Raw genomic sequence first — 72,089 nt, 5'->3', positions numbered from 1 at the left:
AATTTTAAAGTTGTATTTCCAATTGATGAATTTAGGCTCACGATATTTCGGACCTTTCGATAACACATTTCGTAGAGAAGTGTTATTAAGAATGTTGAGGTCACCGGTAATAACGTGGCCAGTAGGATTATATGTGAATTGGGATCTAGCACAAGTGCAGTCAGGAGGTTTAGACTTGAAGTCGTCAATATCGAGATCCCGAAAAACGTGTTTGTAATTGAAAATTTTAGTTGCAATAGGTTTGGTATAGGTTTAAGAAATGATTGGTACAGACTGGTCTTTGAAAAAAGGAGGTATTTTAGATTGAACTAATTTATGATGAAGGATATTGCCTAAGTTGATGCCATCGATACCTTTGTTGGCAAAGGAAAGATTAAGGACAGATCTTTTCTCTTTTTCATCTTTGCCAATGCGGACTGGCTTGAAAAGTCTGTGACTTGCAATATCCAAAATTATAACTGTAATTTTGTATTGGTTTGAATGAGGGTTTGTAACAGTGGATTCCAAACATAAATTGAAGTTAGTCGTTTTTTCTCTTTATTTCATTGGTAACAGGAACGTACGTTTCTGATATATCACTATCAAAGTCTATCCTGTTACCTTTTTGTCTATCCTGTTACCGATATAAGTATTGCTCCTGCAAATGCTTAATTGGGAAGATTAAGACGTGATAACCTTAAGATGAGTTCAAACTATGAAACATTTCATTCGTTATGCACCTATATGTTAAGATAAAAATATTAACAACGTTTTTGTCTACAATTGTCTATCCTGTTACTGTAACCATAGCAACTATAGTAACAGGATAGACAAAACAGGATAGACAAATTTCTTCGTTTTTGATTGCTGTTGTGAAATAACTACTCCCTTTGGTGAAATGATTATGGTTTTCTATTGTGAATTTGGTTTCCAACACGTTATTGCATTTTTTACTAGCATACTGTTGGTGTAATTAATCAAAATCGTTGGTAACAGCATAGACATGAAACAAAGTACACTCTATTTTTTTCACTAAATGTCTTGAAATTTCATTTCTCTACACTGTCGTTCAAGAAACGAGGCGTTTTAAATGTAAATATTACTTTCTACTTTTGAAATCAACACTGACTGATTCAATATTCAAAGGGAGAAAAATGTAACGGCTGATTTAAGTAGCGGTAACAGGATGGACATGAACCTCCTGTTGAATTTAGTTTGTAGATAATATGTTACATACAATGATAAAGAAGCTCCGATTTTTCGTTAGAGTAATAATAAATGTTCTTAAAAAGTCTCTATTGCAGATATCAAGGCGATCAGAAAATCGGAAAAAAATCATTTGAATTGTGTTTTCCTGACACTGTACGCACACAAATACCCCCAAAATCGGCCTTACATGCAGTTAAATCTTATCAAAATAGAAGTTAGGTGTGTTTATTATTAATGTTCTGAATCACAAATCCGACAAGCTTTCATTTTAACCATTACAACTGAAATTTCCATCAGAAATAAAAATTTTAGCATGGGTGTACTTAATAACGACATTTTTTTTAAATGACCCAGGTAATGCCTGCCTCATATTACACCTATGTCTAGGGCTATTTCCACAGTTGGTTTTAGTATAGAGTACTTAATTGTTTTATTTTGGCTGCAGATATTCTGAAACGATACTATGATGTTCATAACCTAAATATTTTAAAATATATGTGTAATCTCCTTATTGCAGATAAGTTAAAACTCTATCAAAATCTACAAACAAATTTTACAAATATCCTATTTGAATTTGTTGAAAAATTATGAAAAATACTCTTTAAATTGGATTATTATCTATTAAAAACGATAACGTTGTTTGAAAACTAATAAAACATGTTTTTTTCCAGTAGGATGACCGTTCGCTCAAACATTGGGTCTTCTTGGGTTATACACGTGAAATTATATATAAAAGTATCGAGTTATGTTTTGTTTTACGAAGTGGAGGATATTTTAATTTTCTCCACAGTTCACAAACTACCATGATTTATATGATACATAGTTGCTTAAATGGACGTTAATTTTCTCTGGTGAATATAGTTGTTGCAATGCCAGTCATACAATATTCGATGCTCCGAATGGGAAATTTTGTGTAAGTCTCATAAAAGAAGGTAAGTGAAGGGATTGTCGTTACAACACTATTACAGATTTGAAATATATTACATAACTGTCACTCAACTCGTGATGACGTCGGTGGTATTATCAAAGACTTCCCTTTAAATTTCTCAGACAAAAATTTGCATTATGGCTGACATATTTAAGACTTACTTAACTGAGGTAAATACATATATTTAGATCTTTATGACAATGAGCTCGAAGTAATGTTTTACTTTCTAACTATTTTGATATGAACGTCACTGAAGAGTCTTAGGTGGGCGAAACGCGCGTATTGCATTTTAAATCATTTGTCTGGTAACTATTAAGCTTTATATCTCATATCGAAAGTAAAAGTCAGTTCACAATTGCATACACCCAATCGTCACATTTTATCACAAAGGGGGCCTCTACAGTTTAATCACTAGGCAGTCAACACTGAGGTTGTGAGTTCGAACCCCGCTGTACAATTGCTTTTGACTCCGATCTTAATTGACTAGGACTCTTAGTTATACTCCGGGCGCTCCGGCTTCTCCCCCCCCCCCTCCAATATAAACTGGCAGACACGAATTAGCCCAAAATTGTCGCTTGAAAGTGTCGTTAAAGCACTCACAATTAATCACTCAATATATCAAAGGTTAACATCTCAAGTTAGAATATAGATGGACGGAAAATCCTAATGCGAAGTCCATAGAATATCGCTGTTTGAAAAAAAAACATATAAAATGCAACTGTTTCACAAACCATTTTTTTTTTAACATATATTATATTTATAGAGAATCTTTACGAACTGGTTCCAAGGTTTGATCTTTTATGTCATATCATAACTCGGAAATGTTACAAGTATAAATAAATAGATAGCGGCGAAAATTGAATTATGAGGAAGACCTGAAATTAACAGAGGGGTAGCACAAAACTTTAATATGGATTTAAACGCGTAGAAGTTCAGTGCAAAAAAATGTTGAAAATATACCTCAAAACCCTATGCTTGTCTTTTGAATAATATAGTAGTTCATATCAACATCCATTCAAGGACATATTTTAACGAAACTTCATAGTACAAGTGGCACACTTTTAGTTGTAAAGGAAATTCCTATGCCAATTGCATCGTCTATATCAAAAGAAGTACAACTTAATGTTTTACGTGCCTCATTTCCTGATAATCTGTAATTGGACCGTATTGTTGTGAATGTAGTAGAATTGAAACATGACAATGACTGGCTGATTCTCATTGATTGACTTCGAAAGATCCAAACATATATATAATCCGTACATGCGGCTCATGTGGTGAAATGTACAGTTGAACAGCTCCAAAGTTCTTAATACACTGTTCATCGGTAAACTTATATATATCCTTCTCTAAAAGAGGTACGAAAAGATACCAGAGGGACAGACAAACTCATAGATTAAAAATAAACTGACAACACCATGGCTTAGAAGCAAAAAGACAAAAAGACAAACAATAATTCACAACATAGAAAATTAAAGACTAAGTAACACGAACCTAACCAAAAACTAGTGGCAGATCTTACGACGGGTGACTCTAACCCACGTTGTCAAAGCTTGTGAAATTTACGACTGGTTGTTTATTGAAGTTTTCCCACATGCATATACATGCATTCTCTGTACGTTTACATAAAATATGTACAGCATGATAAAATATATAATTCATTACATAAAACTTTTATCTTGATTTCTATTTCGGACTGAGAAAGTCCAAAAGCAGCGATATCTACCCAGTGCTGCACACATAGAAACGAATTATGCCTTGTAATAAATGCCCTATTGTTGTGCTGTCTGTTTGTCTGTTGGAACCTGTAACTAATGTTAAAAACTTACGATACAATCTGCAAATTAACAGTGCAACAAATCTATGTAAATCTCAGAAAAGATGATAGAAATATTTTGTGAAACTCATGTAAAAAGTATTAAAAGGGGAGAAAATACCACATGGATATGAAAAATCTTCAATCAACAATAAACTGACAATGCTATGGCTAAAAAAGAGAAGAAAGAAACAGACAAGCAAAATAACAATAGAAAACTAAAGACAACTAAAGACAACACAAAATTAATCCCATCAAACAGTAGGATGATCTCATGTGCTCTTGAGGGCAATCATATCATGCTCCACATGTGTCACCCGTCGTGTTGATCATGTTAGTACTAGCCTGGTAATATACATATCATTCATGTCACTGTATTATATTGATATACAACTATTGGAAGTCAGTTGGTGCATCCAAACAAAACTCGAGTTACATGTTCCATACATTACAATGAGTCTTAGTTGGGTAAGCCTTTAAATGCATTATGTTACTTTAGATAGATATAAGAAGATGTGGTATGCATGCAAATGTGACAACTCTCTATCCAAGTCACCATTTGTAAAAGTAAAACTAGTATAAGTCAAAGTGCGGTCTTCAACACGAAGTCTTTGCTCACACCGAACAATAAGCTATAAAGGGCCCAAACATATGACTAGTGTTAAACCATTCAAAGGAGAAAAAACAGTAGTCTCATGTATATCAAAAAACGAGAAAAGAGAAACGTTATGAACTACATCAACAATCGACAACTATTGAACATCAATTTCCTGACTTATAACAGGTGCAAAAAAATGCAGCGGGTTTAAACGTTTTAAATGGTATCATACTTCACCCTACCCATAACACAGTGACACATCACTACATAGAACAATTCACTGGTAGTATATGGTTACAAATTACCACGTCATACCATAAATTGGGTTTTCTCCGTATCAACGAAGTTAACAAGAAATACGAGCTGTTATACTTTATTATGTTATAGAATGACCCCTTTTACATAGGAATAACACATTTTGGTGGTTTACAATTTTTCCAGTACAGTTGTTGCTGTTTTACCCAGATGGAATCATAACATAATGCTGGAGGACAGCATGCTCCACTCATTGGCACATAACATGTTAAACCTGTCAACAAATTGATGCAATAAGTATTTTATAGAATTTTCTGTATTATTGCAATATGTAACTCACGACTGAGAGAAAAATAAAAATGAAATTACGACAGAAATACATATAAGACTATTGAAGAGATTATTTCAATATTGTTCTTTTTCATTGTAAACAATTATTTGTATTTTTTTAACATGAAAGTTTTACTTTAAATATTTCTGACAGTAGTTATTGTATTACGAAAGAAAACATCGTAGCACAATTACTAAAATATGAACCAAACCTATATGTTGTGTGATGCAACTTAGATACGGTACGATATATTCTAAATAAATTTTAATACTTAAATAGAAAAAAAACGAGTAACATTCCCTGTTTTGAATGAAATCTGTACCGGAAAACATCATAGATAACTTATGAAACGTATGCCTGAATTGAAGATATTATTTTGTTTGGGTTAATGTTCAAAACAAATTCTTTGCTAATTAAGCTACAAGCCAATTCAAATTTCAAAAATGTAGGTAGATATGGTGTGATCGCAATGACAACTCTGCGCAATAACAATCTATTTTCAAAGTTAGGCAAGTTTAAAACAACATTAACAAATAACAATTTGCGAGTTTGAATTATCATACTGTCACCGAAAGCTTTATTATTGTAGAGTCTAGGTGGTCGTGTGGTCTAGCTCGTCTACTATAGTGCAGGCGATTTTATGCCACGATCTCTCAGTAGCATGAGTTCGAATCCAGGCGCCGGAATAATAACATAAAAGTTTACTAAAGAAAACTTACAGATCTAACATTGTTAGGGTGATGTTTAGACGAATCATTATATGAAATATATATATTTATATATGTATATAGTATCGTTTTTTTTTATTAATTCAATTCATTTGTCTAACATTTGTCTTTCTCTTGTTGATCAACATATATGAACGTTCAATGTTTTACGAGCATTTCAGCGATTTCTAATAAAAGACTTACCTGATTTACAACCACAAGAAGAACTGCAAGAAGCCCCCTGCTCACCAACAGTACTTGAGCAAGTGCCACTTGTTGGGTTTCCTATAGATTGTAAAATTTGATAATATATTTGATGTGTTTCGCTCAGTTTTAGTTTGTAGCCCGGATTGTTTTTTTTTCAATTGATTTATGAATTTCGAACAGCGTTATACTACTGCTGTCATTTTTGTTAGATATATCATTATTATCAATATCATCAGAAGTATACACAATGTATATAGACATCACAATGTAGCTTCAAACTAGAAATGTAAAGTCGTTCAAGAAAGACATCGGCATTGCATAGACGCGGAGTGCGAAGACGACAATGTGGCGTAAACAGTATACTTTACCTAAACAGACGCAGAAAATAGAAAAGACTATATACGGATACTAACTTTTACAATTTCGGTTAAGATATATATACATCTGAATGTTTATAGTAGACTGGTGTTTGTATGATAACTTCGATATTGATGCAATTATATTGAGAGAAAATAGAATATTGTTAAAATTGAATTATCAATAAAAAGCTGTAAAAAAGGATTTCTTTATTCAGCTTATGTTCAAATTTAAAAGTGTAAAACAAGGATAATCGTACTTAATTGTTTTAGATTTTTGTTTGATCATCACCTTAAAATATTTTATAGACGGAACGATCAGTTGGCGTACATCATTATAATCTTGATATCTTTGGAATTATTTTTATCATAACTACTTTATCTGAATGTATTCCATGTCGACCGTTGAGGTATTCACTTAAGTATTCTGAATTATGATACACGAAGATATTCTTGTTTCATACATCGAAAATAGAATAAATGATTTTTTTCTAAACTTTTTTTGATCAATAAATACGTTATTGAGACTTTCCGCAAGAACAATTATAGAAGTGCATAATGCATAAATAACATACCAAAGTCACCAAGGCCACCTCCAAATTCAGGAAGAGCATTACCGTTAGCATCTCTACAGCAGGGAGTGGTTAAAGTACAATCATGAGAGTAGGTACACTGGGTACTCCTTCTTAACCGAAAACCAGTACTCAACATAAAACATACTGCACTCTACAAAGATCAGGGTTAATGACAATATACATTTTGGATATTTACCAACTTAATTGGCCATAATTGATTATTATACCAAACGACCAAGTTACGATGAAAAAAAGGTAAAATATTGTAACAGATTGTCAAAACACTTACCGTTTAACGACAAAAATGTACATTAGAAAACTATTTTGTGTCTAATGCCATTTCGCGTATGTACAACAAAGGTAGACCCTTTCTTTAAAATATAGATTGCCCTGAAAAGGTTCTTTTTACAAGAGATATCGTCGATACTAGATCCAAGTCTTGTTTGGTGTTGTTGCTTTGTCACTTAATGGATCTGGCCGTAGCCATATTTGTTTTTGTTGATCTGACATAACTTGACGTCATATCGTAAAGGGAATTAACTCGTGATCATTGAGGTATGACAAGGGTTATTCACCGGTGAATACTTAGGTTGTTGGATTGAGGCTTTAATTTGTCGGGTTTATTCGCCTAGGAATAATAGGGTTGTTCGATGGAGGCTTTTTTGGGATCATTAAAACGCTCCTGTCAAATTTTCGGAAAAACAACGAAATTAAACTATGACACGTGATTCCGTTTTAGCTAATCAAATAATTACTTTATAATGTCAGGTATAAATATAACAATAATTAATGCATTGTATAAAAACTGTTTTACACATGTAATTCGAAATCATGTGACACTTGCAACACGAAAATACATTGATGTATTTCAGGATCATGAGGATGTTATCACAAGTCTGCTTGAATAAAAGCTAGATCAGTTATAAAAACGCTGTTTTTCTTCTTCTTTTTTTCTCTCTTTTTTTGACGTCTAGCACTCATACATATGTTCCCTAATATATAAATATTTGACACAACGTTACAAGTGCGAACGGTTATAGAAAACAGATATTCTAACAGAAACTCTGTTGATGTGACAAATGAGTTATAGCTGACTTGCAATTGTCACTACCCTCAGTAATCGTTAAATTTACAAACTGTTGGCACTGATTTCTATCATCTACAATTAACTCAATGTGAAACTTATGTATAAGGTTGTATTGTATTGGATTTAAAAGTTAATGATAGTGATTGAAAATAACAACTACATGATTATATTCAGGTATGTACAGTTGATTTTTGGATTTGCACACATCATAAGTCATGTTCCTTGCATATAAAAGAGCTCAGAATTTAAAAACAAGAATTAGTTAAGCCCCATATTGGAAACCTTAATCTAGTTTAGATCGTTTTACAGGTTATGTTATTAAAATCCTGCACCTGTTTTTATTTTCTTCTTTTTGGTTTCTTTTGTTAACCGATTTTATCTATGGACTTAAGACAGATTGTGGGCAACTATTACAATTTTATGATTTATTTTTATGGATTTATAAGTTCCTACATTTGTCTTGTGATTTGCACTATATACATAAGTTACATTCAGTTTGCAGGATATGGCAATTTGTTAAACATGCAAAACGACATTCTGAGCTTTAATGTAGCCCATAGAAGGCTTTTACATTTAAGTGTAAGTGATATATATTTCAATGCAAAATAATCGGAGATAATTTATGCTCTATCAGCAGTTTAAACATTTATTTCGCGTCGAAGATGGTAAAAGAGATTTTGATTGGCATAGTTTTTCAGGTGTAACAAATATGCATTTAAAAAAACCAGCCTTCTTACCAGTATTATGAATTTCTGCATTGTTTTAGAGTATTAGCCTTTTTTTCAACTGTTCATTCAGATTTAACAACACGTTATTGTCCAAAAGCAAAACATCACAAAAGTCCCCAGATAACTTCCGGATTAAACGACTTATGTTTTGGGCGACAGATGATATTTACAAATGCAGAATTGATTTCATGTAATTGTTATGCAAGAAAGCATGTAGTTAAACATTACACTTTATTATATAAAAACTCAAAGCTACAAAGTTGCGATGTACTTTTAAATGTGCATTTGAGGGATTGTATCATTTTAAATATACATGAACAAATGTAACAATAAGACTGATGACAACTTAGCTAAATTGTAAGTTTACTGTGATGGCAAATATGTGCTTTACAACCAAAGCAGTAAATTCCTTTAAAAAGAAGTCTTTGGTAAAATTTCGGCTGTGATCCTACACCTTCTACAGTTCATGTGATCACAAAAGTACGAATTTAACTGGATTTACTGATTTGATGTAATTATCTATAATACTGTCCCACTTTTACATTAAAACGAGCCATACGAAAGTAACAAAAAAACTCCTTAGAGTATAAAAATTTGTCAGGTTAATGTAAGAATATTTTGAAATTTTCCCAAATAGGTTTCACATAAAATTCACTCAAATGTCATACAAACACAAAAAAAGTAAATAGCTATCAAAGGTACCAGGATTATAATTTAATACGCCAGACGCGCGTTTCGTCTACATAAGACTTATCAGTGACGCTTAGATCAAAATAGTTATAAAGCTAAACAATTTCAAAGTTAAAAAGCATTGAGGACCCAAAATTCCAAAATGTTATGACAAATACGGCGTAGGTAATCTATTCCTTGGATAAGAAAATCCATAATTTTTCAAAAAATTTATTAAATTACCATATCATTGATATTCATGTCAACACCGTATGATAGCAATGCGTGATTCCATTTAAATAAATTATCACAATGATATACAAAAAAAAAAGGCAAAATCCTATCTTGTTTTAATGACAATTTGAAAAATCAATATTCAGATCAGTTGACCAGAAACTATTTAATCGATAATAATTCTTACAAGTGTTCAGTAAAAGAAAAACGCAAGTGCTAGATCTGCTTTTTTCGCGATGAAAAATATATATGCGGCTGATACATGTACTTATTTTCAGTAATTCGGATGACTGAAAAAGGATCAATTTCAAATATATGTTTGTTATAAGAATTTTGTGGTATCGTTTGTGACCTCCGCAGAATATAAAAACAATAAAAACAAAAAAAAGATGGTATCTAGCATTTGAACTGATAATAAAATAAGTTTCATTGTAGTATAGTGATGAATCATTCATATTCCTCTTTAGTATATGCATTGTATTCCCTAAATAATAAAAAAAACAGTGGTCTGTGGTTATTAATTTTAATGGAAAAACAGATTATTAAAACATCGTGAATCAAGTCGGAAGCCTATTTTTATACGTGCCAATTCAAATTTTAGTAAGATTTCAGCCGGATATTTTTCTAAATATTGCAATTTTGTTTCTTAAAATGTACAAACAGTGTTTAGTAAAAAGAAAAACTAAAGTACTAAGTCTGCTTTTTACGCAATAAAAAGTATATATGCAGCTTATACTTATTTTGAGTAATTCCTATTACTAAACAGCATCTTACGAAAACACATGTTTACAGGAATTTTATGGTATCGTATGTGACCTCCATAGAACATAACTACGGAAGCCCTGGAGTGCCATGCACAAATTTTTTGTTAACTTGTGCGCACAGGTTACCAACTTGTGCGCACAAATTACACGTGATTTTATAGACATGCGCTGTTTTGCTAAAGAGACTACTTTATGGAACACTATAGCTGCCTAATACAAACATATGTTTATATACATGAATCCACATACTTTTCAATATCTGCACATGTTTTTTTCTATGTATACACACACTTTTCATATATATGATCATAGTTTACTTTATGTGCACTTACTTTTTATATATATATATGCACATACTTTTCCTACATATGCACATCGTTTACCTTATATGCACATACTTTTCTATATATGCACATATATGCGCATTTTTTTTTCTATTTGCACATAGTTGACCTTATATGCATATACTTTTTTCTACATATAGTTTTAAAAATCCATTGAGTAGTTTTGGAGAAATTAATCTCTAAAGACTGTTGATTGGAGTCAGAAAATTCTGACTGTAGTGCTCCCTTAAAGAGAACGACTTATGATAAGTCAATGGTATTTTGTATGTAGTTGTATATTAGCACATCTCATTTCCATGGATATTGTTCAGCCATGTACTTTCAGTCGTGGTTCATCAACTTTGAATATTTCCATTACTTACATGTTAAAGTATTGCTATTTTGGTTTCAACATTTGCATTGTCAAAATTACAAAAAAAGCGTTACATAACCATTTCTGTAAAAACAGTTTATTTGTTTTAATATTTTATCCTTGTTTCCAAATCCCAATAGGGAACATACTTTATATAATTGTATAAATAAACCAATTTCTCAAGACGTTTCGGCCATTGGCCTTCTTCAGTTCTTTATTTTTCCTCTCAACTACATGGCTGATATTGCATTTTTATTTCCTTTTCAATCAAATATCATATTGTATAGCCATGTAGTTGAGATGAAAAATAAAGAACTGAAGAAGGCCAATGGCCGAAACGTCTTGAAAAATTGGTTTATTTATACAATTATTTAATATTTTAACCAAGTTATATATATACATGATATATATATATATATATAAAAACACGTGTCTCATGTCTATCTCTAGATTCACCTTCCGTGACAAGGTAACACTACGACTATTGAAGTTATATTTTTATATAGCGGATGTGGTCGAGTGGTCTAGAGCGCTGGACATGAGGCTAAGCGATTGGTGCTGTAGTGTATCAAAGGTGTGAGTTCGAATCCCGCTGAGGGACGGACAAAAATTTGTCAGTATAAAATCTAACTCTAACACTGTTTGGTGTAATTTTCAGACTTATATATATATATATATATATATATATATATATATATATATATATATATATATATATATATATATATATATATATATATATATAATTACTTTCGTATACAAAGAGAAAAAATCAAGAGAGATACATTACTCCCACCCGACCATCAATTTTCAAAAGCTTACAACTTGAAAATGAATACAGGATTCTGTCATTATTTTTGTCTCCATATCCGATAGCATCTGTGAAATGGATATTACGTAACGGTCAATTAAAGCGATATGGCGTCCGTTTAAATAAGGGTTGATAAATGTATAATGTCAAATGATAGAAATATTCATCTGCATCGTTCTGCAAAACTGTTAAAACGACATTTTTTTTTATTTCAGTAATCAGTTCTGTTTGAGTGTGCTATTAACATATACTTTTCTCTAAAATATAGCTGGCAATGAAGAACCGCTAAATAAAGGCAACAGTAGTAATCCGCTGTTCAAAAGTAATAAATAGATTGAGAAACAAGTCCGGGGTTCAAATACTGAGTGTTTGCTACTCAGAATTTACCTCATTAGATAAGTATATTGAAAATAAAGATAGCAACGCGAAAGTGCAGAATTCAAAATATTCAGTGATGACATTATGTTATGCATCATCACTACTGCATAATACAAGTACTGGTATATATTCCGGTTTTTTGAAATACACAGTATATACATGCATATTTTATTCTGTTACGATATGACACATTTTAAACAGGAAAACAAAATCTTGGCGATTGGGTTCCGTTTGCTTGTGCCATACAGTTTTCAAAGTTCAGTTCTTGTTGCTGTACCCAGGCGAAATCATAGCATTTCTTCGGAAGACAGCATACACCAGTCAATGGCCGGTAACATGTTAAACCTGTCAATTAATTATTGCAATAAGTATTCAATAGCGTTTTCTGTATTATGTCAATATTTTACTCACGACTATCAGCAAAAGAAAAACATATTATTTCGAAAATAGATTTTCTATAACGATTAATGACGAGAGAGATTGTGTATGACCAGACATTTTTAAATGATATAATTAGCATTGTAATTTGATCATTATTATTTATTATTGGAAGTAAAAAGTAAAATCACAAAAATACTAAACTCAGAGGAAAGTCCATAATCAGATGGCAAAATCAATTGACAAAACACATAAAAAACGAATAGACAACAACTGTCATATTCCTGACTTTGTACAGGCATTTTCAAATGTAGAAAAGGGCGGTTAAACGTGGGTTTAAAGCCCTAAACCTCTCACTTTAATGACAGTCTCATCCAATTCCGTTATATTTACAATGATGCGTGAACTAAACAGACATAATAAATAAAATTGTCAAAATATGGGTACAGCAGTCATCATCGTGTAACAATTTTAAAAGGAATAATTTAACAGAACACAAAACACATCTATCTACAAATACATTCATTGATTCGCGTGTCTGACGTCAGAACATTTTATACGTCACCTAAATTTGTCGTTCAATGTATATACAAACAATTTAAAAATTTCACATGGGCAATGTTACCATACAGTGTTAAAAAAATCAAAGTATGTAAGAATTAATTTCTGAAATAGATAGAGATTTAATATAGTCAAAAAGTTATATAGAATTTATAAGAAACCACAAATAGTTCATTCAACTACGCGATTGAATAATTTTGACGTTTGTTGTTCAACGTATTTTCTAATTCATAATAGAAATATGTTATGTTGACATATAATAGAACAATATCATAATGACGGGATCCTTTAAAGTACAGAGTCACGTTATAACAACCAAAAGAAACACACAAAGTCGCATATACAAAACACATGCACCAGCGAAAATGAAAGATAATACAAACACATTGACGGGATGTTTAAGTACCGAGTCACGTTAAATGGATATCACATAAAACAATCCAACAGTAAAAGTAATATTAATAATAGAACAAAGACAAATGAAAGAACAATATAACATATTTAAGTCCATGTATATAGTTTGATTTTAACTTTCAAGTCTTACTTTTGATATTCTTATTATACTAATTGTTTCACCTTGTTATCGAAATTATATCGTTAACAGTTTTACCATACCTTTAAAGTAATGTTTTAACATTCGGATGGAACTAAGCTAGTAGCATTTATTGTTTTGAAATAAGACATGTGCGTTTAAAAAAGAATGATTGAAAACTTACGAAATATGTGAACTTATCAAAGATATTTTGTTTTCGTATACTTTTTTTCATTCTTCCTTTAACAATTCCGTTTATACTTTAAACAGCAAGGTAATCGCGAATCTATCTTAATCTCAATGCAAATCATGATAAAACAAACTCAAATCGGGGACTTTAATTTTCATAATATGAAATATACAGATATGATCAGAGAAAAGCCATGGCTTCAGCTCAATCTTTTTGATTAATCGAGCGGCTTTTTTTTTAACTCTTGATGGCCATAAACGATACGTTTGCGTTTATAATGTACTTTGCCGTATATGAAAGTTTTGATCCATATAAAAGATACATGTACTTTTTTAAGCCAATTGTTTTTAAAATATACACTAACCTAATTTGCACCCACATAAAGAATTACAAATAGCCCCTGCATTTCCATCTACACCGAAACAAGTTCCACTTGATGGTTAACCTACATATTTCAATAACAGATATTTAAGATTTATGACCCCTTCTGTAGCCATTTTTGTACGAATTTTTCAAACTTCAATTATATCAAAACTACAGATATAACGAATAATAGAGATAGGACGTTTTGTACATACACCAAGGGGAAACTTGATGCAAAGCATTATTATTTACTGTTTCATTTCATTTAATAGAAAAAGAGTACTTTGTGGCAAATAAACAATGATTTTTATAGAAAATCCACAGGCTTTAATACAGAGATGTTTGTAAAATTTAAAGCATAGATTACTCACTTGCTTTTCTATGATGTGCTAGTGTTTATTTTTTTACAAAAAGTTCAAAACAACCTGTAAATTCCAAAATACCTCTTGCTGGGTCACTAAAGTCGAGCGCATTCTAAAAGGTGTACTTGAAATGGTCCATATCTTTATGTGTTTTAACCAATTACTGCATTAATAAACTTGTTTTAAGGAAATTAATGCTAGCATTGCATGCAATTATAACACTATATATATCAGTCATCAAATTGCCAAATATGAGAGTGCAAGGATAAAGGCTGTGGATTTTCTATAAAATTTCATAGTTTAGCATTGAATCAACACAAGGGTACATAATCCTTAAGGTACTATACCAAGGCGATAAAGATTTTTACTCGGAATTTAATATACTGGTACTTAGTTCCTGTTTTAGAAACAGTACAACTACATTTACATACAGTGTAGTAAAACAAATATACTGCAATAAAACAACGGCATTTGAATATTAAATAGTTTTATTTTTAATAACAAGCAAGTAACGACATCTATATTTCTAGGAGGCTGACCTCGAAGACGGCAGTGCGGCATAAATTTGACAGTTTCTCTTGAAAAATGCAGACAAAAATGTAAATATAAACGCTTTATTTACTGTTTCGGTTCGGCTGTAAAACTGTATTTGTGTAGTAAAACAGTCGATTGCAAGATAAACTTCGTTAATGGGGAAATGTGTATGCAATTGAATCTACAATATGAATCTGCCGAAAAACTTCAAAACTAAAATCGTGAATAGCTGAATATGTCAAAACAGAACTACATAATTAGTTCTGTGTGAAACGGGATACATGTTTAGAATGATTAATTTTTTATTTGAATTTTGAAAACAATAATCACAACAATTATGAAAATGTATTTTCTATATATATAACATACCAAGGCCACCGAATTCTACGCTTTTTTTCATATCATGTTTATATTTCTACATTATTTGAATTATAAATAGGTTAGCCAAAATGTTTTGTTATTTCATAGTACTTATATCTATAACATGGTGATAGATGCAAAGATGTGTATAGAGGTTGACACCGCGGTTGACAATACTGGTCTCTTGCTTAACTGTTTCACTACGATTTAAATATTCTTTCTGGTCTCCATGACTTTTAGAAGTCAAAGAATCATTAAAGAAACAAAATACAATCACCAAATAGTGCAAGCAATGTTTTGTGACAAAACAACTACCTTATGTTCTAACTTTACATTGTCCGGCGAAAAATAATACACTAGGGGTATAATATATAATTCTTAAATGATTTGCATACAAGAAATACGTTGAAATGATTATTCTACATGACTTCCGGTAGTTGTTCCTGACGTTATTTATTTTCGAAAGACGACGTTGACAAAACTTCTTTTCGTTACCATTGTAAATAAGATGGAGACGATTTTACACAATTCGGCTCGACGTTAAACCATTTTATTTCACTTCACGTTAACTTTTAAATTAAATAATTAACACAAAACATTCATTTGAATAATAATAAGAGTTTTTGTAGATTATATGTTATCAATGAGTTTATATAATGGTGTTAACCAACAAATATATTCATGCGTCAGGCTAATTTTATGACATCACTAACTACAAATACAAATTCATCAACTTAATTTGACAAGGATTTTTAGAACTTATTTCTTGTTTGCAATGTCACAAGGAATATATAAAAAAGAAAATGTGATTGCCAATGAGACAGCTATCCACAAAAGACCAAAATGACACAGACATTAACATCTATAGGTCACCGTACGGCCTTCAACAATGAACAAAGCCCATACCGCATAGTCAGCTATAAGAGGCCAGATAAGACAATGTAAAACAATTCAAACGAGAAAACTAACGGCCTAATTTATGTAAAAAAAAAGAACGAAAAACAAATATGTAACACATAAACAAACGACAACAACTGAATTACAGGCTCCTGACTTGTAATTTGACTCCAAATCTAAGGACAGATAATTCAGATAGAGTTACTTTTATAATAGAATGTGTTAGGAATTTACCCATTTTATAATGTAGTTATATATTTATAAAATGGTCCTTATTGTTTTAAGTGTTGCAATTCTATATGAATTGTAATTTATCAACACCAAAAGCAATCTTGTATTCCTATTGATTTAAAATTAGATTAATCTAAAAATGGTGATGGCGAACTCTTTACATGTATTGTAATAAATAATAAGTCATTTCATTAAACTTAAACCATGTACCTAAATATACTTGCCAGTCACACACGAATTAAAATTTCAAAAGAGAAAATGATCGTGCCATACTCAAAATTATGCATGTATTTGTACTCGAAAACAAATAAGTGTTTTGATACTACAACAACCAGTAATTTCGAAAAAGTTAATAACATTTTCTTCTTAAGGTAGATGGGGTGTCTAAATTATAATCCATAGATTTTTTCAATAATTTGCCAAAATATAGTTTATAGATTGCTTTTTTAAGAACATTAATAAAAAGAATGGTCACGGGACTCTTTTTCACACTACAGGTTGTGTAAATTTGTCAGATTTTGTATAGATTATGCATGGAAAACCCAATTTTTCCGCCATTAAACGAAAACTACACCATAGAATTTTGAGATAAAACATGCTTTCAGATAAGAAACAGAAAAAATGGGGTCACCAGACTTGTTTTTCTTGCTACATTATAAAATGGGTAAATTCCTTACACATTATATTGTAAAAGTAACACTATCTGAATTATCTGTCCTTGGATTTGAGATTCGTTTTTTTATATAAAATTCAACCATAACAATGATAAAACATGGCATTTTTAATATCATAATGAAAACTCTTACACATGAATTACTCTACTACTCTCAAAATTTGCACATCACATCAAAGATCTACATCTTGTTTTCTGGTATTTCAAAATCCAAGATGGAGGAAGACATCCTATCTAACTTAAACAACCTGCGAAACAAAATATCTTTCGAAACATATGTACAAAGCAGTCAATCTTTGAGTTAAAACAAGCTTCTTAACTAATAAGTTGTCTCATGCTTGAACGAGACATGCATTCATATCCTTCAAAAGAGCTTAACTGGCTATTCATCTTTAGTGCAGGCATAAAAAGGAGAAAAGTGGAAAGGGATTGATATAAGCTGTAATAACATGTTTCCAAATCCACTATACATTAATGTGTGCAAATGAAACTAAAATAAAGAGATGAAATGCATTGCAAAAGTTTTGATCCAGAAAATCCTTCAATATATTGAAGCGAAAGTATATTTTTAGTATATACATATACATACATGTATATATAAATAATATGTTTTAACATTGAAAATTGGAAAACACGTACATGTTTATTCTGTGAAATACATGTCAGTTGCGACATTTGTTTACCTAGTCAATTGATTTTGAATTAGTTACTAAATATAAAGACTGAGAGAGATACAGAGTCTCGTTTTGAATCATTTAGTAAACTACTGTAGAGATTTAATCTAATATAATGGCAAAGTTGAAAAGTCTGCATGCTTATCATAAATTTATTCTACTGATATAACACTTATTGATCATTAATAGCTTATGATATTGAACAGTACCAACCAGACTTTAACTGATGGAGCCATTATGTCTTCTATGTTGATGTAAGAAGGTTATATAAACTGATTTCTCTTATGGCTGTGGCCTGTTTTATATTTCTTGCATGAATAGATATTTCTGGCATCACACTGCATGGAGTTTGATACGAAAATCTGTGTAAATAAAAAGCTAGAAATCATATAAATAGATAAGAAAAAGCTTCTTTTCTATATCGATGTGATGAAAATATTATTTATATTTATTAGTGGTATCTAAGGCTTTCCAAATCTAATTGAATTCAATGATTATCAATATGATCGCTCATGATCACAATACACTGCTAATAATGGTGAGTTTAATATTGGTACTTTCATCTATAAACCACTTATATAAACAAGATATGAATAGTTATCAAAGGTACCAGGATTATAATTTAGTACAGCCAAAATACAATTAATATCTTTGTAATAACACAATGAGTTATAAATTTTTCAAAACTGTCTTGTATCTATGATAAATATGTCTATCCCGTTTAGGACAATGACTTTAGTATAAAACAAATAGTCTATTTAAATCGTGAAAGTATTTTTAAACTTACTGGTTTATTTGACATATATGTTCCGTATTGTTCTTGTATACTTGGAATCCGAAAAAACGAAACGAAATATACCTTGGGATATTCGAATTTATAAGTTGAAAACAAACTGACAATGCCATAGCAAAAAGTCCAAAACTATGAAAAGACAAACAGTCCAAAAAGCACAACAAAGAAAACATAAGATAGAGCTACATGAACTACACCAAAAATCGAGGGTGGTGTCAGTTCAGTTGGAAATGAAAGCAAATCTTGTTCCACATGTGGAACCCGTTGTGTTGTCAATCTGAATCGGGCAATCAGTTTTATTTTGTAGGTCACATTTGAGTTTACTCCGTTAGTCATAAAACTAGGATTATGGTTTAAGTCACGAATATAACTTCATTTAAACAAGCCTTTTTAGTAATTGAACATTCTAATATCTAATAATAATAAGAGATGTGGTATGATTGCAATAAAACACTTACCATCAAAGGCCAAAATAATGATAACAATTCCCTTCAGATAAAATACGTGCGTTTGATGGTCTTTTTAATTATGATAACCGTTATGATTTTCCTAATCTCCGCACACAATCATTTGAGAAAAAGTTTACATACTAAATGAACTGGTTGTTCGAAAAATCTCATTGCAGATTTATTTGCTCTTACTCGTTTGAAGCATTTTTCTGAATCGAAAAGGGAAAGTATGCTGCATACACTTACTGGAAAATTAATTGTATGGATTGAACCTTTATATTTTCTCCTGGACAACCTTTATGTACGTTTCCTCGATAAAGTGTTTAGACAGGAATTCAGCATTTCGATGGGTATTAATTGCGCTCATTAATTAACAGATATATTCCTGTATTGCTTTGAAAACCGGTGATGGTATGATTTGTTAAATAATGCAGAGTTCTCTACATATTCTATCGAAATTAACCGAAAGAAATTTACTTTTAATAAATCTAACAACAGAAGTCGATCTTCTCTAGATTGAGACATTTCAATTTCTAACGGGAAACTCCATAACTAAAACTTACGATAAAAAAACGGTTTTCATTCCCTACTGATAATTATCCTCTTTTAGAATGCGAAGTTCTTGTGGCTTCATCATACGGGTGTGTAAATATATCCCAGCGTATACGTTAACCCGTGTGTGTCACCATTGATTACTTAAAACTTAAAACTTTTGCTAAATTCTTCCATTGAAACAAGGATTTGACTAGTAAATTTAGGTTTACCTGTAGAAACGGTATTTCACATTCTAACTTTTACGGTAATATTGTACTGAAAGCGCAGAAGTAACTTTGAGATCCGTGTAAACGCACAAAACCTTTAAACAAACTTATACGTAACGGCAAGTGTACCAATGGTGTAGAAAATAGATCTTGGAATAAAGTTTACATTGTCATCATCAAATATAAACATAACTATATTTGTATTCTTTTTAAATACATCCACGTTCATTCTTAAATATAGGGATTACTTTATCTATATATAAAATTATATCTATTTATTAAAAATTAACTATCCTACTGTCTGTCGATACATTTTGAAATTTTCTCCAGTGTTCACAAACTTCCACTTATATGACACATAATTGCTTGAACGGACGTCAATTTTCTCTTGGTAAATATAGATGTTGTAATGCCAGTATAAGGTGCTGCGAATGGGAACTTTCTGTTAATAGTCTCTTTCAGTGATGTCATAAGAGAAGGTAAGTGACGGGATTGTTGTTACGACATTTTTATAATTTGAAGTACATTACATCATGATCACTCAACTGGTGATTGCGTCGTTAATTTGATTAAAGAAGTCACTTAAACTTTCCCCAGAAAAAACTTTTGCATGTTTAAGACTTTCTTAACAGAATAGAATATATGTATTTAGATCTTTATGATTATGATCTCGAAGTAAAGTTTTACTTTCAACATTTTTTTATCTGAGCGTCACTGATGAGTCTTATGTAGACGAAACAAGCGTCTGTAGTATTAGATATATAAGCCTGGTACCTTCTGATAACTATTTGCACCACTGGTTCGATACCACTGCTGGTGGACGTTTCGTACCCGAGGATATCACCAGCCCAGTAGTCAGCACTTCGGAGTTGACATGAATATTCATTGTATGGTCATTTTTATAAATTAACTGTTGCAAAATGTATGATTTTTTCGTAATACTAAGGATTTTTTAAATAACCTGAGCCGTATTTTGCACAACTTCTTGGCATTTGGGTCAAAAATGCTCCTCCACTGATGAGTCTTATGTAGACGAAAAGTGCGTCTGGCGTATTAAGGTTTAAGACAGGTGCATTTGACTCCAACCTCAATTTACTAGATGTCAGTTTTCCTATCGAAAGTTAGTGATTTTCTCCGGACACACCGTCTTCCCGTACCAAAATAAACTGGCAGCCACAAAATAGCCCCAAAGTGGCGCATAACATTGGCGTTTAAACACAAACAATTAATCAAGGGACATATCAAAGGTTAACATCTCAAATTAAATATAAATTGACGGAAAAATCAAATGAAAGTCAAAAGAAGGTCGCCGTTTGAAAATAAACAACATATAAAATACAACAGTTTCACAAACCAGGCGTCGTTTTTTAATATATATTATATTCATAGAGAATCTTTACACACTGGCCCCAAGATATGATCTTTACATGTCATATCATATCTCGGCAATGTAATAATTAGAAATAAATGGATAGCGGCCAGAATTAAATTCTGAGGTAGACCTTATGTAAAGAGAGGAGTATCACAGAATTTTAGTATAAATAAAACGCGTAGAAGTTCAGTGCAAATAAATGTTGAAAATATACCGCAAAACCCTATGATTGACCTTTGAATAATATAGTAGTTGTAAAGGAAATTCCTATGTCAATTCCATCGTGTATATTTAAAGAAGTGCAACTGAATGTTTTACATGCATCATTTTCTGTAAGCTGTAGTTGAACCGTATTGTTTAGAATTGAAACATGACAATGACTGGCTGATTCTCATTGATTGACTACAAAATATCCAAATATTTATACAATCCGAACATGCGGCTCATGTGATGAAATTTACCGTTGAACAGCTCCAAAGTTCGTAATGCACTGTTCATCGGTAAACTTGTATCTTCTATAAAAGAGGGACCACGAAAGATACATGAGGGACAGTCAAAATCATAGATTGAAAATAAATTGACAACGCCATGGCTAAGAAACAAAAAGACAAACAAAAAGACAAACAGACAAATAATAACTAAGTAACAAGAACCCCACCAAAATCTGAAGGAGATCTCACGACGGGTGACTCTAAACCACGTTGTCAAATCTTGTGAAATCTACAACCGTCTGTTCATTGAAGTTTTTGCACATGCATATACATGCATTCACTGTACGTTTACATCAAATATGCACAGCATAATATAAATATATGGTTCATAATATAAAACTTTCTTGATTTCTATTTCGAACTACCCCGGGTTAGTGAATGTAATGATGAATCATTATTTACAATTTTGCTAAATTGACCCTTCAATTATGCTCAATGACTCCGACTTAGATTCATTTAGGAGATATTCCTACCTCCATTTAATCAAATCTTCATCCGACTACACTCGTCATTTGTACAATATCAATTATAATATCAACACGCCTCTTTACGGTATATACTCCTATACTGTGTATTTAAAATATTAATTGATAAGAAATTACTACAGTTGGGTGCAGACCAAGCATTACATGTAGACGGGCCGAAAAAGTTAACGCGGCGTTTACTCGCGTGCACTTCATGTAAACGCCGCGTTAACTGTGCGTTAACTCCGAAATTGCAGTAGACATTAAAAGTAAACGGGCGTTTACTTTCGCGTTTACCTCCGCGTTAACGCAAAAACGGCGAGTCTTCTAATTTTGTAAAGAGTAAACGGGCGTTTACTTTTCCGTTTACCTCCGCGTTAACGTGGAAAAAGGCGCGTCTTCTATTTTTGTAACAAGTAAACGCGCGTTTACTGTTTGTAGTAAACGCCCGTTAACGCAGATTGTCATCGTAACTTGGATACACTGACCTAAAATATGAAATGATAAGGAACATCAAAATTAATTGACCAAGTGGTCATTTCTGCTTGACATATTGACGATTACAGTTATTTAAAAATGTCACACATTTGTATTTAATTGAACAATAATTATAGTACATTTCTTGTTCTTCGCTAATAATAGTTTAAGTATGTTTATTCAAATACATGTAATTTAATCCTCACCAAAATCAAACAGTTTTCTCATCTTAGACAGACTGACTCGTAAAACAAAACTTTTTGATATCATTCACCACAACTGACAATATTTACCTCTTAACAAGTTATCTTATTCTATATAGAAGTATTTCAGTTATATTTTTATGCCATAACTGACCATATAAAACAATTGACAGCAATTTTTGTACCAGCCTGACGGCGATGACCTCTTTTTATTTAAAATATTGAATAGTAAACAAAATTCCGTAGTTTTCATACATCAGACTAACTCGTAATATATAATTATTATTAGGTAGCAATATTTGAATATTATGACTGAAAAATTTTGTTCGCATCAATTTAGAGTGCCAGCATATCCTTTTTTATTCAAAATATTGAATCGTAAACCAAATTCAGTAGTTTTCATACCTCAGACTGACTCATATAATAAAATTGTTTGTCTGCAACAACCAAAACTGACCATATAAGCATTCTAGTATGTAAATCTATATAGCCGCATAGTAAATCAGTTATATTTTCATGTAAGGATTGATTGTATAAGAAAATAGGTAGCAATATTTGAATATTATGACTAAAAAATTTTGTTCGCATCAATTTAAAGTGCCAGCATGTCCTTTTTTTATTTAAAATATTGAATTGTAAACAAAATTCAGTAGTTTTCATACCTCAGACTGACTCATATAATAAAATTATTTGTCCGCAACAAACAAAACTGACCATATAAGCATTTAATTATGTAAATCTATATAGCCGCATAGTAAATGAGTTATATTTTCATGTAAGGATTTATTGTATAAGAAAATAGGTTGCAATATTTGAATATTATGACTAAAAAATTTTGTTCGCATCAATTTAGAGTGCCAGCATGTCCTTTTTTATTCAAAATATTGAATCGTAAACAAAATTCAGTAGTTTTCATACCTCAGACTGACTCATATAATAAAATTATTTGTCCGCAACAACCAAATCTGACCATATAAGCATTTGCTTATGTAAATCTATATAGCTGCATAGTAAATGAGCTATATTTTCATGTAAGGATTGATTGTATAAGAAAATAGGTAGCAATATTTGAATATTATGATTACAAAGTTTTGTTCGCATCAATTTAGAGTGCCAGCATGTCCTTTTTTATTCAAAATATTGAAGCGTAAACAAAATTCAGTAGTTTTCACACCTCAGACTGACTCATATAATAAAAATGTTTGTCCGCAACAACCAAAACTGACCATATAAGCATTCTAGTATGTTAATCTATATAGCCGCATAGTAAATGAGTTATATTTTCAAGTAAGGATTGATTGTATAATAAAAAAGGTAGTAATATTTGAAAATTATGATTAAAAAAAATTGTTCGCATCAATTTAGAGTGCCAGCATGTCCTTTTTTTATTTAAAATATTGAATCGTAAACAAAATTCAGTAGTTTTCATACCTCAGACTGACTCATATAATAAAATTATTTGTTCGCAACAACCAAAACTGACCATATAAGCATTTTATTATGTAAATCTATATAGCCGCATAGTAAATGAGTTATATTTTCATGTAAGGATTGATTGTATAAGAAAATAGGTAGCAATATTTGAATATTATGACTAAAAAATTTTGTTCGCATCAATTTAGAGTGCCAGCATGTACTTTTTTTTATTTAAAATATTGAATTGTAAACAAAATTCAGTAGTTTTCATACCTCAGACTGACTCATATAATAAAATTGTTTGTCCGCAACAACCAAAACTTACCATATAAGCATTTTATTATGTAAATCTATATAGCTGCATAGTAAATGAGTTATATTTTCATGTAAGGATTTATTGTATAAGAAAATAGGTAGCAACATTTGAATATTATGACTAAAAAATTTTGTTCGCATCAATTTAGAGTGCCAGCATGTCCTTTTTTATTCAAAATATTGAAGCGTAAACAAAATTCAGTAGTTTTCATACCTCAGACTGACTCATATAATAAAATTATTTGTCCGCAACAACCAAAACTGACCATATAAGCATTTACTTATGTAAATCTATATAGCCACAGAGTAAATGAGCTATATTTTCATGTGAGGATTGATTGTATAAAAAAATAGGTAGCAATATTTGAACATTATGATTACAAAATTTTATTCGCATCAATTAAGAGTGCCAGCATGTCCTTTTTTATTCAAAATATTGAATCGAAAACAAAATTCAGTAGTTTTCATACCTCAGACTGACTCATATAATAAAAATATGTGTCCGCAACAACCAAAACTGACCATATAAGCATTCTAGTATGTAAATCTATATAGCTGCATAGTAAATCAGTTATATTTTCAAGTAAGGATTGATTGTATAATAAAAAAGGAAGTAATATTTGAATATTATGATTAAAACATTTTTGTTCCCATCAATTTAGAGTGCTAGCATGTCCTTTTTCATTCAAAATATTGAATCGTAAACAAAATTCAGTAGTTTTCATACCTCAGACTGACTCATATAATAAAATTATTTGTCCGTAACAATCAAAACTGACCATATAAGCATTTTATTATGTAAATCTATATAGCCGCATAGTAAATGAGTTATATTTTCATGTAAGGATTGATTGTATAAGAAAATAGGTAGCAATATTTGAATATTATGACTAAAACATTTTGTTCGCATCAATTTAGAGTGCCAGCATGTCCTTTTTTTATTCAAAATATTGAATCGTAAACAAAATTCAGTGGTTTTCATACCTCAGACTGACTCAGATAATAAAATTATTTGTCCGCAACAACCAAAACTGACCATATAAGCATTTTATTATGTAAATCTATATAGCCGCATAGTAAATGAGTTATATTTTCATGTAAGGATTGATTGTATAAGAAAATAGGTAGCAATATTTGAATATTATGACTAAAAAATTTTGTTCGCATCAATTTAGAGTGCCAGCATGTGCTTTTTTTATTCAAAATATTGAATCGTAAACAAAATTCAGTAGTTTTCATACTTCAGACTGACTCATATAATAAAATTATTTGTCCTCATCAACCAAAACTGACCATATAAGCATTTGCTTATGTAAATCTATATAGCCGCATAGTAAATGAGCTATATTTTCATGTAAGGATTGATTGTATAAGAAAATAGGTAGCAATATTTGAATATTATGACTAAAAAAATTTGTTCGCATCAATTTAGAGTGCCAGCATGTCCTTTTTTTATTGAAAATATTGAATCGTAAACCAAATTCAGTAGTTTTCATACATCAGACTGACTCATATACTAAAATTATTTGTCCACAACAACCAAAACTGACCATATAAGCATTCTATTATGTAAATTTATATAGCCGCATAGTAAATGCGTTATATATCAATGTAAAGATAGCAATATTTGAACATTTTAATTGACGAGATGGTACAAATGCACATACTTATATTACACTTTATTGATATCCCTTTCAATATACTGTTCAATTTACGTTTTTTTTTATCATTTGTAAAAACAGAATCTTATCATGTTAATCCAAGGCAAACAAGGTGAATTTCGATTAAAAATTAATGTATTAAATACATCGAGTTATTATAGTTAGGAATTCGAAGAGACAATTATAAACGGGGAACGAAACAACGTAAACCATGATGTTTATATCCCATCATATAAAAATATTCTCCCGATGTCTCGGATAACCTTTCTTTCCGTATCGATATTTGCACATGTAACTTTTGAAAGGAAAATATAGAAAATCTGCCAATCAGTAAAGTTAATGGACTTTATGAAAGTGATTTTGTGTAATTTAATATTTCGAATTAAAAGAGTTTTTGAATTGTTCTGGTTTGAAACACATATACGTGAAATATAAAGACTAAAGGTCGCTTTTATAAAATAAATGTGCAAATGAACTTGAATTTTATTTCTAAATTTACCCAATCAGTTAACGCGAAAAGTAAACGTGCGTTTACTTTCAAGTGCACGTAAAAATACACTTGTAAAATCTGTACTAACGCCCGTTTACTTTTAAGTGCACGTAAAAATAAATTTGAAGAATTCTGAAGTAAACGCCCGTTTACTACTGACTAAACGGACACATAGTAAACGCCCGTTTACTAGGGTAGACATTAGAAATTTCCATTTCGACCACGTTAACGTAATTATAGTAAACGTGCGTTTACTAGTGAACGGGAGATTTGAAGTTAACTAACGAAATATGTGCACGCGGCGTTAACTTGCGTTTACTTTATGTAATGCTTGGTCTGCACCCAACTGTACGTTGTTCTTAATTGTATCATTTTTTTTTTCTGTAAGACTTATTGTTCATGGTATTATAATTCATGCAATCTCCATAAAACGGAAATAACGAACTATCAGTTTGATTTTGACAAATGTATACGTAAGCATTTGTTTAATTAAGATTTTCCTCTTTTAGAATCTTTGGTCGTTTGGAGATCGGTTAAAACCATCTTTTGTTCAGTTTGGTTCAAAATAAATTTGAGATACTACATAAAAAATAATGAGTTGATGATACCCTTACAGACTGAGTGAATCAAGAAGCAGAGGTATCTGCCCAGTGCTCTACACATAGAAATGAATTATGCCTCGTAATAAATGCCCTATTGTTGTGCAGTCCGTTTGTCTGTTGGAACCAGTAATTAATTTTAAAAGCTTGCCAATTAACAGTGCAACAGTTCTATGTTAATCCTCAGAAAAGATGATAGAAATATTTTGTGAAACTCATGTAAAAGTATAAAAGGGGCGAAAAATACCAAACGGAGATAAAGAAAATCATCAATTGATAATAAACTGACAATGCCATGTCTAAAATAGAAAAGAAAAAAATAAACAAACAAACAAACAAACAAACAATAGATAAAAAAACACAACATAGAAAACTGAAGACAAGACCAAATGAATCCCCTCAACATTCAGGATGATCTTATGTGCTCTTGAGGGCAAGTAGATTCTGCTCCACAGGTGTCACCCGTCGTCGTGTCGCTCGTGTAAGTACTAGCCTGGTAATCTACTTACCATACATATCACTGTAATATATTGAAATATAATGATTGGAAGTACGTTGATGCATCCAAACAAAGCTTGAGTTACATGTTCGGTACATTACAATGAGTCTTAGTTGAGTAATCTTTTAAATGCATTAGGTTACTTTAGGTAGATATAAGAAGAAGTGGTATGCATGCAAATGTGACAACTTTCCATCCAAGTCACAATTTGTAAAAGAAAAATTAGTATAGGTCAAAGTGCATTTTCAACACGGAGTCTTGGCTCACATCGAACAGTAAGCTATAAAGGGCCCCAGCATATGACTAAAACCATACAAAGGAGAAAATCAGTAGTCTAACCTATATACAAAAAAAGAGAAACGAGAAACGATACGAACCACATCAACAAACGACAATTATTGAACAGTAGGTTCCTGACTTAGAACATGTCTCTTATTTTTGAGTGTAAATTGACATTGCGATAAGACGCGTCACGGTACTTGTCTACCCCAAATTCATGTATTTGGTTTTGATGTTATATTTGTTATTCTCGTGGGATTTTGTCTGATGCTTGGTCCGTTTCTGTGTGTGTTACATTGTAGTGTTGTGACGTTGTTCTCCTCTTATATTTATGCGTTTCCCTCAGTTTTAGTTTGTTACCCCGATTTTGTTTTTTGTCTATGGATTTATGAGTTTGAACAGCGGTATACTACTGTTGCCTTTATTTAGAACAGGTGAAAAAATGCAGCGAGTTTAAACTTTTTAATAGGTATCATACTTCACCCTACCCGAACAAATAGTGACACATCACTACATAGAACAATCCACAGATAATATATTGGTACGCATTACCACGACATAACATAAATTGGTTTTACTCCGTATTCAACGAAGTAAACAAGATATACGGGTTGTATTACTTTATTTTGTGATAAAATGACCCATTTTACATAGGAATAACACATTTTGGTGGACGACAATTTGCCCATTACAGTTGTTGTTGTTCTACCCAGACGGAATCATAACATTTCGCTGGAGGACAGCATCCTCCACTCGTTGGCACATAACATGTTAAACCTGTCAAAAAATTGTTGCAATAAGTATTTTATAGAAGTGTCTGTATTATTGCAATATGTAACTCACGACTATGAGAAAAATATAAAGAAAGTACGACAGCTAGAAATACGTTATTTGACTATTGAAGAGATTATTTTTAATACTGTTGTTAGTCTTTTTCGTTGTAAACAATTATTTTTTTATTTTTAATTTGTATTTTTGTTGTTTTAGGGTTTTTTTTCTTAAAAGGCTAGTTTAACTCTAATTTTCTTCACAGTATTCATTGTATTACAAAAAAAAAACTTCCTAGCACAAATACTTAAATATGAACAATACCTATATATTGTGTGATGCAACTTAAATACTGTACGAAATATTCTAAACAATTGTTTATACTTGTATAGAAAAAAAACGAGAAACCTTCCCTGTTTTGAATGCAATCTCTACCGGATAACATCATATAACACTTATCAAACGTATGCCCTTATTTAAGTTATCATTTTATGTTGATTAATGTTTTAAATTCTTTCTTTGTTAATTATTTAAAACAGGTTTTAACGCAAGCCAGTTCAAATTTAAGAATAATAGGCAAATGTGGTGTGATTGTACAATAAAAACCCATTTTCAAAGTTGGGCAAGTTTGAAAACAACATAAACAAATAACAATCACAATTAAAGAGTCTGATTTATCGTACTGTTCTGTAAATAAAACAAATAACATGGCTTATAAAAACTACTTTAATATACATATATATATATATAGAGAGAGAGTCGTCACTGGTTCGGACGTACTTTAAATATGATTTACTAGTAATTATTTCTGTGACTGCATCTTACATTAACATGTAGGATCCTTTACAATAGATAATTCAGCTGATCTGTAACAATTCCAAATTCATGCTTTATATATCAGGTACTTAGTTACGACGCCAGATTAAAAATGACGAGTAAAGGTAACACCCGGCCACCGGAAGTTTTGTGTAGCCTAAGTGGTCGTGTGCTCAACGGGCATAGTGCAAGGCGATTTGATGCCACGATATCTCAGTAGCAAGAGATCGAATACCGCTAGTATACTAGTTCAACTCTGACAATTGTTTTTCTCTTGTTGACCAACATATATAAACGTTTATTTTACATGCATTTTCATGATTGATTTGGAAAGACAGACCTACCTGATTTACAACCACAAGAAGAACTACAAGAAGCCCCCTGCTCACCAAGAGTACTTGAACAAGCTCCACTAAGTTGGTTTCCTAATGATTGTCAAAATTGATAATTTAAGTATATCAATATCATCTGAAGAGTACACAATGTATATAATTATCACAATGTAGCTTCAAACTAGAAATGTCAAGTCATTTAAGAAAGAAATCGACATTGCATAGACGCGGAGTGCGAAGACGACAATGTGGCGAACCAGTAATTTGAATGCCACTGTTATATCAAAACAGAAGCGGAAAATCGAAAAGACAAAATACGGATACTAACTTTTATCATTTCGGTTAAGATAAATATATTTATACTGCAATTAGTTGTGTTTATTTCCTAAATATAGTAACACAGCCATATTTTGTGCAATGTCAATTTCATTATGGAACACTTTTTCCAGTCAGGGCTTCATTAAGGGATGGAAATAAGTTTGAAATTTGTGTTACAATTTAAATAGCTATGAATTGATTTATTCAAATTGCAGTATAAAAACAATATTAGGTCAATGTCAGAAAAATATCAAATTTTTTGTACTCGACGCAAAACTGGGGAAGGGCTCGGTAGAACCTCGCCCTTCCCCAGTTTCTCAGCCTCATACGAAAATATTCATATTTTTCTTTCATTGACCTAATAGTGTTTATATATATATATATATATATATATATACATCTGAATGTGTATAGTAAAACTGTTACTTGCATGATAACTTCGATATTGATGCAATTATATTGAGAGAAAAACATATTTCTAAAATGCAATCATCAAAATACAAGTTGTAAAAAAGGATTTCTTTATTCAGCTTGTGTCCACATTTAAAAGTGTAAAACAAGAATAATTATGCTCCTCAACTTCGTACTTAATTTTCATGTTTTTGTTTTAAACAACACCTTTGCATATTAGTTCGTTTCTGTGTGTGTTACATTTTAATGTTGTTGTTTTTTTGTATTCTAGTTTTCCTCTTATATTTGATGCGTTTCCCTCAGTTTAAGTTTGTAACCCGGAATTGTTTTTTTTCAATCGATTTATAAATTTCGAAAAGCTGTTGCCTTTATTTGAAGACGAAACGATCATTTGGCGTACAACGTTATACTCCTGATATCTTTGGATTTATTTTTATGATAACTAATTTATCTGAATCTATTCCATGTCGACTACGCAGGTATTCACTTAAGTATTCTGAATTAAGATACTCGTAGATATTCGTGTTTCATATATCGGAAAATAGTATAAATGATTTTTAATTACTTTATTGAGACTTTCCGCAAAACAATTATGGAAGTGCATTAGGCATTAATAACATACCAATGTAACCAAAGCCAACTCCAGGAAGTGCATTACCGTAAGCATCTCTGCAGCAGGGAGCGGTTGTAGTACAATCATGAGAGAAGCTACACTGGGTCCACTGGGTTAACGGAAAACTAGTACACAACATAAAACATACTGCACTCTACAAAGATCAGGGTTAATGACAGTATACAATTATGGCCCGCAAAATTGTCAACCCAAATACGGGTTATTCCATGGGGGCTTTAGCCGGAGGGGAATAACCCTTACTCTTTTAGACAGTGTTGGATATTTACCGTCTTACATTGTAATTGGCCATGATTGAATAATATACCGAACGAACAAACTTACGATAAAATTACAATAAAAAATTGCCAAAATACTTACCTCAAAAATGTAAGTTAGAAAACTATTTTGTGTCTAATACCATTTCGCGTATGTACAACAAGGGTTGACTTCTTCTTTAAAATATAAATGGCTCTAATGAGGTCCTTTTACAAGAGATATTCGTCGACACTAGATGAAATTTTCCAAGTCTTGTTCGGTTTAGTGTTCGGTTTAGTTTCTTTGTCACTTGATGAACCTTGCCGTAGCTATATTTGTTTTTGTTGATCTGACGTTAAGTGACGTCATATTGTAAAGGGCATTAGCTCGTGTTTATTGAGGTAAGACAAGGGTTATTCACCGGTAAATAATAGGGTTCTACGATGGATATTTCAATTTGTCGGGGTTATTCACCGAGGAATAATAGGGTTGTGTGATGGAGCCTTCAATTTGTTGGGATTATTATATCGCTCCTGTCAAAATTTCGGATAAACATCGAAATTAAACTATGACACGTGGTTCTTATTAGCCAATCAAATAATTACTTTATAATGTGAGGTATAATAACAATAATTTTAATTTCCTTTTTGCTTTTGGTTTCTTTGGTTAACCGACTTGATCTATTAATTTGAGATAGATTGTGCACAACTATTCCAATTTACAAGTTTCTGAGGTGGTCTTGTGGTTTACACAATATAAATTACTTACATTCAGTTTACAGGATTAGGCAACATGTTTAACATTCAATAGGTCATTCTAAGCTTCATTGTAGCCCAAAGAAACCTTTTACATTTTTAGTGTAAGTGGTATATAATATACTATTATGCAAAATATTTGGAGAAATTTTATGCTCTATTCACAGTTTAAAAAAAAGATTCCGCCGAAAATGGTAAAAAGAGTGCGATTGACATACTGTAAACCAACTTATTTTTGTGGATACATTTATTTCGCGTTTAGCCCATTCTAGCCTATTTCGCGGCGATTTAATTTCGCGATTCTCAAATTTATCTGATGTACTTAAGTTAGGAAAAATCCAAATTTTATATATTCGCGACGATTTATATTAGCGATATTTTTCGAATCGAGACAGTCGCGAAAATAAATCGCTCGCGAATATTAGTTAGGTTACAGTAGTTTTTTAGTTGCATTAAATATGCATATTAAAAATAGCCTTCTTACCAGTATTATGAATTTCTGCATTTTTTCAGAGTAATATCCTTATTTTTCAACTGCTGTATATACAGATTCCACCACTCTTTATTGTCCAAAACAAAACTTCATAAAAGTTCGTCGATTAAACGACATATGTTACGGCGACAGATTATATTTGTTTATGCAGAATGGATTTCATGTAATTGTTATGCATGTAAGCATGTAGTTGAACATAACACTTTATTATATAAAAACTCGAAGCTACAAAGTTGGAATGAACTATTAAATGTGTAGACATTTGAGAGAATGTACATGAACAAAAGTAAAAATAAAACTGATGACAATTTAGCTAAATTGTAAGAACACTGTGATGGCAAATATGTTCATTACAACCTATACTTATTTGCACGTTTCTTGTGGTGAAGCAGTAAATCCCTTTAAAAGGAAGTCCTTGATACAATTTCGGCTGTGATCTTACACACTACCTTCCACAGTCCATGCGATCACAAGAATACGAATTTAACTAGATTTACTTATTTGATGTAATTATCTATAATTGTCCCACTTTTACATTATAACAAGCCATACGAAAGTATAAAAAAACGAAAACCTCCTTAGCGTATCAAAATTTGTCAGGTTGGTGTAAGAATATTTTGAAATTTTCCTAAAAGAATGCACTTAAAATTCACACAAATGTCATACAACCACAAAGAAATTAAAACAGTAAAAAAGTAGATAGAATCTAGCATTTGAACTGATAATAAAACGAGTTGTATTGTAGTATAGTGACGAATCATTCATATTCCTCTTTAGTATATGCATTGTATTCCCTAAATAATAAAAAAACAGTGTTCTGTGGTTATCATTCTTAAGGGAAAAACAGATTATTAAAACATCGTGTATCAAGTGGGAAACCAATTTTTATGCATGCCAATTCAAATGCTAATAAGATTGCAGCCGGATATTATTCAAACAATTGCTATTTTGTTTCTTACAAAAAGTGTTTAGTAAAAAGAAAAACTCAAGTACTAGATCTGCTTTTTACGCGATAAAAAATATATATGCAGCTTATAATTATTTTAAGTAATTTTATATCATTATGTATATAACTGAACAAGATCTTACGAAAAAACATGTTTAAAGGCATTTTATGGTATCGTCTGTGACCTCCTCAGGACATAACACGTGTTTACTGTTCACGAAAACAAACCCTAAGTAGAGTATATTGTTCTTTACTTACATGCTATTAATACAGGTGCAGTTGCATACGGTTTTATTTCATTAATGAAATTGATCATCAATTATATGTCTACAAAATTGAGAAAGGAAATGGGCAATGTTTCAAAGAGACAACAACCCGACCGAAGAACAGAAAAACAACAGAGGCCACCAATGGCACCAATGGATCTTTAAAACATCGAAAAAATCTCATTCGGATTTCAAAAATAGAAATAGAGGCAGATTATACCAGAGCAATTTAATTTAAAAATGGCTTATTTATACAATAAAAACATGTTTACCTCGATTATTCAATTATTATATTTACGTTATCCTATGCACGATTTCTGTCAATGACCATTATCAAATTTTATAAAGTAATTGTATCTTTTAAACGTGAAGAGAACGAAAACACCTGAAGAAACAATGCAGATAAGGATTCCATGACACTAATTTCTTTTTGTAGCCAATATTGTTGATTTCATGAAAGAGAGTAATAGACATGCGACGTAACAATCACTGAACTAGAAGTATCAATGAAAGATGTGGACCTTCTGTAGGTAGTTGAACTTGACTTCTAGATATTTACTGTCAACTGATTTCATATTGATTCTTCAAATTGTCATAAGAACGACATAGAGTTTGGCTTTTTTTGTATCATTGTAATGAATTTATTTTTGGTTAAGGACATTATACCCATGTAGGTAACAAATATTTTGTGTACATATGTTTCAATATAGGATCATCAAACAACAAAATAAGCTGGCTAATTAAAAAAAAAAAAAAAAAACAGAAAATAGGAATGACGACCAGGTCCGTAGACGATCTGTTTACCTGTTGGATCTGCAGAATGAGTGTGGATATAACCAAACAAAGCTCAAAGATACTGTCAATATGTAATGAAGAATGGAACTTGTAACCAGACGAGGAATATGCCATTCTTAATCTTGTAATGTATTAATCAATATATATGAAGTACAATATTAAAACGATTTTTTGTTATAATGATTTTTGTTATGTAAACATTTACAATAAAGATAAAGATAAATAGTGTTCTTTGTATTATCAATACATGTACAAAGCCTGTAAAAAGCCTTCTTAAACGTGAGGACAACAAATGCTTACACGAGAAACTGCATATCTGAAAATAATTTTAGCATATGATAATAACAAAGGATAATTGTCTTCTATGTAGTGATTTATATACTGTTGTGCTTTCGTTACTGCTGTGATGTTTTAAGTTTGTAATCCATATATAAGTTTTAAGATACATTTGATTTGATATCTTTCGCCTCTTTTGTAATATGAACAGGGTTTCCGAACGGACCGTAACGATTTATTAGAGCAGAATTTGTAAGCCATTATTTGAATCTATGTATTTTCCTTAGATAAGTGAATACGACAGAAGCGTGTATTAGATACAAAAAAATGTGGCTACACATCACAAGCACTTAATCAGAAGAAAGCGGGAAAAGTTGTCATAATCAAATTTTGCCCATTAATCAGGTCAAGATGAAATCTGCTGAGAACTAAAGCATAAAATTTTCTCTACCATAAATTACAAATACGCTGTTTCATATTTTTATTTTGTAATAGTATATATATGCATTAATGAGGATAATGACAAGTTGGTGGGCGACAATTAGCCCAGTAGAGCTGCCGCTCTTCTACCCACGTGGCATTATAACATCTCCTTGGGGGACAGCAATGTCCAGACATTGGTCGATAACATGTATAACCTGAATTAGAAAAATCATATTATATATATAAATATATATATATATGTGTATTTCTTTTGGATTTAGATTTGAGTGAAATACAAATGGTTTTACTTAAGGTGTAATACCACCATTGATTTCCCCTATTAGTCTTTGTTAAATTTGCATTTTCTAAAAAAAATGTGCAGAATTTATCTTTGTTTTGAATAACGAAATACTTGGCATGAGTAAAGCTTTATCCTGTCCAGTACTAATTCACAATTCACATAACATTTCATTGCATACAAGAAAATAATTATCACTGGAAGTCAACCAATATAAGTTATCTACGTTCATATCCGTGTTCAGGGTACTGAAGGGTGTTAAAATATCCATATCTACAGATATGAACGTAGATAACGAATTTATCCCCGATCTTAGTCCGAATCGGGCGAGTTTTATGGAAATTCGGGTACAAAGTGTAACGTGAAAACAACGTTTTCTTCATTATCTTCATTATCTAAAAAGGTTTTATTGAAAGTTGGAAATTTTACATAGTTTCTACGGGGTGTAGGTACTACCTTTGGTAGAACCCTACAGGTAGTCAAATATTATTAAAGACGTTTTTAATACGGAGACAGAGAAACTGGATTAAGTCAAATTTGGCGCTCAATGTTGTGAGAGTTACGTCATAGATGATGTGATTTCAACGTGAGTCATTTGCATAGGTAGGTCAGTAGTCCCATTCCCTGAAAATGTGGCAGTCAAGTGATGCATTTAATGGAATGAGTGTAAAGATCGGCATAATAGGACAAAATCGTTAATGGATTAAATATTTAATTACAAACATCATGGATAATCTACAGAATTCAATATTTCACAAGGAGCAATCATGGAACTAAGGAAAACTTCCGTGAAGTTCCCCGGGATAATGGTAAGCAACGTCCGGGGATATGGGTTAGCAATACCAAGGGGCTATGGGTTTTGTAACGACGTGCATTAACCAATCAAAATCCTAGATATATACTAAGCCGGGGATAATCAAATTTCTTCTCTCAATTAACCTGTGTACAAGTTTTAGTAATCATGTTACCTCAAGTTTGAAAAATATTGTATAGAAACCCCAAATATAAAAATAATGGTGCTTTAAAATACCCAAGACATGTTTATGACACAGATATGTTTTACTGCAACAAAAATGTAGGATTAATTACCTACAACTGTCAAATTCAAGAGCATTTTTTTTTACTTATTTTCCTTTACAACCGAATGTGACGTATAATGATTTGGTGGTATTACACCTTAAGAATCTCGATGGTCTAAAAAGATAAATGACGATTTTATTATGTCTTTCCACATTTGTTTAAATTTGTTCTGACTTTCCCCTCTGTAAGAATAAAAAAATCGACAAATGCATTTAACTTAATTGCTTCTTATATCCTGACTCCATATGAGAGTTATTTTACCTTTTCTATTTGACAGAAGTGATATGTCAATGTATCAGCTGATCATAAATGGTAAGTAATAGAGAGTTACGGTATTAGTATTTGAGGTCATAGGCACATAAACATGACTTTGAGGTGAAGGTCAATGGTCAAGACTATGCTTTCATTTTTTTTAACTTTTCATTGATTTATGATCTCTGACAATTTTCACAAAATATTTTAAAGAACAAGTGAAAAATGATTGTCTCATTGTGTTGAAGATGTGATACATTTCATTTTAACTTCGGGTTTTCTGTGTCTCATATGATAACATTCGCTTGTCTGTTCACGTATTAAAAATAAAATTCTTTTTTTTTTGTTTTAATAATCGTTGTACAGTTACCAGATTCGCATCCACAGGAGGAGTCACATATATCACCCTTCTTTCCAAGTACACTGGAACAAGTTCCACTTAACCCCCCTGGAACATGGACTGAAAAAATAGGTATACATTCATATCATACGGAAGATATTAACAGAGACTACAGATACATAAGTGAAAATCCAAACTGAAAGATTCTAAATCAAATTACAAAATCGTACAAAATACGAAAAAGGACAAAACAACCAACCAAGCCAAAACAAAATGCAACTTTTTTAATAGAGTTAGCAGATATCTAATAAACAGTTTTTATTTCTGGGATATAACACTTGGCATTTGAAATAAGCTATTCATAAAAATGGTCCGAATCAGTTAAAGTATATTAATGATTTCAGAGAAAACATCAACAATGTATGTTTAAAAGATGGCCGACAGGTACCACAGGGACATTCTAACTCTCATAGATAAAAAATTCTCTGACAACGCCATGGCTAAAAATGAAAAAGACAAACAGACAAACTGTAGTACACATGACACAACATAGAAAAGTAAAGACTACGCAACACGAACCCCATCAAAAACTCGGAGTGATCTCAGGTGCTCCGGAAGGGTAAGTAGATCCTGTTCCACATGTGGCACTCGTCGTGTTTCTTATGTTATTACAAACCCGGTTAATAGGCTTATTCGGTAGGTCACATTCAGATAAGATATGTGCCACGGCTTTACGATAGTTTGAAGATTCGTTTTGTTTTACTGTGTATGTTAGTATGTTGTTAAAACTATTTTCTTAAATATTTAAAAAAAAACTGCAGTTAAACTTGGAAAAACAATATTTAACGAAAAATGGAAAAAACTGATTAGTCAATTTGTCAAACATGATAAAACATGAGATGGTATGCGTGAGCCTTTGAATAATTAACTTAAACAGAAACTGGAAATGCATTGATCCTACCTTCTGGGAGTAATCCTAGATCTATATTATTAACAATTTTATACTTAGGCTTGATAGACTGTTTTTAACCATAAGACAAAACAACTTCGTTTCGTTTCGTAAAAATGTCAATATACAATTTGCGTTTACAGACTTCAAGTATTTACAAATACGCTCGTTCATTTATCCCATGAACTGTGCGGAAAACATTTACCTTTCCAGAATAAAAAAATCTGACTTTTTTACAGATATTTGTTACAGATAATCTAAACATTCTTCAGCAACAGTAAAGCAATAACATACCATAGTGTTTTTGCTGGTCTGCGGTAATTGTATGATTGTTAGCATCCCTACAGCAAGGTGCGGTTGAAGTACAGTCATATGATTTGGTACATTTTGTACTTCTTTTCAATCTTAAATGATAATTGGTACACAATGCTATCCCTAATATACTCTACAATAACATTAAATGACGCAGGTAGTATCAACAATGAAGACATATTTTATAACAATTGTCGCTGATAGGAAACTGGATATAATGTATTTTTATCAAAATATCCGTTTATGAATGTAAAAAAATATTAAGAAATTAAGAGTCTAGCTTTGTGTTAAACGGTTTCAAGATCTATCACTGTTGTTGTTCACAGTCAAATTGTCATACTCGGCCTCGAATTTCTTTTACATAATTATCGAATACTAAATGATCAATTTAATAAGTTAAATGAGCATGTGTTCCTTAAAACCTTCTTTCTTTTAAAAAAATGGTGCAACACTTGTGCTGAAAAAAAAAACCATCATGATTTGATAAAAAAAGACTTTATACCAAAAATGCAATATGAACACAAACCCCTGGTCCAAAAAGCTACCAAATGATCAGTCATGTTTATTTTTTGTGGTATTCTGGAGATACACCACTATTGTAAAATATACTTACTAGTATAATGAAATACTTCATCTTCCTTATATTCTTATTTTCAAATGAAATTTTCTAATCTTATTATACTAAACTGAGTGGGCGTTTTTGATAACCGGATTATTCATAAAACACGTACAATCTGAACGAATAAAACTTGTAATCTTCATTATTTCAGAATATTTATTGTGATAGTTTCTGAACAGTTGGTTAAGCTGTTTGTTCCAGTAGCGGATACATTTCTATCATAAAACTACATCGTATTACATCAAGTCTAGTATTCAGCTATGTTTTAAAAGTATGCTTTATTATTTAAATATGGTCTTATAGCAAACTTTAGTATTGAAATTGTACAAATGTCACAGCTTGTATTTATATTTTTCTAACGAAATGGAAACTCAGCACATTCAGTGACTAGATTTAAAAGTGAGGATTTGATTTTATATAATTGCAACATATGGTCCAAGGACACAATTAGCGTCCTTTGGTTTTCGTTGTCTACCAAAATATAGTCCCTAGTGTAAACAGTGTATAACTTGCATGTTTTATTTGATACAATTTCCCAATTTAGTTCTTGATATCAAATGCATGAAATATTAAGTAGAGGATGCAATTACATGTTAACAAATGGGGTGCGGAATCTTTATGTTAAGTAGTGATTTGGTCCAGTTCAAAAAGGTCAAGTTTTATCACGTCTGAAGCAGTCAAACTGAATTAAACCCCTTTAACACAAATTTGTCAATATTTTGAGTTAGAGCTGGTAGAAGTTTCTATAATTTTGATATTATTTGTCTCACTGGTAGTTCACTACACTGTCAAAATCTTTATGAGAAAGAGCGGATGCGATTTTTTTAATATATATGCATAAAAAAGATAAACAAAACGTAGATTTTGGCCATTTGATTTTTTTTTTTCATATACTATGAACCAGTTTCAACATATATATTTACACAACAGAACAACCATTTCCAATAAATTATTGTCGCAATTTCCTGTTTTTCTTACAGATTTGAAAAAAAAACTATATTTCCAGCATTCAAGAAATTACTCCATTGTTTTTACAAAACTTTTTACATACAACTGCTTCAAAATAAATCAGGTAAACTCTGTAACTTTTATCCATCCGTCCGTTGGTCCTTCTCATATTTTTTGTATTGCAATACACAGTTAGAAATTGGTTTTGCATTTTTGCCCCGGAAGAATTTTCAAATATGAAAGGTATTAAGCAATAAAATGCATTAAATAGGTCAGGAAATCAATGTAATATTTACAATAATAAAATTGAGAATGGAAATGGGGAATGTGTCAAAGAGACAACAATCGGACCATAGAAAAAACAACAGCAGAAGGTCACCAACAGGTCTTCAATGTAGCGAGAAATTCCCGCACCAGGAGACGTCCCTCAGCTGTCCCCGAAACAAATATATACTAGTTCAGTAATAATAAACGCCATTATAATTTCCAAATTGTACACAAGAAACTAAAATTAAAATAATACAAGACTAACAAAGGCCAGAGGCTCTTGACTTGGGACCTATACCTCTAGCCAATGTAGAAAAGTAAACGCATAACAATACGCACATTTAAAATTCAGTTCAACAGAAGTCCGAGTCTGATGTCAGAAGATGTAACCAAAGAAAATAAACAAAATGACAATAATACATAAATAACAACAGACTACTAGCACTTAACTGACATGCCAGCTCCAGACTTCAATTAAACTGATTGAAAAATTATGATTTCATCATATGAATATCAGGCACAATCCTTCCCGTTAGGGGTTTAATATCATACCATCATAACATGTATGAGAAGAACATAACCCGTGTCATGCCAATAACTGGTTTTTGAATGAATGTGTTCCGATGCAAAGACCCCATAAGTGTATCAATATTAACGCCAAAATATGCAATCTTTAATTACCTGACAACAGTATCGTAACTATATCCCTTCTTAATAAGTCTATTTAAAGGTTTTTTTAGTTTCAATAGTGAATATTGACATTTTTGTGCTTTATAAAGAATATTTTCATACAAAATTGGATGTGAAATACCTGAACGTATAAGAAGCCTGCATGTTGAGCTATTTTTACAAATGATGTCCTTATACCGAAGATAAAATTTAGTAAATGTTTTGACTAGTTTGTTATATCGAAAACCCTGGTGTAATAATTTTTCAGTAATACATAAATTTCTCTCCTTAAAATATAAAACATTGTTACATTCACGAGCGAATCGTACAAGTTGAGATATATAAACACCGTAAGATGGTGACAAGGGAAGTTCAACGTCACCATCTAAAAATGAATAATTAAACTTTCCGTTAGTGATATAGATATCAAGATCGAGGAAAGGGCAGTGGTCATTGTTAGTATTAGCTTTATTTAAAGTAAGTTCAACAAGATAAATTTCTTTAGTATACATACTGAAGTCGTCATTATTGAGAGCCAAAATATCATCCAAATATCTAAAAGTATCATTAAATTTGTTTATCAGATGTTGTTTCGATGGGTCTTTGCTGATTTTTGTCATAAATTGTAACTCATAGCAATACAAAAACAGGTCAGCAATAAGTGGTGCACAGTTAGTCCCCATTGGAATTCCGATAACCTGACGATATACAGACACTCCAGAGTGAACAAAAATGTGATCTAGTAAAAATTCAAGGGCATATATAGTATCAAAGCATGTCCAATTGACATCGTGTTTTTGTTTATTGCTACTAAAAAATGACCTAAAAGAGTTTGAACATATATATTCACATTCTGACTTTTTAAATGCCCATTTAATAAGATGTGTAAATTTTTGTCTTAATGAGAATGCGAGGCAATGTGGTATACAGGGTAGAAAAATCAAAACTTTGAACAGATTCAAAATCACCAATATAGGCATGCAATTTATCAAGTATTTCCAAGGAGTTCTTGACATTCCAAAAGTAATTAATTCCACTATTTTTGAAGGCCTTATTTAAACAATTTATTATCTGGATTTTGATTTTACCAAGTGTACTGGTAAGGAGAATAGACAATTTAGTAGTGGAACAATGGCTTGCAGACAAAATAAATCTATATTTGTAAAGTGTTTTGTGTAGCTTCAGAAGCCAATACATAGTTGGGACTTTCATTGTATTTGGTTCTGCTTGTAAAGTGGTAGCTAAAAGTTTATGTTTGTTACAGATGTCGTTTTCTGAAAATGCAGTCATTTGGAATGTTGGTGAATTAGAAATTTCTTTTTTCAGAACCTCAATGTAAAATGTACGTCAAACAATAATAATATTATTAGCAACTTTATCAGCCGGGACAAAAACAAATTCCTTGGCTAGTTCTTTGGTACGAGACATAGGTTTATTGTGGTTATTGTTAATAGTTACAAACACTTTTTTTGTACACGAAGTTTTTGACGCAATTTTACAAACAAAAATAGATGAAAGACAAATGATTTTCATTGAATTCTTGATAGATATATGTAAACAGTTTCAGAAAAGCTACTACTCCAAGCAATTTAGATTCTACTTCTGGCCAAATTTTGGAGAAATATGCGACATCTTTTTCTCCCTTTTTGCAATATTATATGACAAAAAATGGATATGGTTGCCATAGATACACAAAAAAGAAATTCTATTTTTTTTCGTTTTAACTATTACATATAAAATATATGGGACATTATGATTACATACATGTGAACATATATGACGATAACAGTAAGCTTCATTTGCAAGAAAGCAATGAAAAGGGGATGCTAAAATTTATGAGGGTAAATTTGGATATTTTTTCCTAACTATTTATTGCTACCTTATGGCATACTAACAAAGCTCAGAATTAAATAATTAAAGACTTTACATACCTCAAATCAATTTCTGAGTGGATTAAGTGTTTATGAATGCCAAGATATGTCAATTTTATTCTTTACAGTCATTAGCAACCAAAATAAGACATTATGACACTATGCTTATATCTGTACGCGTTGTATTTTTTGCGAATATATCAAATTATCATTTGTATAAATATTTCATGCTACATGTTGGCATATATTAATGCATTGTTGATTCAGCAGTGAGAAACTTATTCCCTTTTACCAACTTTTTTAATCAAGTGTTTGGTATGCAGAAAATTGCTAAATTTTGTACAATTTTGCATCATCAGAGATCTTATTAAGATTTTTTAATATTAAAATACAGACAAAAGAGGTGCAGATTTTAAAATTTTACAAAAATTGAGGTAGATATGAGATTTTACTCTTTAACTTGGCATCTTTCTTTAAATAAAGTTTATGTTGCGTTAAAGTGTATACTGCTAATAACATAACATAACAATAATAACATGCTAACCTTCATCAAGTATTCAATACTCAACCAATTCCCAAAAATAAGAGGCTATTTTACTTCAATGATATATCAGAACACAGAAAAATTAATCAAAATTGAGACTTTGAAAAGAATATTAACTGTTAAGGTAGTAATACACAGTTAGAAATTTGGTTTCGCATTTTGGCCCTGTTGGATTTTTCAAATATGAAAGATATTGTGCAAAAACAATTATTTTTAGACAGCTGAATACTAATTTAGCTTTCAATGATGGTTTATAAGAACATAACGATTATTTTTTACATGTTTTATTTTTGAATTTCCTTATTTCATAGCTATACCGGTCATATGTCCAGAAATAAATGTAATGTTTACTTCTACACGACGTTTTTGACGCAATTTTACAAAACAAATGAGATGAAAGACATGATTTTCATTAGATTTCTTGATACATATATGTAGACAGATTAAAAAAGGTATTACTCCAAGCGATTGAGATTCAACTTCTGGCCAAATTTTGGGGAACCATGCGACATCTTTTTCTCCCTATTAGCAATATTTTATAACAAATATTGTTGCCATGAATACACCAAAAAGAAATTAGATTTTACCATAATAATTCCTGTATATAAAAGCTATGGACGACTCTGATTACATACATATCCACATATATATGACACAAACTGCATGTACGCTTCATTTGCAAGAAAGCGATGAAAGGGGATGGTAAAATTTATGAGGGTAAATTTTAATATTTTTCTAACTGTTTATTTCTACATTAGTTTTGCATACAACTGATTAGATCTTCCTGAAATATCACAAGTTCAAATGAAGTAGATGGTATCATTTTAAGGATGTACTTAGGTGAGGTTTTGGAATTTGTGTCAAATGTTCGGACTCCTTGGTGTTTTTCCATACAATACAATGTAACATATTTTGCCCCATAACACCCATTTATTTTTTCATATTAGACTTAATAGCTCATGAAAGGTCATTACCAAAATTTTAGAAGATTCTTGATTTTCTTTCTTTTGTTTTGAGACCCAAATTATACCGATACAAATATAAGGTAAAAGTCCGAGTCAGCCTTTTCCCGCCATCTTTTAAATCTCAAATATCTCGAAAAGGAGGTCCATGATCTATCAATATATTTAGCTTATCTTTATCCTTAATTGATGCTCTACCAGCTAATACTATCAATTTTCGTTTCTTAATTTCTTATTTTTTACCTAAACTCACCTAAGTACATCCTTAAGGCAAAAGTTTTGTCTTCAAAATTCAGAAAACAACCCATACCGTATAGGTATAGAACCAGTAAATCGGACCCAATCGGACAGAACATAAAAGAAAGTAGTACAAATTTTACACAAAATAGCTCCTAAACGTAGCTGTATCAATATCAATAGGTGAAATATTATGACCGCCACTTCTTTTAAAATTAAAACAAAGAAGCATTTAATGCTTGAAACTGTAGAACTAACATAAAAAGGCATGGGGTCACGGACTAGTGTTTATTGATGCATATGATCGACTGTCAAATTCTCCAACAGAAAACAATATGAAACAGTTCGATTAACGGCATAATTTAAAACAAAACAGTTTACGAAAACAAATATGAAACATTAACCAGAAGCAATCGCTGAATTACAGTCTCCCGGCTTGGGATAATAGGCATTTAAGAATGTGAAAGGATTAAACACGCTTTCTTTAAAAGCGCCACCTTCTACTAACACGTGATATAACGGTAACTATAACAATATGTTGAAAAGTGCTCAAAACATCAGAAAACAGACAAAACATCTAAAGAATAAACTCATCACATATATAAGAAAGGTAAAATTGTGTACGCAAAGCGTAAAGACACGTATGTCTACAGACACTTATCAGTGATGATTGTAAGCAAGGGTCTTCTACATAATGTATTCACACTATTCCAACTGCTTAGGAAAAGCACATATAACGTCAACACAGCATTCGTTGTTTTATTTGACGTATTGGTGCAATCATTGACAGAAGTTTGCAGACGTATGAGATAAAAAAAAATAATAATAAGAGAAGTTATCTACAAGGTAAAATAATATCTGAAGTAAAATTTCAAATCTGAACTGTGCTATTTCAATATTGTAGAAGTAATCCATGTAAAAGGGTTGTTGCTCACAAGTAAGTCATACGCTTATATTTAGTAAGCTATAAAATCAGGTGTAATCACCGTTTTCTACATCAGGAGATGTCTGTTTCAAGTCCGGAATATGACTGGTTTCCATTCGTTTGATGCTTTTTAGCTTTTAATTGTAATTATCTAATTTGAAACTGGACTTTCATTTGAATTTTTATGAAGTTCAATATTTGTTTCTTTGAACATTTGTGTACCAAAAGTTCCGAATGATGAAGTTGAAATCTTCTCTTCAAAAACTTAAAGGACACCATCACGAGTTAGTTGACCGTTATGGAATATCTCGTTCAAAGATGACAGCGAATATGTTCCAAATGTCGTTTCTACAATCCTGCCACATTTCCCCGAATTTGAACATCCACAAACTGCAACAGTTCTTCCTAATTTTGCTATTGATTTGTTTTCTTCATGATTGTATTGAAAAAAACTTAAAGGACACCATCACGAGTTAGTTGACCGTTATGGAATATCTCGTTCAAAGATGACAGCGAATATGTTCCAAATGTCGTTTCTACAATCCTGCCACATTTCCCCGAATTTGAACATCCACAAACTGCAACAGTTCTTCCTAATTTTGCTATTGATTTGTTTTCTTCATGATTGTATTGAAAATACTCACAAGTGCGATTTACTTTTGTAATAGACATTCAAGCTTCAAATTTTTAAGAAAATAGAATCATGCCCAAATAACTCCTTAAAAAAGTAGCTTTTGGTATATATGAACATAACAGAATGATGACATTTCAAAATGTTTGTTTCGGCATATTTTCTGCATCCACAGATAAAATAAGAATGGGAACGATGCCCAATATCACAATGACATAATGAAATTTGACTTTGCCCGGTGTACATTGTAACATGAAATAGACAAAGAAAACAAAATTTTAAATTTTATTTCGTTGTTTTGTAACACGTTTTACACAGGAAGATAACATTTTGGTGGATGGCAATTTGCCCAGTACAGCTCTTGTTGTATAACCCACTTGGAATCATAACATTTTCGTGGAAGACAGCATGCTCCACTCATCGGCCGATAACATGTCAAACCTGTTAAATAATTGTTGCAATTAGCATTCCATTAAATGTTTATATTATTCAGAATGAACTAACGGCTGAGTTTTAAATGAAAAATGATATTACCGCAGAGGATTGATTGTCTATATGAGTAAATGAGTAGATTATAATTAAAATTATATGATTAACATTTGCTATAAAACAAATTATATTTTTCATTGTTTAAACATCATTTGAAACATGTACGTGATTTGTGATTTTTATTTTGTCATAAAAGAAACTCATTCTAGTTTGAATTTTTCATTCATTTCGGGGTCTTTTATAGCTGACTAAGCGGTATTGGTTTGCTCATTGTTGAAGGCCGTACGGTGACCTATAGTTGTTAATTTCTGTGTCATTTGGTCTCTTGTAGAGTTGTCTCATTGGCAACCATACCGCATCTTCTTTTTTTGTTTTATATAGTTTATATAAAAAATCTCTGTATGAAACAAAAAAAGATTTACCTTCACTGTTTTGAATCAAAATCCCTACTAATAACACTAATATAAGACTTAATAAATTAAATATACCAATTTAAAATCTAGTTTGATATCAATGCAAAAGTATTTAACAACACGAATAAAAATTATATAAAATATCCTAGACTTCCATTATTTTAGTGTGACTCTGTATATATATATATAAGAAAAAAATCATGTATCAGTAAAATACTTTTTTTATATAGTCAAGAAGGTATTTTAATATATATATATGCGTAAAAAATAATTTTCACATGTGCAGATATATATATTCATTAAATAAAATAATAAAATAAGTAAAAAGTTAACAGTTCCATTCTATCGATTTCATCCTTCCATTGGGACTCTTCAGGATAACTGATGTAGTGTCGCTATACAGTAGACGACGTCGTTAAGGAGGTTTATGACGTTCCGTCATTGTTCGTTATTAAAAGTTCTCTGGATTTAATTTTGATCGGAACGTTGTTATGAAATAACGTTCCATCTCTTTTCTATATGCTTCATCCCGTCTACATTTAAAAATAGGCATTATTTGAAAATGCTTTTTACCACAAATGTCAAGATGGGCACTAATTGGCGAATTTCTGTATTGTGGGTGTTTTATTTGTTCTTTGTGAACTCGCACCCGTTCACAGAGGCTATTCCCGGTCTGTCCAATATCCTGAAGAGTCCCAATGGAAGGATGAAATCGATAGAATGGAACTGTTAACTTTTTACTTATTTTATTATTTTATTTAATGAATATATATATCTGCACATGTGAAAATTATTTTTTACGCCTATATATACGAGTGTGCAAGACAATAAGATGAGTAAATCAAAAGGAGGATCAGAAAGTACAGATAAACTGTTATCGGAAATATCCGGAAAATTAACATCGATGTTTACAAAGTTCGATACGCTTACGGGAGCAGTAATGGAAATGGGAATCTCGCTGAAGAATCAAGGTAAGACATTTGAAAATTGCCTTGAAAAATCTGGAGATTCTGGGAATAATACTTTAACAAATCTCACTCAATTTCAACAACCATTTCCTTTTTTACAAGAAATGAACGATATCCAAATTAATATTGAAGCAGCACGGCAAAGAGATCTCATCAATGATATGTGGAAAAAAATCTTTGAATGAGAGAAAAATTGCGTACTTCAATGCGTTGAGGTGTGATAAAAACGCAGAAATATACATAAAGTGGCAAACAATGGAAAACCCGATTCTACCAGAAAAATTTCTTTTACGAGAAATTAAAGGAGAACACTGTGAAGAAACGGAAATGCGTGGACAACTAGCCCTTCAACGTCTAGCTACGGAGATATCCCTGATTCAAACCAGAAAACACCGATTTGAAGAAAAATTTCTGTCAATAGACGCAACAGTATTAGCCGAGATATCCGGAAAATGTAAAGGCAATATTGAAGCAAAACTTCACGAGATGTGGACACAGGACACAAAATGTGAAGAAGAGAAATCAAAAGCGGTTTGGCAGAAACATCAAGAACATTTCGATAATTACGAAAAGATTGATGGCGATGAGTCCATAATGAAACCAATACCGCAACGACCAGCTAGAACAAAGGGAAACAACGATATACACATGAATAATGAAAATATCAATACCACCCTAATCAACCAAATGTTTCACAGAATACAAATACTGGAACATATGCCGCCGTTGCTTTAAATCAACTCAAAAGAAAATTGACAACACCGCATTAAGGAATAAATCGTCAAAGAGACCGAACATTCATAGCCGCAATCCGTCCTCAGAAAATTTTCAACAAAATAATGATGAATGGAAAGTTGTAAATAATAGAGGCAGAGGACGCGGAGGAAGACGTGGACGAGGTCGTGGAAGAATCGATAACTCTAATCGCGGTGGTATAGGTGGGGGCATCACTAAACATGGTAGAAACAGCAGAGGTCGAGGAAGAGGTGCACGACAGCCTTTTTTAGAGAGAGGCCAAAACTTGCAACCACCCGATCCGATTTCGACTGCAAACCAACATCCGAACCGACGATAGACCCCAAAATTATAAACCTCTCACAAAGAACACTAAACGAAAATGAAATTTATTTGTTATCAAAAGGTTTTAAATTTGCTCCCGTTCTATACTCAAATGTTCCGGAATTAAAAGCTGATATCAACAATTTCTCTAGACGCCTCCGTTAAAGAAGAATTCGGAAATAAAAAGGACCATGATAAATCTCTCGTAAGAAACAAATCAACTTACACCCCAAGACCGGGGAAAGATGATTATTTAGATACTTACATTGAGACAATAACAAAATTTCCCGTCCGTACACGTAAATGTAAACAAAATTTAACCCTAAATGAACAGGATGCGTTAAAAAGTCTTAAAGATGACGACTCCATTATCATTAAAGAAGCAGATAAAGGAGGAGCCATTATCATTATGGATACTGACTTTTATAAAGAAAAAGTTTTGGAACAGCTTAATGATGAGGAATACTACAAACAAATAACAAATAACCCGGATAAAGCAACTAAAAAGAGATTAAAGAAACTGATAAAAGACTACAATCAATGTCTAACCGAGAAGGAAATAACGTACTTGTGTGACTTTGATCCGAAAGAGAGTAAGTTTTATGGACTTCCAAAAGTACAGAAAAGTGCACAAATACAAAATACTGTTCGAGATCAAAACAATATTTACGTTGAAACATTCCGTCCCGCCGATTTGAAATTAAGACCAATTATAGCCAGACCGAAATCATTAACTCAAAGACTAAGTCATTTTATCGACCTTGTTATCAAACATCTATGTCCGTCAATTCCAAGTTATATCAAAGATGATATGAAATTTTTAAATCACATTCCTGCCATAGTTCCGGAAGAAACACTATTAACAAGCTTTGATGTTACAAGTCTATACACAAATGTTCCTCATGATCTAGGTCTTACAGCCGTAAAATACTGGAAGGAAGAAAAACGGGATGAAATTGACTGTAGATTTGAAACAAATTTCATACTAGAAGCTACCAAAATAGTTCTGGAAGAAAATACATTTTATTTCGACGGAAACAAATACAGACAAATTAAAGGTACAGCCATGGGAACTAAAGTTGCCCCCACATACGCAAATTTAGTGATGGGATACTTAGAGCAACAAATGTATCAATAAATATCTGTCCAATTCGATCAAAATTTCTGTGATTATGTCATTAAATTTTGGAAAAGATATTTAGATGACTGTATAATATTTTGGAGCAGATGAGAAAAAGATTTATATAAATTTAAAGATCTTATCAACTCCTTACATCCGTCGATTAAATTCAACATGGAAACCAGTGACACAAAACTACCATTTTTGGATATCCTCATCTTAAAATCAGGCAGACATATAACAACGGATATTTATTATAAATCCATAGACACCCATCAATACTTAAATTTTCATTCGTGTCATCCGTCCCATACAAAACGAAATATACCTTACTGGCCAGACGGATTTGTGCTATAGTATCTGACCATAACATTCGAGAAGTATGTTTGAAGGAATTCAAAGGCTATTTGACACAACAGCTATACTCAGAGGGTTTAATCGAAAGTGGAATTCGAAAATCTAAACTCTTGACACTTCAAGAATTACGAACCCCGAAAGTGAAAAACACGGACGAAACCTTAAAGAAAATACCGTTTGTTAGTACACATGACCCGTATTTACCAAACATTTTTAATACAATTAAATCAAACCTTCCGACTCTACACGAAAGTGAAACTATGAATAATTGATACCGGAAGAAAACTTAATCTACAGCCGAAGACAACCTAAAAACGTAAAGAAACACTTAACCAGAGCTCGGTTCAAACCGAAGGTTAATGACTTTGAAATAAAGTCTTGCGGAGATTCAAGATAACAAGATACGAAATATTTAGAAACAGGTAAAATGAAATCATTTAAAGATTGCAAAAAATTTCATGTGAACGCCAATATGACTTGTAAGATAACAAACCTTATTTACTGCGTCACATGTCCTGGTTGTCACGAAAATTATATTGGACAGACCGGGAATAGTTTCTGTGAACGGGTGCGAATTCACAAAGAACAAATAAAACACCCACAATACAGAAATTCGCCAATTAGTGCCCATCTTGACATTTGTGGTAAAAAGCAAAAAAAAATGTAGACGGGATGAAGCATATAGAAAAGAGATGGAACGTTATTTCATAACAACGTTCCGATCAAAATTAAATCCAGAGAACTTTTAATAACGAAAAATGACGGAACGTCATAAACCTCCTTAACGACGTCGCCTATAGCGACACTACATCAGTTATCCTGAAGAGTCCCAATGGAAGGATGAAATCGATAGAATGGAACTGTTAACTTTTTACTTATTTTATTATTTTATCTAATGAATATATATATATATTTATAAGTGTCTAAGAATGTAACTTTAACACACTAATGAGTGTTATAAAATTAATTGTTATATTTTATATATTATTCACGCAATATTTCGCTAAACAAATTAGCTTCATCGGGCGTGTGCATCTATATATCTAGGTGAAATCGGATGCATGACAAAAAAATATATTTGTAGCTTGACGTTTTTGTGTAAAAGTTTAACATATTGATTGATGGGGTATATAAAAGATATTTTTGCCGTTTATTGTACATAACAATTTTTAAATCTAAACAAATAGTTGTTTTAGTTAAATAGAATGAAATTCATGATTTATTCCTTTGGTTTTGGGTAGAACTGTTTTTCATCCCTCTCATTAAGTCCATCAGGTTCAAGAGTACGTAGCTGATGCATCCAGAACCTTTCTCTCTGTTTTCTCCTTTCGGAGTCCCAATTTTGATTTACCTCAATTTTTTGAAAGGTGATATTATCAAAAGTATGTCCTGTTCTTAAGAGGTGTCTCGTAATTGGACAGTTTCTTCCTTTTGTATAGAACGACCGGTGATTGTTAAGTCTGATGTTGAATGTAGTTTCTGTTTCACCAACATACTGCAGCTTGCAAGTTCCACAAGTAAGAATATAAATACTATTTTCCGTTTTGCAATTAGATGTAACATAGATGTTGTATCGCTGCTTTGTTACTGTGCTGCTGAAAGAGTGGTCAGTGTTGGCGGCTTTACAGCACTTACAATTGCTTCTACCGCATTGTTTGTAACACCCAAATTTAGAAGTTTCTTGTTTCTTTACTTTTGATGTCACAAGTATGTCTTTGAGATTTTTGGGTCTGCGATAGGCAATAACAGGAGGTGATGGAAAAATTTCTTTTAAGGAAGAGTCATTTTCGATAAGACGCCAGTGCTTTCGGATAGTAGATGAAATATTTGTCAAATCGGGATGGAAGGTTACAACAAACGGAATTCTATCTGCACGGGTCGTCTTATCTTTGTATTCCATAAGGCTAGCTCGATCTTTTTCTTGGGCTTTATCAAAAGCTTCTGTGATGTTTTTGGTTTTATATCCTATTGATTTCAGCTGTGTTTTTAGTTGTCTCAAACGATAGTTACAGCCCTTGGATGGTGTAAACTTCCCAAAAAAACGTGTATGGTGTAATGGTGTATGGCATATGGTGCAATGGTGTAAGGTGTATGGTGCTATGGTGTATGGTGTATGGGGAATGGTGTAATGGTGTTTGAGGAATGGTGTGATTGAGTAACGTGCGATCGGGAATGGTGTGAATGATGGTGTACGACATTTCATTGGTTGAAAACGAAGTTCTTTTTATTCTATTTTCTCGAATTGTAAACATAAACAATAATAATAATCTTAATATTTGAAATTTACTTGCTTTATGGGTAATTTCGGATCGTGTAGCTAGAATGGGGAATGGTGTATGGTGTAATGTGTACGGTGTATGGTGCAAAGGTGTAACGTGTATGGTGTAATGATACAAGGTGTATGGTGTAATGGTGTATGGTGTATAGTGTAATGGTGTATGGTGCTAGTGGGAAGTTTACACCATCCAAGGACTGTAAGTTTGGATTCCGAGGAGCAAATTTGTTTTAGTCTGATGGCTTGACTGTAAGGTATACTCCTGGAGCAGTGTTTCGGTTGACAACTTTTTGGAGAAAGGAACTGGTGTTTATCAGTTTTCTTTGTGTAGAGATCAGTTGTCATGACCCCGTTTTTTACAAATGTGGTGGTGTCGAGAAAAGCAATTTTCTCGCTTGAAAATTCAGATGTAAATTTAATTGAGTGATGGAACTGATTACAATGATCTAGGAAATCTTGCAAATGTTCTGCAGTATCGTTCCATTTCATGTCAATATCATCAATAAAACGGAGCCATGACAAGGGTTTGTATGGCACACTCAAAAGGATGCGTTCTTCGAGATCCCCCATAAAAATGTTGGCAAAAGAAGGTGCCATTTTTGTTCCCATACTAGTTCCGTCAATCTGTAAAAAGTGCTTGTCGTTGAAAATAAAGTTGTTATTTTCAAGCACTAGCTTGAGCAATTGAACTAGACAGTCAGTTTGGGGATGTTTATCCTTTCGAGTATTCCATACTTTTTCACACGCGGCAATTCCTTCATCTTTTGGAATATTTGTGTATAAAGAACACACATCCATAGGTAAAGGACTTAAGGAATTCATTTTCTTCAAATAGTCAGTCGTATCTTGAATATGAGATGGTAGTTGTTTAACATGTGGTCTGAGGTGGTAATCAACAAATTCTGAAATTTTTTCGGTGGGATGGCCATTAACTGATACTATAGGTCTCCCTGGGATCCCTTCTTTGTGGAGTTTTGGAAGTAAGTAAAATCGACCGGCTGTGCACGTTTCGTCTGGGCGTAGATAATCGTACGTATCGTCATCAATTTGTTTATCTTTATTCATTTCTGAGAGGACGTCATTAATATTTTTGCTGATTTCTTTGGTTGGATCACATGTTAGTTCTTTATAAAATTTAGCGTTTGAGAGTTGACGATTTCCTTCTTCGATGTAGTCTGCCTTGTTCATCACTACAACGGCACTTCCTTTGTCAGCTTGTTTGATAACAATTTCGTCACGGTCTTTTAAGTTTATCATGGCTTGACTTTCTGACTTTGAAATATTTCTGACGTGTTTACCACTGATTGAAGATCTGACTTCAGCTTTGACTGATGTAATGAATGATTCCAAATTGTCGTTTTTGTTTTTAGGGGGATTCTATTTACTTTTCTTTTTAAATTTTGGAATGCATATGTCTCCTTCATCACTCTCATAATCAAATTCATTCATTCCGGCTTCTTTAAAATTAGTAGCATCAGTATGGTAAATATATATATATTCTTTTAAACTTTTGATTGTCTTTTGTGTTTCAAATGAATTCAACATACAAAACATTTTGTGCATGCATTTTCATGGTTACTTCATGTACATGTATATTAAAAAAGAACTAACCTAAATTGCAACCACAAGAAGAATCGCAAATATCCCCCTCGTTTCCAATTACACTTGAGCAAGTTCCACTAAGTGGTGAACCTAAAGATGGTAAAAATAAATAATTGTGATCAATTAGTAGCATCGGTATGGTAAATTACATATATAAACATGGCGTATAAAGTGACAATGATGTTATACTAATTAGAAAAGTTTCATTTTAATATAACACGATAAATGTAATCCAAAACGTCTGACAAGGTATTTGTTTAAGAATACTTAATGATGATAGATATCCTACTTTTATGTATAATGAAAATTAACAAAAAACGATTTATGTTTTATTCTGATTTTTGTTTTCAACTCAGTAAGAATATTCGACTTTTGGAGTTTCCAAATTTTAAATTATTGAAGTGGATATTCATTATAACATACCAAGTCCTCCACCATCTTCCACTTGAGTTAGTAATTCACCGTTAGCATCTCTACAGCAGGGTGTTGGTGAGGTACACTGATACGAGTAGGTACATTGTGTACTTCTTTTTAACCGAAAACTAGTACACAACACAAAACATACTGCACTCTACAAAGATCAGGGTTCATTCTAAAAATTATCTAAACATTGTATACAACCCGATACACATTCATTAAAGACAATAAAACCCAAATCAAGTGCCATTTTATGTAAGTGTTCCTTTGTAACAAGAAAATCAATGTTAATGTATGGGGAAAAGTATCTCAAGTCTTCCAAAGCAAGAGCCAGAACAGTTTCCAAAACGGTGAAGTGCAGCACACACGTTTATATAAAAAAGGTTTTAAAATTTGACGAACTGTTCAGCAAGTATAAGGATGAACGCTGTGAAAGTCAGTCTAAAAATGAAATTAAAGATTTCTATCTTATGAAAATAATGCTTATTGAATTTACAGTTTTTACCTTTGATAAGAAAACAAACAAATTACTTTCTCGTAACAGTTTTTGCAATGTGTTATAATTATTGAAGATATTTTCTTTTATGCTATCGATAAAGAATATATTGTAACAAACATTTTTAGCATTTATTCAATTTACAATTTTGTTCACATAATATAAAGCTGTTATCAAAAGGTGTAATAAAACCAACTTATTGTACGTTGCATAAAGTTGAATACAAAAAAGAGACGATACAAAATATCCTCTTGAGTTTGATAGTTGTAGGGAATTAATCCTACGTTTCATTGCAGTAAAACAAATAAGTGGCATATACATATATATAGGTGTTTCAAAGAACCATTTTTTTTATTTGTTGTTTCTATGAAATAATTTAAAAACTTGAGATTACAAGGTTACTAAAAATTGTACACAGGAATAAAAAGGGTAAACTTTTGATTGGTTAACTTCCAGCGATAGTTATTTTCGTATGTGTAATACAATATTGTGTGATTTTTATTTTTTGTACTTGACAGGATAAAACTTTACTCGTGCCAGACAAATTCTGCACAATATTTTGAAAAGATAAATGAAAAATCTCAAGAAACCCATTCTCAACCAAATTTTCAATATATTATATTTCAAAACCTAAAACATGGACTTTACCTTTTTTAAATTTCTTAATTCATATTCAATCAATGTTTTTCAGTCTTTTAAAACCATCCTTGAAATTGTTACAAACATATTGCAATGTCTATAAAAATAGAAGTGTAACTTACGATTTTAAAAAGTTTTACAAGTAAAATATGAATATTTCCATATTAGTCCAGTTATTTTTTTTTACTGAAAGAGTAAATAGTCTGGATAATGCAATAAATCAGCAAGTTTTTTTGGTATATGTAAACCGTCTAACCATAACAATTGCACATCTGTCTAAAATTTGCAAATTTGGGCAAATAACTAGACTGATTGTGTACTGCGATAGCACAATTCAAGATGGCAGTATAACATGAATCTACCTAAAAGATTTTATCATAATAATGCAGTTCCAATAAAATAAATCTGATTCTATCATTGCATGTTGCCAAGACCGGGGGTTATTTAATCGAAGAATTAACATTCGCACAATCTAGCAAGTTAAAAATTACAAAATCCGGCTTTCTAAATGTGTAGGAAACATTCGAAAGAGTAAATATTCAAGAATAAATAAGTTGGTGATACCATTTCCAATAGAATAGTTATCAAAGGTACCAGGATTATAATTTAAATATTGTAGTTCATACGCGCGTTTCGTCTGCATCAGTGACGCTTATATCAAAATATTTATAAAGCCAAAAAAAATAGAAAGTTGAAGAGCATTGAGGATCGCAGAAAGAACTGAAACACGAGAAATTTCTCCTAGTGCTTGATTTCGGTGAAAATATGTTCTAATTCTCATTATGAACTGGATACTCTATAGATTAATATTTCGTTATCTCACTTTTAGGTTTAGTTATTTTATTTGCAAAAGTAGCAAGACGGATTGGACACAAGTTATGAAAACATGTGGGCCTCATCTCCCTATATAAACACAAAACATATTAGTTTATGCTGAAAAAATATAGAAAATATGCATTCAATACACACTACAAAAAACAAAACAAAAAACAAAAAAAAAATATGGAATTATGTATAAAAACTGAACTGCAGTGAAGAGTTGGAATGTAGGAATTCTGAATCTAAATTCATTGTTCTAAATATTGTGATTCTGATATATGATTGTACAAACTCAAAAATGTCTTTGGTTTGCTGAAATGAAAGGTCACCGTTCCCGGATAAAGTCACTCACAAAATATTGAATACTATTTTCAACAGGATGGCATTTTCGTTGTTAAAAAAATGAAAATGACCGTTGTTATGAGTAGAAATCACAATTTCGGGCAAACATTAACTCTAAAATGAGCAAACTTCTACAGAGAAAACGGTTTTGGTGTCTGGGGATGACCGTTGGAGACTATTAATCAGCTACAACGAGGTTTAAATTAAGATAGGTTTGACTGTAGAAGCTAAACAGGTCTAAATCGCAATTTCGTTTGAAATTCAGCATGCTATCAATAGTTATGGCCAAATATTTCTGGTTATTTCAGTAATACATAATTTGTTTCAACAATTGTGTTCGGTATGTCGATTTATCATTTCCCGTATATAATAAGTAAATTGAACATCTTGCGTTCGACAAAGTTTATAGTCGTAACTATCAATCAAAATAGAAGTACAAATCAGTTACTCGAAAGTAGTAGGAATGATTGGCGACAGGTTACTTTTCGCGACCAGTCTTTTGTACACTCCGTGATTTGAACTATATACATTAGTTTCATTGAGTTTGAAGCATTGTGCAATTTGTTTTCACAGTCAATAGATCAACTTAAATGTCTTGACCTTATAAAAAAAACTTGAACTTTATTTGTTTGTAAGTGGTTTATAATATATTCTAATAAAAAAATAATGAACACCAATTCAAAATATATGCGCAGTTTGAAAATATATTTCCCCGTTAGTAGTGGTATTGACAAAATTTCCAAGTTGTACAATAAAGATAAATAGACACAAATGACATCATTCTCACCAGTATTATCAAAATTTTCATTGTTCGAATTCGAATTATATCCTTATATTCAACAATTTCTTCCACTCCTTATTGTCAGGAAACAAACTTTACAAAATTATCCTAAACAGTTTAATTTATTAAACGACATACGTTTTGTGCGACAGATGATACATGTATTTGTTATTGCAGTATTGATTTGATGTAGTTGTTTTGCAAGGAAGCATGTAGTTAAACATTACGTTTTACGTTTACTCGATACCACAGAGTGTAATTTATGATAAAATTTGTTATTCCAGTATTGAATTAATGTAGTATTTTTATCATGTAGTCATGTAGTTAGACTATTACAGTATATTGAATAATTGCGTACTAGACTCTAAGCTAAATATTGAATGTGAAGATATTTCAGGGCGTACTTTATTCTAGATATAAATGAGCAAAAGTAAAAAATAAAGCTGATGACAATTAAGCTAAACTGTAAGTAAACTGTGGTGACGAGTGTTTGTTTTACTCCCTGTACCCTAGGGCGCGTGTCTGGCGATGTAGCAGTAAACGCTTATAAACTCCTAAATCCTTGATAAAATTTGGCCTAAGATTCGACACAACTTTGAAATTATTTAAAATTAATTCAAAGCTCTGACTCCATGCCCGGCCCAATCTTTTAACAACTTAAAGGAAAAGGAATTGTGTCGGGTATAAATTTTGATTCTACGTGTTTCTTACTATCTTTTAAAAGTATTTCGTCTTCATGAAAAAGTTGCTACCGGATACATTTTCAACTCACAAAGTTAATATCAATTTGTTTGATGTGTTTAAACGTTTGATTTTGCCATTTGACTAGTGACTTTCTGCTTTGAATTTCCTCGGTGTTCAGTATTTTTGTGATCTTACTATTTATGATAACGTTTAGTCATGGTACATTCCTATAAATCCTGTAAATTTAAAAGTTAACTGAATCAGTACATTTTCATTGATCATCAATGAGTGATTCGCTCCTATCTTAATGGTTTGTGATTACTCGTTCTAATAATTAAAAAAAACATTGTTAAAGTTCAAAGTCAATCATCCAACGTTTTTACAGTGTTTACACAAAGTGCAAAAAAAAAAGCAGCATTCAAACTTTCACCATTTCATATTAACTTGACCGTTAACTTTCCACACTTTTTAACTATACTATTGAATTAATATTCATCGATTGATACACGTCATCATGAAACAGGGATACCAGGTAATTTTATGTTTATCAATTCCCATATCATTTAAATTTTTATATGCATATCATTTTTAAAACAAAGGTTATCAAATATCTACGAAAATTTGAGTTTTCTTCAAATTTCCATGATAACCATCCCTAACTAAAATTTAATTTACAGAAGGTAGACTGCAAAACTACAAAAAAAACACTCATTTCTCATGACACTTTCTATGTTATTATATGTGAACTAGTGTTTGGCTTTTTCTTTTATAACCATGAGGTTGTGTAATTTTTCCGATTTATTATTTTGAATATCCCTATGTGTCCCTCTTTTACACATAGCCCTGTTTAGCTGTAAGAGGATAGGATTAATATTATCGATTTCAATAACAGTTTATGTCATAGTGGGATCAGAGTTTGAACAGTATCTATATGACTTACCTTCATTGTATAGCACGGATATTTATCAATTTCTATGTCCTTACAGTATTAGGACTGACTGGTCGCTTACAGTGAGTAGTATTTTAGTAATATTATAAAAGATTTTATACCTCTGGAACTTTTATATATTTATGTAAACATGTTGTCTTCATTTTTCGTGCAAACTTACTCACTTTTTGTAATTCAACGTTACAATTTGATCTTTGAATAATTTTTTTAACACCAACTTTTCTCGGATGCAAGATTTATATCTATAAGACAAAAGTTTGATAATAAATCGACCTCGACTGGGATGACATACAGCAGAAAATACACAAGTTGTATTAGGCATTGTCAATCATGGGCAAAATGAAGGTTGGTTGTACCCGTAAATAAATATTTCAAAACGAGATAGCACATCCTCATTTTTACGAAAATGTTGGTCATCGTGCCCGGAAATTCAGAAACGATCCTGGTAGGTAAACTTGTCGATCCCTCAAATGAACTAATTGCAAAAGGTCATGTGTTTATCTTCCTGTTCATGACGTCTTTACACTAAATGCATTGGATATTGGATGTGTACTGATTGATAATTTAGTCAAAAACACATATTCATTTATTAGTTGTTAGAGGCTTTGAACTAGTTTTCTCTCAGTTCTGAAATTAGTGTCTTTTTGTTGTTTGGATATGCAAGTATCACACCACGTCGACTCTGTGTAGTATTTGTATTTGTATCTACCTGATGAGTCAGCCTTTTTTCAACTGATTTTTATAGATCTACCTTATTTTGTACTTTTACACCACTGTCCCAGGTTATGAAAGAGTTGAGATCCCGCCACATTCTATATTTATGTGTCTGTCCAAGGTCAGGAGCCTGTATTTCAGAAGTTTTCGTTTGTTTATGTGTATCATATCTGTTTTTCGTTCATTATTTTTACATAAACTAGGCCGTTAGTTTTTCTCGTTTGAATTGTTTCACATTGTCATTTCGGGACCTTTTACAACTAACTATGTATGTGTTTGTTGATTGGTGAAGGTCGTACAGTAACCTATAGTTGTTATTTTTGTTGTCATTTGGTCTCCTGTGAAGAGTTATCTCATCGGCAACCAGACAATATCTTTTTTATATCGATAATAGAAAGAAAAGTTTAGACGATTTTAGACTTGTAGTTGATACTACGCTTCGTTCGTTCGTGATTGAACAAACATTCTCTTTGTATCGGGTACATGTCGTTTGACGAAAATCCAAAACCGACTCAAGATTATCCACAAAATTGAATGCTTTTAAAATATGACCATTTCCATTTATTGTAATGGTACCGCAATATAATAAATACTTTACACTATAAGATAACAAAAGGTTTCCATAAATTTATTTATTACTTTGTTTGGTATAGCGATCCACATTATGTTACTTGTGTAAAGAAACTCGCCTTCTCATATTGTTAACTTAATGACTACAAATATGACGATAGACAGTGCTTTTTATTATGATAACGAATTGTTTTTCTTTAGTGACAACAGAACATGGTTACGATTTTGGATTTGCAAACCACTATATTAATTCACATAACAAACTTTTTGAACTGGGAAGAAAAGTTCGACTTGGTATTAGCTATACCTGCATGGAAAGATTTCTTATATTCGACAAAAGTTTGGAAATGTATTGAACTATACAGAGTGAATTTGAATCGAACTTCGATATACAGCGGAGTATACACAAATGTGTAACATGCATTGTAAAATATGGACGACATATTGAAAACCTTAAACTATATTTTTATAAAGAAAATTAAGAAGATATTTTACATGTACTAGAAGCAACGTCGTTTTCATGTTGGAACCTACATTATCTTGGAATTGGGTATATGCCATTTAAAAGCAATTCACAACCAACTTAAAATTTTACAAAGTCGTTCTCCTTATTGGTTTACAACCTTTTGGCGGAATGTCCAGTTCTTAATTCTGTTGATATATCTACTTTTAAGCCCTCAACAGACAATGACGAGGGTCTTTCAACTCTTTTGTCAATTATACACGGTCAGCATGTATGGCATAAAATTTCAGGAATAGATTTTCTTTCTGTAAGCCCTTATGGACAATTTGACTATATGAAGTTCCTCAACGTATTTGACAATTTTAGGAAGTTGGCAATCAGACGCGAATGTATCACAGCTAATTACCCCCTGTACATGGTAGATAGAAGTCTGTCAGAACTAACTTTGTACCGAGATACTAAATCAGATGCCACTCTAGTTCCCAACAATGAAACTTTAAATGATCAATTTTGGAGGAAAATACTAACAAAAAGTCTAATGTTTCATGTTGATCTGGAAATTAAGCAGTTACCAGTTGTACTAGAAGACTTTCCAGGTTTGATGCCTTTCCGGAATATTGGACTGACCTTTTTCACAATTGATTTAGAACTACTAGATATTTTGAAGCACTTCACAAAGTTCTATTTTAAAACACTGGTTCATCTTTCATTTGTCTTTGACGATTCAGAAGTGGATGGAGGGTTTAAGTTTGAAGAACAATTTCAAAGGCTTTCTGTTGGTCTGTTGGAACTGGTAAAGACGTGTCCTAAATTATCTTTCTTACAGTACATTCTGCCAATTAACAGTGAAACCATACTATGTATAGCAAAGGAAAGGAAGATGCAAGAACTTTTTTTTTTATGAAAACCAAGTATCATACATCAACGAAACCGATATATCGTCACATAATAAGAAAGTACAATGGCTGAATGATTGTGGATATGACCAAACAAAGCTCGAAGAAACTGTTTCATTAATATGTAATACAGAATGGCATCTGCTACCGGGTGAAGAATATGGAATTCTGAATCATTATTATCTTATATATTATATCATTAAAATTATGTTTTATTTTACAAATCGCTTAAAGTGGAGATATTTAAACACAGTAAGTTTTATGTTAAAGCCAGTCGAAATATTGTTTTGTTGGTCCATTAAGTTCTGCAACGTTTTTACGAGACAATATTTTATAATGTTAGCATTCTAAAATCATTAAATTACACACTGAAATATATTGATGATAATCTATAACGTTCCTTATTTCACCATGGTGTATCAAAAAAAGACGGACGAAAGATACCAAAGAGACAGTCAAACTCATAAATCTAAAACAAACTGAAAATGCCATTACCAAAAAAGAAAAAGACAAACAAACAACAGCACACATGACACAGCATAGAAAACTAAAGAATAAACAACACGAACCCCACCAAAAAGCTAGGGGTGATCTCAGGTGCTCCGGAAGGGTAAACAGATCCTGCCCCAAATGTGGCACCCGTCGTGTTGCTTATGTGATAACACATAAGCGAAAAGTCTAATTCGGTAGGTCACATTCATGAAAGGGAAGGGGATTAAAAGTATTTCAGACGACTGAAAGATACTTCATTACATTTATAGGATTGAAACAAACGATCTCAACCAAAACATGTGGTTAATCTCAATTGCTTCAGGTGGGTAAGAATATCCTGCTTCATTATATACGTCCGTCATATAGCTCATTATAAGTACAAAAGTTAATTATAACTCAAATTTTAGAGATGTCATAAATGTAGAATAGAGGACAACAGCGTCATTACGACAATTTTGACATAGCCGTGGGTTTTTTCCCCAACTCGTAATGACTCGTGAAATCATTCGAAGAGATTACTTCAATAATGTGGTCATTTTTATAAATTTCCTGTTGACAAAGCTTTCAATTCTTCGAAAAACTAAGGATTTTTTTATCTCATGCATAGCCATCTTATAAATTTCTGGTTACAAAACTTTGAGTTATTGGGAAAACTATGGATTTTTTAATACTAGGAGTACATAACATGAGCCGTAAAGGGCACAATTTTTTTTAATTTTGAGTTCTCAATGCTCTTCAACTTTGTAGTTGTTTGGCTTTGTAACTATTTTGATCTGAGCGTCACTGATGGTTCTTATGTAGACGAAACGCGCGTATGGCATACAATGTTATAATCCTGATATCTTTAAACTATTAAAGAGGGACGAAAGATAACAAAGGGACAGTCAAACTCATAAATCTAAAACAAACTGACAACGCCATGGCTAAAAATGAAAAGGACAAACAGCACACACGACACAACATAGAAAACTAAAGAATGAACAACACGAACCCCATCAAAAAACTAGGGGTGATCTCAGGTGCCCCGGAAGGGTAAGCAGATCCTGCTCCACATGTGGCACCCGTCGTGTTGCTTATGTGATAACAAACCGGTAAATAGTCTAATTCGGTAGGTCAAATTCATGAAAGGGAAGGGGATTGTAGTTACGACGTAAGGAACATATCCGATATCATTTGTGAATCGGATATTCCATATCGGTAAACGTCCGTAAAATTAACGAAGGGATGATTTCAACTTCACCATTTGGAACTCTTGGTTTAATAGCTTCCTTGTGAGCAGCAACCGTCTATCAAGAAAATCATGATAGGAAATGCAAGCACGGGAATATCGTATCAAGTGGGAGATATATACCCCGTATGCAGGTGCTGCTGGAATGTTGCTACTTAGAAATGGAAAGTTCACAATTGAAATCATCTCTTTTGTCGTAAAGTTTTCTTTTTAAACGACCCTCATTGTCAATTTCAATGTCAAGATATGAGACCGACTTAACTGTATCTGTAGTTTCCTTTATCTCTAGCTCGATTAGACAGTGAAATTTTGATATCCATAGTACGAGTCTTCCCTTTCAAATTTAGCAGAAAATTGTGTTGTTTATATGTGACGTCATCAGACATGGTGTCATTATCAAGACGTCACAAAGGACATTCAGAAGAAACCATGAATTTTGACCTCATAATTAAAACTCGACTTATCGTTTGCCGAGAACAGATATAACACTGGTGATTAGAAATAATTTTTTTTCACATCGATCAGGAATACGAAATAGAACAAACATAAAAGAAATATAACCGATTGCTGAAAACCGTTTACATTTTTTTTTCTGCATCATAAATATTGTAAACTATAAATACTAGGTATAATATTTTTTTAATTTTTTTATAGTATTAATTATGGAGGGTAAAAACATGTTGGTGGGTGACAGTTAGCCCAGTAATGTTGTTGCTGTTTCACCCAAGCTGTATCATAACATCTCATTGGAGGACAGCATACTCCAGACATTGGTCGATAGCATGTGTAACCTATAGAATCATAAAAATAAATCATTATATATAATTTCATTTTGGATTTGAATCTGAATGACATACATATGGTGTTTCTGAAGAAATGTATATGGTGTGCAAAGAATAATGGTGATGTTTTGTTTTACATTTTGTGATGAATATATTGATTTCTTTCTCTATTTTGGCAAATAGATATAGGAAGATGTGGTGTGAGTGCCAATCAGACAACTCTCCATCCACATAATAATTTAAAAAATTACACAATTATAGGTCATTAATTACGAGCTACATATATAGCTATCATGAGTATTTAATTCAACATGTAAAATTATCTGATTTAGCCAGTCCCTATTAAACATATCGTATGTCTCGGTGCCTGAGAGCTATAATTAGGTCATCTACAAAAACACTAGCAAGCTGTAAAGACATTGTTATTAGTTCGAGTCCGCATGTGGCAAAGAGTAAACTATAATAATTGACTTGGATCATGTGTTTTCTTATGAAGGTGTGTGGTTCTCTCCGGGATCTCCGACTTCCTCCTACCTGTACAGACTGGTCGCCATCAAATAGTCATTAGTACTGAATGTTTTGATTAAACAACAAACAATCAGTCAATTAAACACATCATTAATAGCTTTATAAAATTGTGTAATACCTTTACACTGTATAATAAACATTAAAACGAAAAAATAAACACATTCAGTCTACTTTTTAACACTCAATGCAAAACCTGATGACATCGACCTAGTGAAAAATGCACTGTTGCCTAACTCGTCGTTATTTACAATTGGCACTATTTGAGAACTGTTTCGAACTTACGAAACACTTTCTTTTACTTGTGATGTTTTGTCTTTTTGTCTGTATTTATCGGTTTTTATCTTAAAGTTTATCATTCTAAAATTGGAATACAGAGGTATTCAGTAGAAATAAATTTAGGAAAAACATTATTGTATTAAAGATAAAACGCTTACAAACCAGACGAATAGTAAGAAACAATCATGTTTCTGAATCTATTAGTTTTGTAAATATCACAGTAGCGGAACAAAATATCGCCTTATTCTCAGACAGCCTATTACACTTAAGGTTTTCTGTGTCATTAACAATTATATTGAGTGTCATTTGCTTAACACACATGTCAACATTCTATTATTATGCATTAAAAAAATACACTTTTATGTTTAATTCATTTTCTAATACACTAACCTGATTCACATCCACAAGAAGAGTCACAAACATCACCCTTCTTTCCAAGTATACTGGAACACGTTCCACTTGAAGTTGAACCTCCTAGAACCGGAGCTAATAAATAAATGAGGTTAACATATATATTATTATTCAAGTAAGGAAATCGCAGACCTTTCCTAATTTTATTTCAACTTTAAAACAGTTTCTCCGAAAATTACCCGATAATTGAGACATACAACAAATCCCATTTGAAATGTAAGGATTAAAGTAAAACAAAAACGAAAGATATCGTTAAAGACTGATAATTTATAAAAGAAAACCACATCTTTATCTGTGAAGAGTCGAAGTGAGGCTGACAAAATCGAACAAAATCCTAAACACGACAAAAATACCAACGGCCTTTATAATCTACATACATAACTATAGACTGAGCAACACGAATAAAACCACAGCCACTCCGGAAAGTACGCAGACCACTGATGCAGACAAGACATGCATGTGTCGGAATAAATTTACGATGAAGTAAAATTGTTAAATATGTTTCTTATATTATTTTTTTATAAGTGAAATTTAAAAAAAAAATTCAAAGAAATGGAACTAGTTAAAGTGTATAAATAATTTCAGAAAAATCATTAACAAGGTATGTGTAATTTATGTGTCACCGCTATACGACCGTTTGAAGATTCTTTTGTTTTACTGTCAGTGGATGTTTGTATTTTGATAGAATATTTTCTAATAAAAACTGCATGAAAAAGTTAAATCACAAAAATACTGAACTCCGAGGACAATTCAAAACGGAATTCCCAAATAAAAGAGGAAAACCAAATGCTCAACCACTTCCAACGAATGGACAACAACTCGTTCAAAGTATGTAAACATTATAATATAACAATAACTCAATGGTGGGATGTTTAAAGTAAAGAGACACGTCATGTGTATGAAAGAAATATAAACGGTCACGTTTGAAGATTCTATTTGTTTTACTGTCAGTGGATGTTTGTATTTTGTTAGAATATTTTATACTAAAAACTGCATTAAAAAGTCAAATCACAAAAATACTGAACACCGAGGAAAATTCAAAACGTAAAGTCCCACATAAAAGAGCAAAACCAAAAGCTAAAACACTTCTAACGAATGGACAACAACTCGTTCAAAGTATGTAAACATATAATGTTATTATAAATAGAACAATAACTCAATGGTGGGATGTTTAAAGTAAAGAGACACGTCATATGTATGAAAGAAACATAAACGATCACACTGACAAAGCACACAAGAAAAAATGAAACATAATACAAATAACAAAGTGACGGGATGCATAAGTACAGAGCCACGTCAAATGTATATCACCAAAACAGACCAAACAGTAAAAGGAATATTATTTAATACAAACAAAAGAACACTTCAACATGTTATCAAGATAATAAACAGCGTCAATAAGAAGAATCTACACTTCAAGCCCATCATGTATTATTTGTGTGAAGTTGATACAAGAACGAACCTTTTTGACGAATAATTGATAAAAAAAATAATATGCAAATATCTCAAAACACATTCAAAAAGGAGAGTTCGTAGGCTTACTGGTAAAATTGTACTCAACAATTCTAACTTGTTCCTACCTCCTGAAAGTCATCTATTTCATAAAATTACCGATATCTAGGCTAGATTGGATTTTAAAATAAAACAGTGTACTAAATTTCGTTAAGCTCAATATCAATAATAGTTTGCGTTTGTATACTTCAAGTATAAAATGTTAGTTCATTAATCATGCATACTGTGCGCGAAAATTTGCCATTCGATAATAGATACAAATGAGTTAATTTAAAACTTCTTTCTACAACGGTAACATGGGTAAGACAATAACTTACCGAAATGGTCTTGCTGGCCAGTAAGTGTTTGATTGTTAGCATCCCTACAGCAAGGTGCTGTTGAAGTACAGTCATATGATTTGGTACATGTTGTACTTTTTCTTGATCTTAAATGATAATTGGAACACCATGCTATTCCTAATATACTCTACAAAGAAAGGTAAAAAGTGCAGTGATTTTAAACGACGTAAACAAAATGTTTCACCATTAATTAAAATAAGATTGTACGTTCCTTGTCATATTTAATAACATTGCCCATTTGTCTTGAAGAAATAAATATAATGTTTTGAATTATGGAATTGTTGCTCTATACCTTGCAAAACAAGAAGCGAAACAACATCAAACGGCAGGTTACACTATGGGAATCATTTTTCTTTAATTATGTCAATACACTTCTTTGTGTTTTGTTTTTGGTTTGTTTTTGTTTTGTCTAAACGAAACTGCTTTGGTTTCATATAATGATTTTTTGATGAACAAAAATCTTTTTTAAGGGTTAAAAGAAAAGCTAACAAAGATACACGTATGTTGTCATTGGGAAAGATGAACCCTACTTTTTCTTGTTTAACAACATATTTGTTACGTTTTTCTTTACAAGCTTTTGGCTTTCCAATGGGAACCACCTGTACCCCTCTTCTGGCCGACTTGTTCCTTTCTTCAAATGAGAATGACGTATAACAGGAACTTTTTATGAAGAAAGAAAAAAAATTAGCAGTAGCCTTTAACTTAACTTTCCGATAGATAGATGATGTTCGCTCACAAAAAGATTGGAATTTGTTGCACGGATATATTCCATATATACTTGAGATAACGGATACAACGGATGTATTTAAGTCTGACTCATATCTTGATTAACATCTCAAAATTGACAATGAGGGTCGGTTGAAAAAAAATACGACCAAACAGATAATTTCAGTTTCCCGATTGTAAACTTTTGATTTCTATGTAGCAACATTCTATCTGAGCCTGCATACGTAGTATATATCTTTCAATTAATTAGATATTTCCGGGATGGTATTTCCTTGATAGATGGTTGAATGCACATACGGGTTATTTTATTAAAGTATATAAATAATGAAGTCCAACAGACTAATGTCTGATAACCTTTGGAGGATTTCTTTTTATAGATTAATGAAACTTTTCGATTTTTGAATTCGAGAGAAAGGAAAGAATTAATTTTATCACATCTAGTCATTTGTGTATGTTATATTTTGATGGAGTTTTTCCAATGCTGAGTTGAGGTATAATAAACATTGTTGCAGACCGTACTATGAACTATAGTTGTTACTTTCTGTGTCTTTTGATCTTGTGAGGAGTTGTCTTGTTGGTAATTATACCACATCTTCGTTTGTATATGATAATAGATTGTGTATCTAACTTTTATAATTTACAAGCTACCGGAGGCTGTAAGAGCCTTAAACTACAATGAAATCATCATCGAAACCAGGATTGAAATTGTGTCTACATAGTTTTCAAAGATACCAGGATTATAATTTAGTACACCAGACGCGTGTTTCGTCTACATAAGACTCATCAGTGACGCACATATTAAAAAAGATATAAAGCCAAAGAAGTACGAAGTTGTAGAGCATTGAGGTTTCAAAATTCCAAAAAGTTGCGCCCAATACGGCTAACATAATCTATGCCTGGGATCAGATTCCTTAGTTTTTCGAAAAATTCAAAATTTTATAAACAGGAAATTTATATAAAAAAAAAAGACCACATAATTGATATTCATGTCAACATCGAAGAGCTGATTACTGGGCTGTTGATTCCTTCGGTGAGAAACGGTTACAAAAGATCCCTCGCTAATTTACAAAGATAAATAGACCAAATAAATAAAGGCAACAGTAGTATACCGCTGTTCAAATAAAGTGAGAGATTGAAGATAATTGATGATCTAAAATGCCAAACGGTTTTGCAAAATACAGAAATGGTAATCTATAATTTAGGTAGACAATTTGTATTTTTTTTTTGATAAATTTTATGTTTTTCAAACAATGCTATATGGTGGATGGATAACATAGCACTGAGAACAGTCAATTATTACATGGTATTTATCAGTATGTAGCACGAAGTATTTACATCGTAGTTGTGACCTTATTGACCTTATCTGTAGTCGGTGCTTACGAACTGACATCAATAATAAAATGCCTTTCTTAAAATCTCCGTTGATAAATTTAAAAAATCTAAGGGTCTTGCTTGGTATTATAAGATTTTCAGCATGCATCAATTTTATATTTCTAAAATTAAGGCTTGGAATATGATCAATACAATAAAATGTACATGTGTAAAAAAAAAAATTTTCATTCAAATTGAAAAGGTACAACACCGTAATTCTTTATTAACAGAAGACTGTTACCGAAGGGTTTTTTGGTGTTGTGATGAAGCTGTTCACCCTGAAATAAAATAAATTATACTTACCAGTATAATTTGATATTTCATCTTTCTTATATCCTTATCTTCAAATGATTTTCACTTTCTATTTCTTATCATTATATACTTAACACAAGTGGGGGTTATGATAACCGAATTAGTCAAGAAACATGTACGATTCCATCTGTATAACTTGTTTTATCATCTTCAGTTCAGACTTGTATTGTGATAGCTGCTGAACAATTGGTTGGGCTGTTTGCTATAGTAGCAGATTTGTTTTAATCATTTGCATTTTATCATAAATTACATCATATTACATCATGCCTAGTATTTAGCTATGGTCTTATAAATAAATAAACAGTAGTTAATGAAGGCGTACAAATGTCTCAGTTTGTATTTTTATTTTTCTTAAGAAATCGAAATTCAGCTAATTCTATGATTTAACATTAAGAACTATATCTATATAATCGCAACACTCTAATGCATGAAAAAGATGCATAGAAGGTAGATCACTACATTCTAAACAATCTTTTCATTTCGTATTTTCTATTTATCTGACGATTTTTATGATATCAGACGGTTTTTAGTTTTGACGTTTTGCCCTCTTTTTATTATGTCTAGCCATGGCTTTCATGTATGTTAGCAGGAGGGGTCATCGGAAATTTTATTAAAGACTCTCGTTGTATTTTTCTCGTTCAATATCTTCTTTTTCGCTCTTCAATTTCAAGATATTTAGATTCAATTAATTATAATATTTATGACTTTAAATTTGAACAAATTGTAATATGAATATTTATTCTCAGCAAAACAACTATGGCAAAATTTTCCAAATTCCAGTTGCTTTTGCTACAAAGTTGCAAATTCCGTTTATTGTAAGCATTAAATTGAATTCACACCTTTCTTAATAGAACATTAGGTACAATCCTGCTCCAAAGATAGTATGTGTACTTGTTGAATTGTACCAGTCCGTTCGATCGCATTATACTCGCATTCGTATTGGAAGTAAACACATTCTAAAACAAGTTATCAGATAATATCCGTATTATTCTACACATATATGTTATGATGATACGATGATAAACCCCCAACGGGAGAGATTTTGCTTGATTTTCATATGATGAAGGCACAATCTTTCAATATGTTCAATCAAGGTCTGGAGCGGGCATATCAGTGACTGCTAGTAGCCTTAGGTTTATATATGTATCATTGTACTTTTCATTACTTCTTTTGTAATTTATTTTTTAATCGGACTCGGCAAATTAATGTTTCTTTATTCTACATTGCATAGACATCTCACAAAACATGCTTAACCCCACTACATGTTTGCGCCTGTCCTAAGTCAGGAGCCTCTGTCATATGCGTATTGTTTTATATCAGTTTATTGATATGTTTTTGAG

General features: G+C 31.7%; 3 protein-coding genes and 1 long non-coding RNA gene across 5 annotated transcripts; all 4 read right to left on the bottom strand.

The window, feature by feature from the left end:
• Positions 1 to 4,930: 4,930 nt before the first annotated feature.
• On the bottom strand, positions 4,931 to 7,394 carry LOC143043147 (uncharacterized). The gene is made up of 3 exons (XR_012968220.1): positions 6,959 to 7,394; positions 6,025 to 6,105; positions 4,931 to 5,056 (listed from the first exon to the last, which is right to left on the bottom strand). It is a non-coding gene; the product is annotated as an uncharacterized LOC143043147 (long non-coding RNA).
• Positions 7,395 to 28,993: 21,599 nt separating this feature from the next.
• On the bottom strand, positions 28,994 to 33,240 carry LOC143043146 (uncharacterized). The gene is made up of 4 exons (XM_076215588.1): positions 33,102 to 33,240; positions 31,617 to 31,761; positions 30,278 to 30,358; positions 28,994 to 29,126 (listed from the first exon to the last, which is right to left on the bottom strand). The coding sequence occupies exons 1-4, from the start codon at positions 33,120 to 33,122 to the stop codon at positions 29,038 to 29,040; spliced, it is 336 nt and encodes a 111-aa protein (XP_076071703.1). The 5' UTR covers positions 33,123 to 33,240; the 3' UTR covers positions 28,994 to 29,037.
• Positions 33,241 to 35,861: 2,621 nt separating this feature from the next.
• On the bottom strand, positions 35,862 to 70,892 carry LOC143085197 (uncharacterized). 2 transcript variants are annotated; one of them, XM_076261429.1, is made up of 4 exons: positions 70,741 to 70,892; positions 68,320 to 68,467; positions 66,470 to 66,565; positions 35,862 to 36,031 (listed from the first exon to the last, which is right to left on the bottom strand). In XM_076261429.1, the coding sequence occupies exons 1-4, from the start codon at positions 70,759 to 70,761 to the stop codon at positions 35,901 to 35,903; spliced, it is 396 nt and encodes a 131-aa protein (XP_076117544.1). In that variant the 5' UTR covers positions 70,762 to 70,892; the 3' UTR covers positions 35,862 to 35,900. The 2 variants fall into 2 exon arrangements, with proteins under 2 accessions (XP_076117544.1, XP_076117543.1); XM_076261428.1 differs by lacking the exon at positions 35,862 to 36,031 and adding an exon at positions 65,116 to 65,284 and having other exon boundaries at positions 70,741 to 70,890.
• LOC143043145 (uncharacterized) lies at positions 46,994 to 58,642 on the bottom strand. The gene is made up of 4 exons (XM_076215587.1): positions 58,504 to 58,642; positions 55,427 to 55,574; positions 55,013 to 55,093; positions 46,994 to 47,161 (listed from the first exon to the last, which is right to left on the bottom strand). Exons 1-4 carry the CDS (start codon positions 58,522 to 58,524, stop codon positions 47,031 to 47,033), a joined length of 381 nt encoding a protein of 126 aa, XP_076071702.1. The 5' UTR covers positions 58,525 to 58,642; the 3' UTR covers positions 46,994 to 47,030.
• Positions 70,893 to 72,089: the final 1,197 nt, after the last annotated feature.

This window comes from Mytilus galloprovincialis, chromosome 8 (assembly GCF_965363235.1).
Source record: "Mytilus galloprovincialis chromosome 8, xbMytGall1.hap1.1, whole genome shotgun sequence".
In the NCBI taxonomy this organism is placed as follows: Eukaryota; Metazoa; Mollusca; class Bivalvia; order Mytilida; family Mytilidae; genus Mytilus; species Mytilus galloprovincialis.
Note: the sequence above shows the minus strand (reverse complement) of the source record. Positions and strands in the feature narration are given on the sequence as shown.

Excerpts from the sequence above, each read along its gene's own strand:
- LOC143043145 (XM_076215587.1), bottom strand. The coding sequence starts at position 58,524 with ATGAAAATTTTGATAATACTG. Across the intron at positions 55,575-58,503 it reads TGAAAATTTTGATAATACTG|AGTGCAGTATGTTTTGTGTT; the intron begins GTGAGAATGATG and ends TGATCTTTGTAG. Across the intron at positions 55,094-55,426 it reads GGAAGATGGTGGAGGACTTG|GTTCACCACTTAGTGGAACT; the intron begins GTATGTTATAAT and ends TACCATCTTTAG.
- LOC143043146 (XM_076215588.1), bottom strand. The coding sequence starts at position 33,122 with ATGCAGAAATTCATAATACTG. Across the intron at positions 31,762-33,101 it reads TGCAGAAATTCATAATACTG|AGTGCAGTATGTTTTATGTT; the intron begins GTAAGAAGGCTA and ends TGATCTTTGTAG. Across the intron at positions 30,359-31,616 it reads AGTTGGCTTTGGTTACATTG|GAAACCAACTTAGTGGAGCT; the intron begins GTATGTTATTAA and ends GACAATCATTAG.
- LOC143085197 (XM_076261429.1), bottom strand. The coding sequence starts at position 70,761 with ATGAAATATCAAATTATACTG. Across the intron at positions 68,468-70,740 it reads TGAAATATCAAATTATACTG|AGTATATTAGGAATAGCATG; the intron begins GTAAGTATAATT and ends CTTTCTTTGTAG. Across the intron at positions 36,032-66,469 it reads TTCTTGTGGATGTGAATCAG|GTTATACATGTTATCGACCA; the intron begins GTTAGTGTATTA and ends TTTCTAATTCAG.